This window comes from Labrus mixtus, chromosome 15 (genome assembly GCF_963584025.1).
Source record: "Labrus mixtus chromosome 15, fLabMix1.1, whole genome shotgun sequence".
NCBI lineage: Eukaryota > Metazoa > Chordata > Actinopteri > Labriformes > Labridae > Labrus > Labrus mixtus.
This window is the reverse complement of record NC_083626.1, coordinates 12,634,620-12,706,708: the sequence shown is the minus strand read 5'-3', so window position 1 is coordinate 12,706,708 and position 72,089 is coordinate 12,634,620. Positions and strand designations below refer to the sequence as shown.

At 39.1% G+C, this 72,089-nt stretch overlaps 3 protein-coding genes across 5 annotated transcripts; all 3 read left to right on the top strand.

Annotated features, from left to right (window-relative positions):
* The first annotated feature begins 32,347 nt into the window (after positions 1 to 32,347).
* Positions 32,348 to 34,016, top strand: foxl2l (forkhead box L2-like). Its single transcript, XM_061058416.1, has one exon. The coding sequence runs from the start codon at positions 32,451 to 32,453 to the stop codon at positions 33,234 to 33,236; it is 786 nt and encodes a 261-aa protein (XP_060914399.1). The 5' UTR covers positions 32,348 to 32,450; the 3' UTR covers positions 33,237 to 34,016.
* A 476-nt stretch (positions 34,017 to 34,492) lies between these two features.
* Positions 34,493 to 49,740, top strand: tmem201 (transmembrane protein 201). The gene is made up of 11 exons (XM_061056753.1): positions 34,493 to 34,733; positions 35,282 to 35,402; positions 35,721 to 35,915; positions 36,017 to 36,196; positions 36,387 to 36,751; positions 36,838 to 37,038; positions 42,318 to 42,538; positions 43,681 to 43,743; positions 44,221 to 44,463; positions 44,648 to 44,776; positions 45,838 to 49,740. The coding sequence occupies exons 1-11, from the start codon at positions 34,624 to 34,626 to the stop codon at positions 45,933 to 45,935; spliced, it is 1,926 nt and encodes a 641-aa protein (XP_060912736.1). The 5' UTR covers positions 34,493 to 34,623; the 3' UTR covers positions 45,936 to 49,740.
* A 3,800-nt stretch (positions 49,741 to 53,540) lies between these two features.
* Positions 53,541 to 71,448, top strand: pik3cd (phosphatidylinositol-4,5-bisphosphate 3-kinase, catalytic subunit delta). Of its 3 annotated transcripts, XM_061057109.1 has the most exons (23): positions 53,541 to 53,811; positions 55,085 to 55,256; positions 55,970 to 56,198; positions 56,513 to 56,739; positions 57,074 to 57,250; positions 58,623 to 58,778; positions 60,028 to 60,117; positions 61,128 to 61,349; positions 63,501 to 63,597; positions 63,893 to 64,023; positions 64,120 to 64,170; positions 64,255 to 64,422; positions 65,442 to 65,563; positions 65,648 to 65,791; positions 65,877 to 65,976; positions 66,066 to 66,232; positions 66,744 to 66,853; positions 67,075 to 67,153; positions 67,251 to 67,418; positions 68,913 to 69,036; positions 69,366 to 69,511; positions 69,593 to 69,725; positions 69,818 to 71,448. In XM_061057109.1, the coding sequence occupies exons 2-23, from the start codon at positions 55,116 to 55,118 to the stop codon at positions 69,953 to 69,955; spliced, it is 3,120 nt and encodes a 1,039-aa protein (XP_060913092.1). In that variant the 5' UTR covers positions 53,541 to 53,811; positions 55,085 to 55,115; the 3' UTR covers positions 69,956 to 71,448. The 3 variants fall into 3 exon arrangements, with proteins under 3 accessions (XP_060913092.1, XP_060913094.1, XP_060913091.1); XM_061057111.1 differs by lacking the exon at positions 53,541 to 53,811 and having other exon boundaries at positions 55,039 to 55,256; positions 60,031 to 60,117; XM_061057108.1 differs by lacking the exon at positions 53,541 to 53,811 and having other exon boundaries at positions 55,039 to 55,256.
* The last annotated feature ends 641 nt before the right edge of the window (positions 71,449 to 72,089 follow it).

The window sequence follows — 72,089 nt, the reverse complement described above, 5'->3', positions numbered from 1 at the left end:
GCTGCCATTGAAATGTTATTCTAGATTTAAATCTGTTTCAGATTCACACTGATGCATGCAAACATGTCATAAACATCCATGCTATATTTCTTTTTGTATGGTTTAGTTTAATATAGCTGAAATAATCTTCCTGCTTCTTTTTGTACATGTGAAAACTCTAGGAAGAAATCCTAAATAAGAGGGGTTCTTGTGGTTTATTCAAGCTGTCCTTAAAAAATGTCAGCGTGGTTACAAATATCCAATATAGGAGCAGAAAAATCAGGCAGAAAATCAGCTTTTGGATGAAACCGAGCTTGTGTCTAATCAATTCAAGCCAAACTAAACAGGTGTAAATGAAGAACAAGATTTTTCACAAGCTGTGGTGAATGTGGTGAATAAGTCAAACAGGCAAACACGCAGCAGAAAAGGACACTTTTGTCACTGCATTAACACACCGACTCATCTATCAGTTCTGATTTATAAAGAGCCTCACCAAACCTCTGTGCCAAATTATTCAAATTGAGACTGATGTTTCTCCATTTGTCACCAAAAGCGTGAATTCCACACAAAAGTCACGGCCAGTCTGCGCATTCCGATGAAGTGGAAAATCCCTCAAACTAATAAAACACAAAGCAACATTTTTTGGGAATAACCATATAGACAGATGCTATTAAGGTTTTTGTTCAGTTTTATTTGCTGATGAAATGCTATTCTTTGAGGTTTGTCTGGACAAAAATGACTCCTTTTGTGGAGGAGCAAAATCAATGCAAATTAATCCTTTATACATTTTCCCTGTGAATAATTCAAGTCTTTGCACTTTTGTGTGGGTCCTGTGAGCTCAACAAAATCATCAGAAAAGTGGAGAATGTGTGCGTTTATTGGTCAGGGGAAGACAGAGATGACCCCACTCATGGCTGACAAAGACTCCTTTATGGCGTTGGTGTGAACTCATGAGGCAGGGCTATTCCTCTCTGACTGACCAGCACCACAGGAGATCCAACATGTTCAAAACATAGTGACCCACTAAAACCAACCCTTTTTACACACATAAAGCGGTTAGAGAACCAAAGAAAACGTAATCTTTGCCCGTTCTTAAGTTCACAATGTGAGGCATGATGTGACAGTCAGACAGATTTATCATCAGCTTTTTATGTTATTTATTACAAGGTTTAAAAAATATTGTTAAATTCTGTCATAAAGTAACATGAAGATTACGAATCATGCATTCATATCTTTGTTCCTAGATTATTTTAAAGCATGCAGCTTGCCTTAGAGGGGAACTCCCCCTATTTTACCAATACACGTGTGTATACAGGTACAAGCACCTTGGGATATATTTGAAGAAGAAAAAAAAAGGTTGTAAATCTGTCTTTGGCTCCAGGAAGCTTATCGGGGCTAAAGACTAAAAGTTTGAAAATGAGAACTACCTGTTGGTGATAAATTGATGCAAAACACATTTAACAGGGAAGACATTGCACAGCCTCTTGTTTGTCATGAGCCAATTTACTGCCCAAAAAAGATAACTTTCCAGCATCACTCATCCTACAACCTGGCTGCCCATTCTTTTGTAGAATAGATTTATTTTAGACTTTGCATTTTCTAGGGCCAACTTAAAGGATTAACTCTTTTGGCTTTATTGCATTTGTAGCATCACTGCAGTTCTTCACTTCTTCTTGATTTATTTTTGGGCTTATGTGCCTTTATTCAGATAAAACCGTGGGTAGAGTCTGAAACAGGGGAGGGAGAGAGAGTGGGGCATGACATGCAGGAAAGGAGCCGCAGGTCAGAATCCAACCCAAGCTGCTGTTTTAATCTGCACTCTCTGTAAATGGGGCACATAAACTAACCGCTAGGCCAATTAGGTCCCAGATTAATCCAGAGTCTGCCATAACTTTGGTGTCTTGGATTATCAAATAGAACAGAAACCTCAGAGGGTTTGGACCTTTACAGAGTCCAGGTTACAAAGGTGAGGTTGATTAAAAATGTGACTGTAGAGGCTCCCGAACTCTGGAACAGCCCTGAGCAACAGGTTCAATTAAACCTTAACTTTTAATCGGATTTGTCTAATTACATTGCAACAGAAAATTGTGAAAAAAGATACAGATACAGTATGTGACTAAATTCTATATGCTTCAGTTTTCTTGCTGAGCTCGGTAAATTCCTGTACAAGGCCAGAGGTAAAACAAAGGGCACATACACGCAGGACAAGTTTTTTTGGTATTCCTTTATGTCCAGAGATAAAAGTAAAAGAGAACCTTTGTTTATGTTGGTCATTGCTTAATGTATCTGAATGGAGCAATGGCCAGGACACATAATAGTCAAAGGCTATGTGGGCTAATGTTGATCCATGTTTGTGGTCACCTTGAACATCATCCCATCATCAAAGTCCCCCTCTTAAACCAAAACACCACCGCCCTTCCTTTTCCCTGTGATGTGGAGATTCACACACAGTGCGTACCCTCCCTTTTACTGTTATTTAGGGACAAACATTGCGGAGGAGACGATTTGTGTCTTTGAAAACACAGCATATCAATTACATCAAAAGCCCAGGAAACAAAAGTGGAGGCTGGCAGCATCAGACAAACACTCCCATTAGTCACTGCACTCTCTTTCACGTGTATCACATTGCGGACGAGGAAAGTGGGGGGGGGGTTGTTTACTCTGAAATATCTCACACTGTAAAGGCAAAGAGAACCTACCGCCTGGCCCATTCAAGAAGCACTGAAACAAGTGGACTTCTGTGTGGTCAATAACAATAAACCCAGATCAAAGAGCACAAAATGGACTTGTGTTTCAGAATGCGCCATGTGGCACAACCTTTCTCCTTACAAGGCCCTCACACTCCATCTTCCCACACTCATACACAAACTCACCATTAATAAGGTCTGAAAAGTGTGATTTTCAGCTCTGCCTCTTGTGTTCCTCTTCCTTGTCCCATCCCCAGCCCCCTTTCTGTTGCTGACCCAGTCAGCAGACCCCCTCTGCCCCCTCCGTGGCCCCCCTCCAACCCTGGGAAGAAGAGGCCCACGCTGGAGCTATGGCTGGGGCTCATTAGCAGCGCCCACCTGGAGGCTGGCTGGGGGCTAACAGGGGACCACAGGGGCCAGGGCCTTGATCTGTTGGCTGTGAGCACACTCAGTGGGGACAGGCCTGTTGCAGCATAGTATACAGAAAAAAGCACCATCATATATACAGTATGAGCTTCAACAGTTCTGATTTGATCAAGCTTAATCTGTTTAATTGTTATGTTAGCAAAGCATGGTGTCAGCATGGCCCCTTTTACAAGTGAGACCAAGTTTATGACTGTTTGTGTTGATGGAATAACAGTAAAAACAGTCTGTAAAACAATTATGGAAATGAGAATCTTTTGTCGACTCATACTTTGAAGCCACTTTATGCAAATTCAGTACCTGCCGTCTGACTAACAAATCACACCCTTGTTTGGGGAGAGGTATTTTCTGTGAATAAGTATTTTCTCTGTCAGTTTTTAGTATGGGGTGAGGCTGAGGTATGCTTAACGTGTCTGTTGTTTAATTCTCCGATGGTCTGGAGCCCCTGCGGTCAGATGGCCTGGGTATGGGGAGACACAAAGGGATTCCACTGGAGGACCAGCAAGTCTCCTGAGTCTTGTGGCTCCAGTCACACAGACTACATCCAGAGATTCTTGTCGCTGCTTGAAATTAGGGTCTCTAAACGACAACCTTTCCAATGGAATTCAGTTTGGAGTAACAACCATATGTTAAGTACATTTTTCAAATAGTTTCAAATAGTGCCTGTTGGAGAAGTAAATTCAGCTTTCCTGCTGAGGATCATTTAACCTTATTAGAAGAAAATATTTGTTCATTTGAAGCTATGTGATTGACAGCATCAATTAGGCTAAGTGAAATGAAAATGGCAAAACTGTGACAAGTTACCGTTTAAATTCACCCAACATTAGCATGATCAATTATAATGATAATGTTTTATGGATGATTTTAATCACATAAAGAACTTCATTATGTTCCCGTTTAAAGTTTTATTTTACTCCTGCTACACCTTACATGCAGCATCAATCAATAAAGGTAATGTTCTGTATTCAGATGGTTTTTTTGGTCTATTGTGATCTGTTATGAGAATTTAACGCAACCATCATTCATTTTTGTTAGTCCAAAATAATAAATCAATGAAAAAATAACAACAAGGTCATAATTCATGATATACAGTTTCACTAAAAAAACATAGAGGAATCAGTCATGTGATCAAGGTCAAAGGTCAAAGATACAGAGTCCGACAATATGGTCACAGATTTTTGCTTTCATATCAATGTTACATTTGATTGGCTGTATTAACAACAATGAACATACTGTCAAAGCAGAAGAGAGGATGAAACAGCTTTATTGCTGGAAGATCCCACTTGTTGCAGAACTTTGACTGTTACCAATGTCCCAGTCACAGACAATTTGACTATTTTAGGTGTATTTGAATGAAACAGTCTGTTGGGCATCATGGTTTTATGCAGCTGTAGCCCTCCTTCATCCTTGATCCAGGACAGGTAGGTGAAGGGAAGCCTATAGAGGAGTATCTATATCTACACATTACATTCAATATAATACAGAATGAAACACTTGATTTATATATGCAAAGTATATTCATATCCATTTTTTTTCTTTTATTGTGATAAGGTGAACAAGTACAAAACAAAAATGTGCACATAGACATGACAATTAAAGCAACGGCAAATAAACAAAAACAGGCAAAACAGAAATAAACAAAACAAAATCAAAATATGAAAAACATTAGCAAAGACAAATACAATTAATGTAGATATAATAAAAGTCAAGTAGTAAGTTGAGGTAGTGTATAAGAAACGTGTGAATGTGAGTGGGAAGTAGCAAGAAAAATAATCAGAAACAAAATTGAAGATAATTGAGAGAACAAAAGAAAAAAATATATATATATGTCAACATTAATGGAAAGAAGAACATTTTACAAATATTTATATATATAAAAGTAATAAAATAAAAATGTTTGGTGTTAATGTGGCCATCATAAAAAGAGGGAGGAAAAGAAGAAGAGAACAGGGAGAAAAAAACAAAAATAGATAATAATAATAATAATAATAATAATAATAATAAGAAGAAGAAGAAGAAGAAGAAGAAGAAGAAGAATGTGTATATATATATATAGACATACATACAAACATGCACATAAATCTGGTTCATATCCATTTTCTAATTATTACAAAATATTTTGAGAAGTCCTTTGTTTAAGTCAATATTTGGTTGATCAGATAAAAGAAGAGTATGGGTTGCCATTTGTGAAAATGGACAATGGATTTGTCATGACGACTGGTAAATCTCAGTCACACAACACCACATCAAGGACAATTAGCATTTAGCTTGACTCTTCAAGCTTACCCCTTAAGTAGGAAGAAAAAAGTGACCTGCTGACTAAGCACATTCCACCTGCAGCCTGCAGTTCAAAGGGCTCCCTTTATGGTCACCCTTTGCACCTCAGTGCTCCACTGCTATCCAGCCACCACATACCCCGAGGCAAAGCTCACCCTCCACCACACAGCGGGATACCGGGTGCTCCATCAATAACGTCACATTGAACTGCTCCGACTGCTAGCTGAGGCGCTACCTGCCAGCTAAGTGCCTCAGGTGATGTTTGAATGGATGTCCCTTGAGAATTAGGCACACCTCTCCCCCCTCACAGAGGAGGCATGAGGCAGGCAACATATGGCCGACTCTGATGAATTCCCCTACTGTTTCAAGAGACTCCCAGAACCCTTCAGGGTGATCGGACCTTCACGCTCCTCTTTACCAGATTAAGTCTAATAATCTCCTAGTAACGAGACTTCAAATCCAGAGCGGTAAAATACTGGGCCCCGAGGTTGACTTACACAAAGCGAGCACTGTTTTCCCTTTAACACTTTATTTTATGACTGCAAGTAAAAGTTAATGCTCCTCATCAACTTTCCCCTTATCTAAGAGCAAAGATGAAGATCCCCCAGGTAAGGGGGCTATGTCAGCACCATGGTTGGACAAGCCTCATTTTAGGTTGTGAATTAAATTTTGTGTCAACTTTTGTAAAGATTGTCTTTTTTTCTTTAAAGGTTCTATGTGTAACTTTTTACATGTATAAATCGTTTTTTATCGCCCATTAATAAGTGAACGGTTAACTGATGTGAAAAAGTAGATGTTCACTGTCTATCTGTGTTCGCTTACAGAGATCAGCAGTACAAACTCATCACACACTCCCGGTCTTCACCTCCACAGCCAGAGGCCGCCTTCCACACACTTCTATCTGCTCTAGGAGCTCTCAAAGGTGGACAAACTCATGACACACTCCTGCTCTCAGCCAGTGCCTGCAGAGACTGTCGTTTGTAGGATAGAGAATGAATACAGACACACAGACTCCTTTCACATGTGTATGACCACTTACCTCCTCTGTAAACATTATGCTGGTAAATATCCAGTGTTTGGCAGCCGATGATGATGCTCGTTTGTGTACGTACGAGCACGTATGACGAACAGGCGAGGGAGAGCGAGCAACAGGTTACTGGTGCTGTTCGCCTAACGGCCATGCAGTATTGCTACAAACGCAGTATTTTTTAAAGTTACATATAGCCCCTTTAAGACAGACATGCAAGCTTGAAATCCAGATAATTTGTCCAACAGTTTGGTTAATGATCAATACTCAAATAAAGACATTCCTAATGGATTCAGTTTTATTTTGAGTTTTCTGCTAACTGTATCCGTGGTTAGATAAAATGTAGCATGTAAAACTTTACATGGCGAATATTATCAGCTATAGTTTTAACATCAGCATTGTCACGCTAAGCACGTTAGCATGTTGACATTAGCATTTAGTTCAAAGCAGTGATGTTTTTTTTTATAATTATAAGGATGGCCAGAAATACTTGAAATCAAAAACGTAATTATCAAGCAAAGTTTTTTGCTCTCCAATAAGCACCAATGCCAAAAAATACTTTGAAGGTTTCACTATTTTTCACCGTACCAAGATGTTAATATTGCATGCATTCATACTTCATAGATAACAGACTATAAACAATCGCAGAAAACTTAGCAGAGAAGGTTAGCATTTTCAGCTCTTCTTCTGAAATAAAATATCTGCTTGGTTTAAAGGCATTAACTGCTACAACAATACAAATATTGTATAATTTTAATTTTGATCAATTATTTGCTAAATGTCAGCTGTTCTATACATTACGTTTTATATGTAACAAACTGTTCTTTAAAAGACAGAAGAAATGTATTGTTCTTGTCAGCATTTTCATTTAAATCTGTGATGTTATGACTTGGTTGTAAAAGTGATCAGTTCTTAGCTCATGCTGACATAAGGACAGGAAGCCTCTGGTTACCTCTCTTGAGTTCATAATGAATCGTGGACTCCTACTGCAGTGTTGATTAGACAGAATGCCTTCGCTGGGCAACAGGGCTGAGCGTCAGGCCCGTCTCTGCTCTCCAGGGAATCAGTTTAATTCATTCACTGTAATTCATGGGGCACCTCAGCACAGTCTGGGACCCTGCACCCTTTCTCCTCTTTAATCATTACATTTGAAAATGAAGTGGTGGTGGTGGTGGAAGGATGCCATAGATGGAAGACATTAGACTGTTAGCGGCAGCTTTGAATAGTAAATCCACTCACCCAAAGGTAGAAATCAGTCAAGACACTACTTGTGATTATCAAGGTCTTTTTGAAGCAAAAAGTGTCCATGTATTATTCCAATGACTGACAGAGGGATTTTACTGGTAGATTTCTGTTGCATACATTTAAACCTTGGAGTAAGCCAGGCAAGCTGTTTCAACGTGACCACAAAATGTATGCATAGTTTAGCTAGCCATCTCCTAGATTTATCTTAATAATTACCATACAATCCTGAAAACTGTACCAATCTCGTCTCAAAATGTCATGCTATCACATTACTAATTCTGCCTATGTAAAGATGCTCTTTAATATTTGCAATTTGAAGGTCTTTCAACTTTAGTGGAATTTGAAAAAAAAACAGTAAATTCTTGTTTTTTTTAAGCTTTTTATGTGATGATTGTTTACCCTTATAATTTGGGTAACATTTTGGTCAATTTAAGATATATGTAGCCTACTTAAATTTAAGTCTGAAATCGGCAATAAAATGCATCATAGATTTAAGCACCAGGTATTGTCTCAGAACATTATATATTTGTTATACCAAAGATCTTCAGATGCTGTTTGCATCAGCTTGTCAAGGATGGTACGTTTTGGTTCTACACTGAACATCCAGAGGACAATGACATTCCAGTCTGGAGACAACAAAGTCTTCCACACCGGGAAAAGGGACCAAAACAAGGTTTCTCTGTTTGACGGTGTCTCTTCCGACCTTATGCCAGACAGTCGACTGAAAATGCCAAGAATGCTAGACTGCTGCTCGATAGGAGACCATGTTCCACTTATTGGCTACTGGTGTGCAGAGCCACGGGGACAATGTCTAAGATGAGTTCCCACACAATAGAAACAAGACTTTTATGACTCTTCGGCCTCGGAAAAATGAAAGGTTCACACTTAGGACAGTGGCCTCTCGTCCTCCCACTGACTTTCTGGAAGAAATGCTGCTCTGGGCAGACGCTGCTCACATTTTGAGGCCGTGTCTAAAAGGCTGAAGAAAAGGTCTCCCCTGAATCCAACCAGGCTGTCTCATTCAGGGTGATTTAAATGGCATTTTACTACCTTTCTCAGCCATTGTCTCTCTATTGGTATCCCAGCCATATGATACTTTTAATTATTAGTTTCACCAGTACTCATTATGCAGGAGCTGGCAGAGTCTTGGCTTACTGGCATGTAAACATTATTAGTGATAACCAAGGCAACCAAAGGGACAAACTTAGATCCATGTGTTCTCAGTATGAAATTTTACTGCTGATGCTGTTTTAACAATAAGGTAAAATACAGTTAACAATGCACTAAGCTAAAATAAATGGATAGGGAGTAACAAGAGGGCTTCTTAGTCCCGAAGAAATCATTCATACTTTCACTTTGAAAGAAAGTGATGTGAAATCTGAGTCTCAGCAAACAATCTGGGAAAGAATGTATTTTGTAACCACTCAACATTCAATGGACATTAGGAATGAACAGTATTCAAATTAGTATTCATATTCAGAAAATAATAATAATACATTTAATTAAAAGGCGCCTTTCAAAGCAGCGATAAAAACAACAAAGTAACAAAGTATAATTTTGTACTTAAATTGTCCATGTCAAAATATACGATAAAAAATAAAAGGTTAGGGGGTGCTGGTGGCACAGTAGTTAGAGCACGCGCCCCATGTATGGAGGCTGTAGCCCTCCAAGCGGGCGGCCTGAGTTCGAATTCGACCTGTGGCTCCTTTCCCGCATGTCATTCCCTACTCTCTTTCTCCCTGATTTTCGACTCTATCCACTGTCCTATCTCTCAAATAAAGGCACAAAATGCCCATAAATAAATCTTTAAAAACAAAAATAAAAAAATAAAAAATGAAAGGTTACATCTAGTGAAGACAGAATATTGTCCATGCTTTTATAGGAAAATGAATTAATAGGACATAAATAGTCTATTGCACAGCCAGTCTATTATGTAAGTGATAAATATAATTGGCTTAAGTAAACTACAACAATAGATCAAACTTATTTTACTTACTTTATATTTAATGCAAAAGTCAGCAACTTAAGCTGGCAAGTAGATTTCAGGGAGAGTGATGTACAATATTGTCATCTGGAACTAGCTATGGTAAATAAAGCAGAAGGCAAGCTGATGTGGATGTTTATCACCTCACAGCTCATGGGGTTACTGCACGTATAATCCCGCATGTAGTTGAACTGACACCACTTATGTAGGAAAAGTTAGTGTAAAGTACGACAGAGTCAGTGTGCAAAAATAAAAAATGGAAATATGAAAAAAAAAAAACGGTGCAAGATTATAATATCAAGTAGTCAATGTCTGTACATGAAATACTCAATTTAAGTTTCTAGGTCTTATTTTCAACCAAAGAGTAAAAAACAATAAGATACATTGAGAATAATACACCATGTACAAGAAAAACACGTTATTTAGAGCTTCTCAAGGGGTCGTCTCCAAACAATTTCTTTATTATATTACAATAGGAGAAGTTTTATTATTTGATGGAAGGGATACTTTTTGTCAGCCCACAGCTATGTGTTGAGAAAAACTAACCCATGTCACTTTACAGCCTCCAGACCTTGAGTGCCACCTAGTGGTTTCTTTTCAGAAAAGTAGAGCAGGCTATGAACTCACAAGTTAAATTAAATATTAGACGATCAAAATAAGACTGTAGAAAGCCCTTTGGTTTATTTATCTATTAATCTATGACTACAAGTCTACATTATAAAGTCTTTGTCATTTTGATGAATAATATTGGCTATACACTATAAATTCCAGAAATGTTAGTTTACATATCTACCAGATGCCTGTTTTTGCTAAATAGGAAGGTGTGTAAAGATCTGCAGCTTTTAGTTTAAGCCCATTTCATGCTAACTTTAACTTAATAATGCCAATTAGGAACATGGAAGTACCAAAACCTTTTATGGTGTCTCCCATCTCCTCACTGATATCTATTGTATCCTTCAGCTGGTCTACTGTTATTTGAACCCCATATCCAGACCCTTCCCAATTAGACCCACCTAACACTCAAGGTTTACTTTCTCCAACACAAGGGACAAAACAGAGTCCTTTGACAAGTGGGCCTCACTCTCTTGTTCGCATGGGGAAGTTTACCCACATCTGTCTCATCGCCTCACCCCTGGAAGAGAGAGGGCCATTGACGGGGCCAGAGGTCAGCACTTGTTTTATTGTGAGCTAGAACCAACATGAACCCCGACCCAACACTGCAGTCAGTGGGAAACAGTACTCGGTTGGTTTTTAGGGCCACGGATGTGTGAACTGAACAGGAGTTGTGCTTTGAGGCCGCTTGCCGCACGGAAGCGTTTGAAAGGGACTCTTTGGGTTTCTTAATTAAGTAAAGAACAAATAGTTGTCCTGCTTTGTGGTGTCTTTTCTGCATCATCAATGGCGTGAACACAAATGGAAAACAAAGCAGTGGTTTGAGAATTCGCAGGTGTGCAAGAATGTGTGGGAAGCTATCGGAGGGAGCACACCCATGCATGAAAAAAAAGTTTATGTGGCAGTCAAGGGGGAGGTTTGTGTGAGAACGGATCTAGTTAGGAAAATCACAGATCTGAAAAAAAACTGGCAGGCAGGTCAGGCCCGGCTCTGCTGCTGTGACCAAGCAGTATTCAAACGAGTTGTAAGAAAATCAGCAGCCTTGCTCCCTCGCTCTGTCTCTCCTGCTTTCTCTTGCTCGCTTTCTTTCCATCTTATCAGCAAGCCACCGTCCATAATTGACCTGATTCCCAGATTTCTGTCCCTGTGACCACCCTTGCAGAAGCATAAAAGTGGGCAGCATAGGTGGCAGAGGGCTGCCTGGCTGAAGGAAAAAAAAAGAATGTAAAAGGAAGTATTCTTCTAATGTCCTGAAAGAAAAAGGAAAAATCAGCATAATGACCACTCATTCACTCCCTCACTCACTCACGCACACACTCCTTCTCCCTCCTCCTGCTCCCATCCCTATCCAAATCTTGATTAACCTCCTCTCCCACTCCCCCTTTCCCACCCACCCACCCACACCCACCCACACACACACACACACACACACACACACACACACACACAAAGTGCCTCGGAGGCCCCCTGACAGATGGGGAGAGGGGTTTTTTAGGGGGTTCCTTCCAAACAAATGGCACCCTGGTTCAGTGTGGTGTTGTCAGGGTTTGAATTGATCCCCGGGACTACAGAGGCTTCTCTCTGCCAGTGTGTCACAATGGCAACAAGTGTGTGGAACTGGGAGCAAGCTTGTACAGGCATGGGACCCATAGCTCATGAATGATAGCTTAGCAAATGGCCCTCCTTTCACCAGCTTTCATTGTAGGGCCATCTCTCTTTTTCTTTCACACCCTACTCAAAAAACTTGCCCAGCTTTGTTAGTTTTTATTGGGTTTGATTGGTTTGAGATGCTGAAACGTGTTGGTTTTTGTCTGATTTTGTACGTGTGAACTTTGGAGCAGGGCCGGGGGAGTGTGTGTGTGTGTGTGTGTGTGTGTGTGTGTGTGTGTGTGTGTGTGTGTGTGTGTGTGTGTGTGTGCGCGCGTTTGTGTGTGTGTGTGTGTGTGTGTTTGGAGAGAGGATGGGGGGTTATTTTTGTACATTTTTGCCTGTTAAATTGACGGGCACTGTGCTCTCACGGTATGTTCTGTGGAATGATGTAAAGCTATCTGTCACTGGCCAAAGCCGCTGAATGTGTTTCAGTTTTATAAGAACAGCACTTCCTGGGAGGTCGTGATGTTTTTCATTCGGTGAGATAAACACCATGTGTGCAATTTTCTCTGCTTTCTATCAATTCAACCTGATAAACATTAATGTCCCACTTTATACCAGCTGTATAACCTGAATTGTAAATTCAGATGCTTCACAAACTTACATAAATTCCATCAAGTACAAAATAAAATCATTTTTTTTCTTTCAGAAAGACATGGAATGAAAGCATTTACTTTGTCTTTTATTGTCTTTTTTATTCCTGTTCATGCATGATGAGCCTGTCTCATTTGGAAGGGGGGGAAAAGTCCACTGTGACCCCTCAGGTGACCCCTGGCTGCAGTTTACAGGCTCAGGAACAATCGTCCTAGTGGTAGATAACATTGGCATCATCCCTGCAGGCTCATTTCATCACTGTCACTTCTTCTCCGTCTGGTTAATGTTTCGCTAGTCCTCTGTTTTTTGGGCACAGGAGGGGGAGCAGGAAAAAGGGGGAAGATGAGGCTTGGTTAATCACAAAAGGAAAGCAGAGGGTGATCGATTGATTGGTAAACAAACAGACCGGACAGGGAGCAGTAGAGCAGAAGGGACCCTGTGAGCCCTGCCTCCTTATCTCCCACGGGTGACATCTCCATCCATTACACCTCATTATCATAGCTGTATCAGGAGGTGCTGATGGGGCTGATGACCTGCCTGCTATCCAATCTCAACATGTCACAAAACAAGAATGAATTTTTTAGCCTGTTGAATAAATTGGAATGGTAGAATGGAGGATACTCTTAGATGGATCCAGTTTTCTGTGTAGCTTGTCTTTCTGTAGCTTTACTGTCCTAAGTCATACAACTTGACCTCCCCACTGTACTTGATATTAACTCAAGTTTCATTATTTACTTTTTAAAAATAATTTTAATGCAACCTTGTCACTTGACAACTTGCGCCTTGTCAAATTTTTCAGAAAATGTGTTGTTGACTTTAACGTAACATTACAAAAATGATTCAATGGTTATTAATGGGTTGGGAAAAACTCAGAACTTTTTTGCATACTTGCTTGACAAAGATAAGTTAGGCTAAAAATTATAATAAACTTGTTGAATATGAAGCTTGCCATGGATCTATCAGTAAAACCTAACTCACACATACATGCAGGTGCTATATTCATTTTAAAAACATCATATTAAATAATGAAACAGTCAAATGGGCTGTTTTTTGCCGGTTTAATTGATTTATTTTATTGTCCATGGCCTTAATTAAATACTGAATACACTTTTAAATTGCCCTTAAAATACACTTTGTAAAGCAGTACATTCATTTGAGACCAATACTTTTTGCAGTGCAGTTTTGGTTATTTGACTATAAAATAGTAAAAAATCAGAACACTTCTCCACCGCTGCACATAGCTCCTTTGCTTTTGAATTGCAGGAACTGCCTTTAGCCAAATTATGTTGGACTTTGTTGCTTATGATGGATTAGGTTCCAAAAAATTTTGGATCCTATAAATGCACATAATGCAGCTGAATGCATATTCAAACAGCACAGGATTTGTCATTTATTTTTCAAACATAACACCTCTAGTTTGAAATGCTTTCCATCAAAATATACCCCAGTGCCCAAGCTGAGATAACCCTAAAGATCTCCTCACTTTTTTAAATTTCAGATCCCACTGAAGACATTAACCACTTATTTCACATTCTGAATAGTAATCATGTTGATCAGAAAGCTGACTTCATGTGTTAAATGGTTGCTCAGTTGACTTATATTGTTGCTAAGGGCAACGCAGGTTATGACTGTTCTACCTCAGTTACGGTATGGCAGTTATGGCAGATGTTTGAATTTCTATATAAGCCTGTGATCACAGCGGGTACTGATTATTTGCAGTCCTATGTAACATGTTCAAAAGTGTAAGAACTGAATATGTCTTCTTTACTGCTTAACTCTGCCGATTGTCGGTCCTATAATTTATGATAACCTTGATGAAAGAGTCTTAAAATAACTTTTTATCAAATGCAATTTCATTTTATTGAGTGGATATTGCATCAAAGGTCACTTCTTATATTCTCTTTCGGAGGAAAAGGAAGTCTTTGGCTTAAATAGACACTTTAAAATATCATAATGGTCTTGTGAAGGTGCAAAAGACAAATTTGGAATAATCTATCTAAGTTTGGTATCTGATTGATGGAATGATCTGACATTGACAGATTTCCACAAAATTCTTTCTCTCAGGCTTGAAAAAAAAATGAATGTGTGTCCCTTCCCTGTCCTCCCGCAGGTTAACAAAGAATTAGGTCCTCCGTTTTAAGTGTTTAACAAGTCAGCCAGAGACCAGGATGGGGTCTCTTTCAAAGAGCAGAGGTACACATCTTATACATACTGAGGTGTCAGGACGATGTGCTCCCTGCTCACTTTTGTGTGGACCACTCTGCATAGCAATGGTGAGCACATTTCAGTATGTTTGAATCGTTGAGGTGGAGGGGCAGTCTGCATTTTAAGAAAACTCTGAGGGAGAACAAGCCCTATGAATGAGAATCAATTAATTTTCATTTACCTCCATTAGCACTGGGCAGAGATTTGCATCTGTGAACCCGTTTTCAAACTGGCAGCGGGCTTTTTAGTGTAGGGAGAGGGCCACATTAAGCTAATGATGGGGGGCAGAGGCGGAGACAAAAGCCTGTATGTGTGGTAGGGGAGGCCAGGCCGTCCTCTGCTCTCATTAGCACCACAGTGGCCTGCTCTGCTGTCACACAGCCAGTCTTATTGAGGTTGCTCATTAACCACATGTTGGGATGTGAAAAATATTCACACACACAATACAAAAATGGGAATTCTCAGCTTGTCAAGCACTTGATATTTTTGTGAGAACAAACTGCGGATCTGTTCCTTTAAAGTTATGAAAACTTTCTTCCCAAGACAGGAATGGAGAAAAACAGGAACCTTTCTGTGCACATGTGTAAAACCACCTTCTACAACCCTCTAGCATATCTATAATACAACTAAAAGCTTGTTCTTTCATGCATATTTTCCAGGTAAGTAAATAGATTTACTACCGCAAAAGAATATTGGCATGACGTTCACTTGTGTTAAAGAAATAATTTAATCAAATTCAACATAATACTTAAACAAATGTCTAATTAATTCATTAAAAGCAGAGATAATTATGAAGTTGTTTCACAGTACTTTAACTTGTACAGTAGGCCTAACTCAGGAAAAGAGTCCCTTCATGTTTTACGTGAGGCTGTTATTGATACATTGAAAAATATATTTCAGAAAGGAATAACCTTTCTCTGCCATTGGCTGATGATCAAACACATTGACACTTTTAGGAGTAAGCAGGCACAGACTGACAGACATTTAAAACATGAATAAGACATGTGGGGTGAGATAATATGTTATACACTGTTAAGGATAGCTGTGGTTACCCTTTGGTTGAATAAATTGACTAATCTAAAAATCTGTACTGATCTGCATTTATGGACGCAATTCAGATGGAAAAGTGGCCAACTTATAATGAGGTTTAAAGAAGAGCCAAATCTTACTCAAAGAATGACACTGCATTATCACTTTAATGCAAAAGGGTCCAGTCTCATCACTGTATCTACCAACCCTTTCCATTTTATTTTTTTGTGTGACATTGGCAGAAAGAGTCTTATTCTTCTTCTTACTTTATTAAAGGAAAACTTCTTTATTGTAATAAAACTGCCCAAAAGCATGTGGATATTCATTTTAAGGATCACACAACATGTGTATGGATACAAGTCTCTGAAGCTCTCTGTGTGAGCGTTTTACTTATTTTTTTAAAGATGTTTCCTCATTTGGTGTTTTGATGATGGCGGTTGAGTGCATCTCTTCCATAGGGGGAATTAAGTTAAGATTTTGTGCCAATGAAGGCCAAAACATGCACTTGATTCACATGATGGTTCACATTACCCAACAGACCTTCAATTGCACACCGATTTCATTAATATATTTTTTAATATGTCAGGAAGACATTCTTCGATGTGGGAAATAGCTGCCTGTTTTTTAGAAGGAAGGGTCAAATTAAAACAGGATTAGACATGAGGGTCTGGTTGTCTTATTGCAGCACTTTGGATCAGAGTCTCGCCTCCTCATGGAGGGAGGATCTGAGACAGTATGAAATGGAGCGGAAGCTACGAGCAGAGAAGAGGATGAAAGACCGAACAGGGGAAGGGAGCAGACAGGGTCACAGATGTGACATTGCTCTGACAATAGGAGTGGCAGGGGTAAAAGTGTGCAGACATCCCATGTTGGGCAAAGCTGTCTCCCAGCTGTTTAGTTCACCTGTCTATTAAAAGGGAACATATTTCTTGGTGTCTATATGGAGAGACAGATTTATTGGGTTTACAAGGGGGAGGCTTTAGAACTGACTGATTATTAGTCAAGGGACTATAAATCACTCTCACTCTTTTTTGGGGGGATCTGATTTCCAATGCGTAATGGTAGTTCAGATAAGATATAAATATACAAGATGAAAGATCAACATTTCAGGAGCTTATTCATAAGCAACCTTTTCAAACTAAGTGTAATTAAGAAGTTGTAACTCACGTTTTTCTTACATTTTTGTATCTTTAAAGTTCTGTGTAATTGAGGACCACATGCTGGGGGCTTTACATTAAGGCACAGACAGATATTGAGGTGACCTCCAGCCCTTTCCTGTACCCAGGCGGCCTCATTCTAAAACAAAGTGGACATGACAAGAGGAGAGTGGAGAAATCAGATGGCTTAATTGTTCTATGACAATTAGACCATCAGTCAAGCGAACATTGAGCATCCCAGCAAAAGTAGCAAAAGGGAGGAGGCGGCTGAAGAAAGGGATGAAAGAAGAGGGCACTAAAACACCCACTGAGTGAGAGGGAAAGAGGGAGAGGGCCCTGCTATTGTGGACCTGACGGGGCAAAAGGAGCAGAGAGCAGTTTACAATCCTGTACAGTGCTGTTCTGCACCATTAAGTGGTATGGAGGGCAGGCCAGGGACAATGGGCTTCTGTCCCCAGAGAGAAGGCAAGCAGCTCCAGAGGAGTCCTCCTTTTCAGCCCATATGTTTGTGGCCACCTCACAGGATGCTGCTCTCGCCGCGGCCGCATGCTCAGCATCTGGACACAAGAGGTCTGCCGTCTCTCCTCAGTGACCACTCCAGCGGCAGTGTCTCCGTGGTTACTCTGCAGGGACACACAAGGATTCAGAGCAGCACTCAAGAGATTAAGGAGAGGAAGTACTCCCGGTTGTAGTGAAATCCCAATTTAGTTGGATTTAGAGTCACAAAAAATTCTGAGAACAAATCCCCCAGATAAGATTGAAAACTTATCTCGAGAAGAATAAAGCAAAAAAAGGAACAAGACTTATGAACAAGCTTGTTTATAAGTTCACTTATATGTCCTAAAAAACCCTTGCAGATGTTGTTTTGAACATTACAGACACATTTTCTACAACTCACATTCAAATTCTTTGTGAAATTACAGAAGTTGGGGATGCCAATTATTAGCTCAGTGGTTAGACCGTGCGCCTCATGTGCAAAGGCTATAATCCTCGTCACAGAGACCATTGGACCTCGGCCCTTTGCTACACGTCACGCCCCTCCTCTCTCCTTCCAACACTTCTGTCTCTCTTCAGCTGTCCTATCAAAAAAGCAAAAAATGGCCCCCAAAAGATAACTTAAATAAATAAATTGCAGTTGTTATCACAGTAATATATAAAAATTAAAGGCAACAATTCAGATTTAAATTACGTATGCATGTCATTTAATAAACTTTTGTATCATGGATTTGCACATTTTTATACAGGTGTGAAAAATTGAATGCTCTACTGCAAACATGCTTACAAAAGCTTTTGACCAAAAAACGTACTTTGCAAGAAAGTCCAAATGTTTCTAAATACAAGCAGATGCATGTCCAAACCATTTACATCACTTTAGCTAGTGTATTTTTCTCCATGCTCAAAGAAACTGTGACTCCTGTTCCCTTTGGACCGTTGACAAAGAGCTGTCAGGATGATGGATTATAAAGCTGCAGCCAGAATTTCAAACAAGGAACCTGCCTTTACTCCTGTTCAGCCTTCAACAGACCCACAAACCCCCTAAAAGAGAAAAAAAATATCAGCTCAAGCAACCAAGAGAGAAAAGAAGTTGGGGGCAAGCCCAGAGGAGAAGAATCTTAACAAGTGTTTACCCTCTTTCTGTTGCCAAGCTGTGGAGCAATAACCCACCGTAGCGAAAGGCAGAGCCTGATCCAGGAAGAAAAGCCTCAGCCTGCGAGGTCAGGGGTCACTAACTCCGCCATTGTCTCTGACAGGGCGAGCACACTCCAGCTTTTCACCAGCTTTCAAAGGCCTGTGATGGGGGAGGAAAGATGGGCCTGAAAACACTGGGTCAGGACCGGGGGGCTCTATGGTGGTCGAGGAAGAAAGATTTGGACCCCAAAGGTTAAATGAAGAGCGAAAGGGCCCTTCTGTCCAATTACCGAGGGACAAATGCTCTCTGTGACCTGCCGGGGCTAAAGTTCAGCGGAGCCATTGGTAGCGGCACACTCTGGCTTTTTGTGGCTCAGTTGAGATGAACCTCCGCTGTGTTTATCTAAGTGACACCCTGACCAATAGTAAAAGTATAAATAATTCGGGGGATTGTGTGCTGCCACTTAGCAGAATTAATTTATAGACCAGGGCTGTGGCAGGTCAAACTTTTTAACACAACACTCAAAGGCTGAAGCAATAAATGAAAGGCTGTATAAGCATTCAAAGCTCAAGGAATAAAATCATTATGTGGAGAGAGTAAGAGGTAAATAGTGTGGCTTTGATCCATTTGAGTAATTTCAGGATGCAGTCATGGAAAACCAAAGTTGCACAGAGTTATGCGTTGATGAAAGAATTCCACAATCAACTCCACTTTTCCAAAGCTTTCAGCTGAGCGGCTCTGTATTTCTCCTAATCATGAGCCCGTCTTAGACTCCGGCGGCACTTGTGGTGTTAATACCTGCTGATACAAAGCCCAGCAGAGCGGCTAAGTGAGAGTGTCCCATATCCGGAGATGGCTGGATTAGACTGTTCCTGAACCGCTTCCTCCTGGGCCCATGGGCTGCTGGGGATTATGTCGGCGAATTTAATCATCAGCACTTGTTAGGTTCACAAGTAAAGTACAGTCATATTACAAGATTCAGCCAAAGTCCTTTCTGTTGTCAGGCTGTTGAAAGGAACAGGTTCCAGTTTTGCCTCTGAATTAATGAATGAAACTCTTATATGAACTGTGTAAGAAGTTGCACCACAATGTAGTATATAGTATTCTGCTTTGGCACACCAGTTGAGAACGTTGGTAGGTTTAACAGAGAATTTAGAGGCTATTTCAAGTACATAAAATCTGTTTAATACTGATAGATCTTACTTATATCAAACTAGTCTTTAACAATTAATAATAAATAAAAAATCATTTAACCTACTCTTACTGTGGTTCAAAGCAACTAAAATTGAGCCAGACCAATTTGTAGTTCAGGTGTGTCAATGTATCCTGGTAGGTGCAGGCTAAATCCTGGCTTCCTAAGTTGGGCAAGAAGGAGACTTTTCAGCAATGGTTGTATCACTCCCTTCTTTTAAAGAGAGTCCAAACTAGCAAGACTCCACAAATATAGTGGACCCTTTAAAAATCATAAACAGGAAAGTCGCTTTAAACATCCAATTGAATTCTATGTTTTTACAAATCTTTCTATAACCCAGCTGCACCGAGACTTAGCCACTTCAGCCCTGCAAAATCTTTCAGAAAATCCTGAAATGAACCTTAGAACAAACCATCAAAGCCCTGAGATGCAGCCGCCTGGAACACAGCGAGCGCCATGAAAGCTTTAAATCTCTTCCTCTGTAGAATCCATTTAGCATGGCTCTGCCACACTCCACCAGGGGGGTGCTGGAGCTGGAGACCAGGCGTGGTACCACAAGGATAAATTATGCATCCATTGCTTGTGTGTGTAGATCATTGCTTGTGTTTTCTTTCTTTCTTGTGTATGTGGAGGATTTTCCTCTTTCTGGGACTCTTCTCTGCAGGTCCCCTCTGTCCCTCATGAGCTAGTATAAGCCTGTTGGACACACATCGGAGGGGTGAAGGGGAGTCACCGGGAGTGAGCAGGGCTCCCAGGGTCTTACAGGCCCTTAGAAGGAGCAGGATGACCTTTAATCAGGGATCAGGATCCCGGGCTGCAGCTGGAGGCCCACAGGAGCCATGAATATGCCCGAGCCCCCAGGTCATACTGCCTGCTGGTCATCCACCTTCAGCAGGGATGCTGAGGTGGCGTTAGGCTGGATGAAGTGCTCAGTGCAGGCATGAGGTGTACATTTATGATGAGTGCTTAACATTCAGCTGCAAGATCTTCATCCACACAACTGAAGAACTGTTTGCATGTGTTATCTACCAGTGATTTGATCCTCTGTGTTACTGCCAAACTGCCATTGGAAGGGTTCTCAAGGGTTTTATTGGATTCACTTCTGAAATCAAACACTTGCATCAAATATTCTTTTGGGTGAACTGTCATCTGTTGTTATCTTCACTAGATGTTAAATGCTAAGATAGTTGGATGTTCTGGAGTGATGACATTTCAAAGTGATGGAAATGAGATGCTGAAGGTACACCAGGTTGAGGTCAAGATATTTTCTGGATAAATCAGCACTGAATTCAAAGTTAGAATGAAAGCTGAAGCCTTTTTATCCTGTGTTTCAGTACACAGTGCACGATGTTCTCCACAGAATATGATAAGTAGCCTATAACACTTAAGGACCCTGGGAACTTAAACAGGAATAGTAAAATCATGGGACTGGTGTAGATGACACGTGTTTATGCTGCCATATAGGTGCTCTGGCTGTTTTGTTTAATTTGTTTGAATGAAAGGAAATTGTAAAAACTGCAGTGGTTACTTTTCGTTGCCATATTTAAAATGCTGTCTCAAACCTACTTTTGATCTATTTAGCTACAGGAGACGAGGAGGAGATGAGGCTTCCTGTCATAGCATTGTATTGTGAAACCTAATCGGTATTCAATGGTTTTCGAGGAGGCCCCAAGTTGACATTGTATAAACTGCAGGTTTTGGCACTTTTGCACTGACTTCATTTTTCAACCCAGGAGGTTGCTGCCTCATGTTGAAAACGCCCCAAAAAAACATGTTTAAAGCCTCTCATGAAAAACAATTTTCTGTCTCTATCGCTAACCATCCATCCATAACAACTGTGCAGGGGTTGAAATGTTATGTATCTCATGACATTTAGTTAAGCCTTCATATGCACAACTAGGATTGTGGCTCCCTGGAGGATGCATCTTGGCCCAAGGTTTTGGCTCCAAAAAACATGGTGATGTTAATATGCCAAACATTGGGCTTCAAAAAGGACGTCCATAAACCAATAGGTGACATTAAGGTAGCATGAAGGTGGCTTCATCCACCATTTATGCAGCCTATGATCTAACCCCGATTATTGGTAAATTCTATGGATCTCGTTTCCTCTTTGGAAACTTTGTTCCCCTGGGTTAAACTGTCCCTGCACATTCTACTTTTATGCTGCAGTTTCAACCTTGGGATACTATTCCTTTCTCTTTTGGTGATAATCTTTCCCAATCTTTTTTTTTTTAGAGGCAAAATATATAAGCAAATTTACACCCACTGGATTTTTCTATGCCAAGAAACAATAACCAGGTGCTGCCCAGCTCATATACACATATACATACTTTACCTGTCCCCTTATCCACACACATAGAAACCTTACCACTAGCACTCCTGCCATCTAAGGGAATGTAACCCTGTCCTCTCACCCTCTCTCCATCACCCACCCCGAGGATTAGCCCCTACCCCCTCTCCTCTGCACACTACTCTCCCCTCTTGCTCTATTATCATATTTGATCCTACCCCCCTTCCATCCCTTACTTATTCACCCTCCCACATGCACCACCAGCAAGGCATGCCCTCTTTTCTTTGGCCACTCTCAGGGAGAAGAAGAGGAGGATGAAGAGGCAGGGGCTTTCATGAGGAACAATCTGCCAGGGAGATGAAGAATGAGCGGGCACTCAATTAAGGGCTGCCCATTGAGCCTACAGAGAGAGCCTGAATGCGGGCCCCTCCAAAGGAATGGAGTCCCATGAATAGATTGTGGGCCTTCATGAAATATTAAAGAGCGGACGGATTTCCCACAATATTTGTACACCTCCCTTTGTGGGGATTTCTCCCTCCATTGAGCCTGAAACTGTTAACACATCCGCTCTGAAGCGCGGCCTACAGACTGTGCTAAAGAGCCCCACGGTCCAAGCATCACACTCTCCCCATCCTCACCTCTCTCTCTCTCCCCCTGTTGCCCCGTCTGTCTCTTTCTCTTTGTCTTTTCCTCTATCCTTTCGCTCCCTCTCTCTGTGTTCTTGCACATGAGCTATTCATGGAGGGGATTACAGCAGTTTTAATGACCACCTGTCCTAGCTCCAATGCCGTATTGTGCCATGCCAGGCCAAGCAGCAAGCATCCCAATAGTATTAAAGGGTCATATTGCTTACTGGTGACCCTTGTCTCCACCAACACAAGCCTGACAGCCACAGCCACCCAGACAAGAATAACCAGTGTGATTGTTAAACACCTCAAACCTCACCTTAATCTTTTATGTGAAACATCAAGGACTCAAGATGTTTTACAATGAATAAAGTTGCCCTTTTCCTCTCTCAACATGCATGTTTCTTGTAATAAAAAGAATGAAAAGAAAAGGGGGGTTTCTTTTCTTTATTTCATTATTTTGACCCAAAATAAGTCAACAAGTGCTTCTTTCAAGAATTCTTATCTCGCTTCTTTTCCCTTTTGTGTCTCTGCTCTTTACCCTCCTCTTCTCTGACACACAAACACACATATACACGCACACACTGGGATGAGGTTGAGTGGAGCTGTACAGAGAGTGAGGGCTATGTGGTTAAGAAGCTGGAGCAGCCATTAGCATCAGAATTGCCATATATTCCCGCCATGCCAGAAGAAGTGTACCTCGTTCATAGTTTGATTTGATGATGATGTTATAAAGTCAGTTTTTAAAGAGAAAATAAGAGCTGAGTGATCTGAATTAACAGGTTGGTCCTTTGGCTTTTCAACGGGTGTATCAGGGATGTTCTGACATTTTTATTGAAGGTAAAATCAATAATGTTCTTACACATCATATACTGTTACTTTTTTTTCTCGATTGTCTGACTATATATTTACAGAAACTGATCATATAAGCCAATTTTCAGCTTGTCTACACCGATCATGAGGGGCAACAGTGTGGGTGAAAAGGAGTCAACAGAGAGCATGTGGCTGCATGGAGGGTTCTGCTGCCCGCTCCTGCAGAGCCCCAGCTGTGGAGCACATTGAGGAGCAGGCCTCGTGGTCTGGCCTCCATATGCTGGGGTCTGGGGTCCAGGCTGTCAACGTAGCCCCAGCACATGGAGGGCAGTTGGGGGGCACACAAGTGGGGGGTCTCGGGCAACTGGGGGGGACAGCAGCTCCAGCAGCATTGTACTGGGAGGACAAGAGCCGAGCAGGACCCAGCAGGAGAGAGGGGGGCTTTTTCTAAAGAGCGATCAACTGGAGCTCCCTTTCTCACACCCCGCTCACTTTACCCCACTCTGTATCTCCTCCTTACCCCACCCTTTCCTCCCCTTTGCCCCCCCCCCCCCCCCCCCTTTCCTTGGCAGATTGATACACTCTCTGAAATGTGATTTTCATGTGTCTTTCTTATAAAATTGTATTCTCCCTCTTGCTCCCCCTCCCCAACCACTCATCCCTCTGACCCATTCTCCGCTGGGATTGAATCAGGCCACGCAGCTTTGTTTTTCAATCATCTTGTCCACATCAAAGTCACTCATGAGAGGACACTAAAAAGGAGGAAGGGGCCATGGACGAGACAAATCTCTTTGGCTTCTTCCTCACACAATGCTTCTCATTTGAATTTCCCCATATATTGCTGATTACCATTCTGAATGGTGCCCTTGATGAAGTGTTGTTTTTGTGCTTCCTCACATAAATTCCAAAGACCCCGGGGATACATTTTTCTCTTTTTGTCTTTGACTTCAAAGTTATCTGGAACGGGACGTGTCGGAATGACGAAACACGAGGGGGGTCACCAGGTCCATCACTGGATGTTGTTTACCAACCTTCTCACCAAGTTAAGAAACCTTTAAACTGTGGCTTCACCGCAGGGCATCATGCAAAACATTTTTCAAGCATTGAGGTTTTTTTAGGGATGAATCCAAGTAACGGGCAAAACATTCTTACAACTTTTGTTAGGGTCAGAGAAGATGCCTCTGTTTTGATGAGCTTCGAATTCGTGGATGACTCCCCACAGTGTGTGAACATATTCAGGATCATGCTGCCTTCATCTTTCCTCCTTTTTTTCATGTAATGGTGGTTTCATGAAGGTTTATTGAAAATTATGAAAATGATCCTGTTTTGTTTGTTGTGCTACAATCACTGGTATGCTATTCAAAAGATAAAGCAAATTTGAAATAACAAAATTAAAGATAAGTAGCATGCTCAAGACAAGACAGTTTAAGTTTGTTGTTCATCAAAACTTTTCTTGTATCTTTTTTAATGTAAAACAAAACAACAATTTAAAAACAATCTTAATACCTTCCTCTATAGTGAACACCTGACACTAAATATCAAATAGATTAAAGACATGTATGTATCAACACATCCTCACATTATGTATTAGTATGTTTTACACAAACTACAAAAGAATTCAAGATCTTGTTGCAATCTGTCAATCTGTCTTTGCCATGTGCAATCTGTCTGCAGGTCAGCAAGTTTGTTCATATTGAGCCATATACATACACCGTGCAATATCTACACTGTCTAACACAACACAATGTGTATCATTCAATTTGTAAGTATTGTTTATATCTTTAAGTCCATGTGCTTTGTTCATGGCTTATTATTCTAGTCTCACTTTGTACTTATTGGTTATTTTATTGATTATTTTATTATCTCTATTCTATTTTATTTTTACATTCTTAAATGTTTTTCTATATTTCCTACTTCTATGTTGTGTTAAAGAGCAACTATAACAACCGACTTTCCCCCTGGGATTAATAAAGTATTTTTGATTCTGATTCTGTGCTGCCCTCTGCTGGCAGAAAGTAGAAGTACACCTAAAGTACACTCGGGAATTACTCTCTTCATGCTTAGTTTGTTTCTCCAATTATAATAACCAGAAACTCTTTTTATATTATTGAATACAAAAACTGAAAATTATAAACATTTCTGACTTCAAAATGTACAACTGATAAAATATTTCATGTGTGTCCTGTGCGTTATCATACTGCACTGTAATAGTGCTATGATTTATAATATGGCCTACTAAACTTTGCTGCTACCAATTAGCTGACACTAAGTGTACTTTAATGAAAGATAGTCATTTACTATTAGTTTTAAATGCATTACCCATCGAAGGCATTGAACTTCTGTGATACTGCGTAATGTATTACTGCTTACCTTGTTACTTTGACTTAACAAGCCTATTTTTTTAAATAAATTGTTTTATGTTTGGCTCCTTGTCACCTTGTCCGTCTTACCTTTGTTGGCTTTTATTAGCACCTCAATCCTAAACTCAGAATGTCTTTGATAATACGCACACTATTAAAATAATGTGTTTTTATTTCATGTATCACTCCTTAATTTGGTAATAAGCCTGCATGTGTCAGTACACTGTGAGGCACTGCGACTGGTTGTTTTACGAACCCCCCCCCCCCCCTCAGCATCTCAGCCGTCTACTTCCATTTAATCATAGTTTACTGTTTTGCTCATTACCTCCACAAGATGGCGTAATAGTATCAAATGGACAAAAACCCAATGCTAAAAGAAATGACATAAACAGTGTTCGAGATGGCATCCAAATGTTCATTTTGTAAAAAAAAAATATATATATCTATATATATATAGATATAGATATGAATAAAAAGGTATTACATTCCCTATATTTGCTCCATCCCTTCAGGACATTATGTGTCTCATTAACTGATAATCGTCTATCTTGGACTCTGCAGATAGGTTGAGCTGAGTTTCTGTGTCTACTTACATAAAGCTTGTTTTGTTCACACATTTTGGTTTACCACTTTGTTGGTCTACAGATGCATCAATAAAAAATATTCAACTTCTTCAAATATCTGTATGCACACAACCCTTCCTTAACAAAAGCAACCATACATCTGCTGTTAAAGCTCTAATAGTGGAGAGTTCTCAGTAGAGCTGAAAAGATAACAAAACATAGTTTCTTGTGGGAACATGCATAGTAAATATTCAGCTTGCTATTTGGCAGTGTCCTTATCGTCTGAATGTGATCTGACCTCAGTCACGTATCTCATGTCAGCAGGGAGGGACTCAGATGAGTTAGATAGAAATCATTTGTCAGTGAGATGTCACAAACCTGAGATCTGAGATCAGCTTCTGTATTTCCACCTGTTCTGTGGAAAGGAGCAAGAGCAAACTAGCAAACATTGCGCAACACCTACAAACGCTGGGCACATATGTGGCAACAAGTGAGCACAGGTTAAACAGGAAGCTTGTAGTTTTTTATTCTGTCCATTAAAAACGAATTAAGATGCTTAAACTCTGTGTGAGTTGTGGCAAAATTGAACTAATCTACTGATATGAATGGGAACACACACCCAGTAGAGTTCAGTTTAGACAAAAAAAACTGAAAAAGGTGGAAAAACATTAATGCTTTGGCATGAAAACTGCAAGACAGAAGTAGCTTGCTGATGAGAATATATTTTCGTCTATCCTGGTGTACATTTCCCTCAAAGACTTTTTGAGTCTACGAGGGCAAAAGGGGCAAACCCTATAACCTAATTAAGGGTCTATCTGGGAAAGTGTGAGTGTGTGAAGATCATCATCATCATCTTAGAAGCAAAAAAGCTGTCAGCATGCAATCTGTCACTGATGAATGCTTCTTTGACTTTGTCTTGGCAGGAAGCTTATTTTTGTAATTGACAGGAGATTGCAACAATATTATTTTGACCTTAAACCTGGGACTGAAACATTTTGTCTCCACGGTGAAGGCAAGTTTCAGTCTGTGATTTAAAAACAGCTGTTATAACAGAACTCTTCTGTCTTACAAACCATCAAATATAAGATGTGTTTCAAAATACAAGATGTGTTGTGTGTCAGTCCGCACACTCTTAAAGAAATGTGAGGATGTACAGTATGTCAAAAAGCATAGGAGAAGGTATCTGACTGAGGGGCCATCGCACGAGAAACATTCTTCATCTTCTCTAAGCAGACACGGATGAGGGACTTTGTGAGCTGAACAGAGAACTAAACCGTCGCATCACCTGAGAGAGAGCCACACCTCGCCTGGGAATTCAGCCAACCAACCGTGTCAGAGGACTTAAAGAAATGATCACATTTATTGCAGGTGAACTGATACATGAGGGAGCACAAACAACTGTAGCTGTCTTCTGTTGACTTTTGGTCTGTCTGGTCATATCACAACATGAGTAGTAAAGTCAGGTTTCCTGTAATCCAGGGATTTAGGAGGTCTAGGAGTGGTGCCTAAAATATCTACTGTAAATAAAGGAGTTGGCTGTGGTCTGCCACCTGAAATCTGTTGAGACAGAAGCCACAACATGACATGTGCTGCTGTTTCCTTGCAGCTTTGCAGGTGTCAGGTGAGTCAAGTTTCAGACCTGCTCGTCCTGCTCTAGTCAAATACTTAGTCAGATGTTTATTTTCCGTGCACAGATTTCATTAAGTAATTGGGTCCAATGACAACCTATAAAAGCTCCTGGATGAACCAGACACAAAACAAATAAAACATAATTACTTAGTTAATTAATTTTTAGTTATTCGGGTAATTGTGTTTAATTTGGAGTGGATTTCTTTGAAGATATTAATGTTTGGATGATGTCATATATCATATCTGTACACATTGATGTTTGCTTTGCAGTGTGTATGACTTTATTGATTTGATTTCTGTATCTTATTCATGACTGTGGAATTTTTTTTTGCTAGTTGTATGCTGTGTTTTGAACCTCAGCGTAAAGCACATTGAGCGTACCTGTAATGAAATGTGCTTTATAAATAAAATTGCTATTGCTATGTTCACATTAAAATCCAAAATAAATTGCACTCTTTTCAGAGTTTGATTTAATTTATTGATGCCTTTTTGAGACAATAATAGGTAACACATCAGCACTATTACAGATGTGAAGTTTACATTTTAAATACAAAATGTTTAAGGTAAATGGTAAATAGACTTCTACTTGTATAGCGCTTTTCTAGTCTTCTGGCTACTCAAAGTGCTTTTACACCGCAGGTCACACCTACCCATTCACACACTGATGGCAGAGACTGCTGCAGAAAGGATACCATCAGACGTAACTGACGGTGGGAACATCTTGGGGTGAAGAGTCTTGCCCAAGGACTCATCGGACATGTATCTGCAGGAGCTGGGGATTGAACCCTGAACTTACAGTTGAGAGCCGACCAACTCTACCACTGAGCCACAGCCGCCCAATTACTGTCTGAATTCATGTAGCTGTGTCAGATTTAATATTCTGGTATTGTTCATGCTCTACTCATTTTCACTGTAATGACTTATTGCTTATGCTATTAGCAACAACTGTTATGTAATGTGTTTGTTTGTAATGTGATCTGTATGGTAACAATTTTAAAGAAATCATTTTAAAACCAGAAGCTGATGAATTTCTGTCAGTCATCACTCATCTCACCTACAAACCTGTTGTCTAAGCTTCAATACGATGAGATTTTGTTTAGCCTCGTAACACACAAAAAAAAGGCCAACCTTTCCGCCCATGTCAGAATGCAGACGGAGGTGTTGAGCCACCTGATCTGTTAAGACAAGTTGTTGTTCTGGACCAGTGCAGCTGTGTAGTCACCATATGTGCATAAAAGGTATTTGTGGTATGACTATGGGGAAGTTTCTGACTGTATTAGGTGGAAAGTCTTGATTCAAAGATACCTTGCCAAATATACACATTGTAGCTTGTTTTAAAGAGGCAGTAAAAATTATGAATTAAATAATTATCATGATTATGGATGGTACTTCATTTTTGTATGAAGCAAATAAAATAAACAATACATTTTTTTAAATAGTTGCTCATACTGTTTGTGTTCGAGGTAGAGTGGACTAATTCTTCAAAAAATGGACTTCATTTAATCAAAAGGTCACATGACATGACAAAGGTCACATGAGGACACCTAAAGATACACCATACTTTGTTTTAAATCATTTTCTTTAAGTTTAGTTTGTTGAATTTAACTGAAGCACACATGTTGTGTTCAAAGTAGGGATGTAAAGATTAAGGCAGTTAGAAATCAATTCAAAGGGTGTCAAGGTTCACATCGGTACTCTGAAAAATTCATCGCAGTAATATCGTGAGCGTCAGCTGCTGTAGAACAGAGGTGGTTGGTTGTAACAAGCAAGCGTTATCATGGCAGCAAAGCCATACATACGAGTGCAAGAGCCAAAGAGATTACAAGGTGCATTGGTGTTTTCATGAAAAAATTAAAGGAATCTTTTTCAGTCATCTCAAAAAGTTTCTACAAATAAGAACTGCAATTCATTTTGTAAAATAAATCGTGAGAGAATCGTATCGTGAGTTGAGAGAATCACACACACACGCACGCACGCACACACACACACACACACACACACACACACACACACACACTCTTCGTTTTCTTTTTGGCTTCGTTTCTTGTCTTGTACAACATTCTGTTTTTTTTAATACTTTACTTTACTTACTTACTTTTACCAAAGTAAGTAAAAAAAAAAAGTAAAAAAAACGATCATATCTGTATTAGCAGTCCATGAAGAAAAATAACAAAACAACTCCAGAAAGACCTGTGTACCAGTGACTAATGTGGAAAATGTATTACATATTAACATATTAGAAGTAATACCTGGAAAGCGACATGTTTCTTCTTTTAGGAGGGGAGTTCACCTGGAAACTTCAAATAAGATTATTCACAACACCGATCATCCAATAAAAAACAAACAACCACAATATTCCATCAAGCTGTTGACATAACTGTGAAGAAAACAAAGCCGACCACACCCTTATATTAAACTCATGTCCAGTTTTGGAACAATACTGGTCCTCAGTAAAAATGAAAAGAAATAGAAAAACAATTGGAGAAAAAAATTACGAAAATGTTTAAACATAGAAAGATGAACACAAAGGATAAAAGATTTATGCAACGTCTCTGAGTCATGATGGAAAAAGATAACACTGATGTAATACCAATGTCTGTGTAGGACACTGTTTAGTATACTTATACATGTCAAATGCTCATTTATTGATGAATATGGATACATCTAAAGCCCAAATATCAAAACATATATATTTTTTAGATAAATATAAGCTTCAAGGACTTATAATTTGTTTGAATAGAGAGAGAGGAACTATTCCATATGATTTAAAATAAAGAATTATGAACACCTTCAGCTAAAATAAAGCATTCGTGTTACGGTTAAGTAACACTTGATAACATGACTATATACTCCTCTAATACAAATTGAAACTCTTTTTTGTGGTTTGGTTAGATGTATGAACCATTTGAGAAAGTTTGTCTGTAATGTCTTCATTTCTTGTCCTGCCTTTACTCAGCATTCCTGATTTTTGGGGCCGTTTTTGCTGAGTCTGAGGCCCAACTTAGCCCGTTAAGAGGTAAATGTTCTCTCTTTCAGAGAAAATAGATTGCTGTTCAGTTTCTTTTTGTCATTTTGAAAGTTGTTAAAAACTGAGAAATGTTCAATTTCATTCAATTTTGGCCAGTGAGTGAGGATTCATTTCATGATTAGAGTCATGAAATTAACCAGCAGTCTCCTTGTCGCGTTGAACCCAATGTTGCCTTTAAAATCCAGATTATTAAAACAACCATCCTGGGATTATTGTGAACTCTTCATAATTCCATTTTTTATGCACCAGATATGCATGTCAAATAGCTAACAGTGCACGGTGACCATCATAGCAAACAGAAAACTCCAGATGTAGGCTATTGTGTATTATTATTTATTTATTCATAGCTTTTTTCAGGTCAGCAACTCAGCGTAGGTCTCATGACCAAGATATCATTAAAGACATATATAAAATTGACATTGAGTCATAACAAGAGCCAACCAATGCCCTGTCATCTTTACCAAGGAGTATGCTATTGTTGCTATTTGAGATCTGTGTTTTACTCTCAGTTCAGGAGAGACACACTGTCTGGTAAGAGCAGGTGATCATTATCTGTCACCCTCAGGAGACAAACAGACTTGCTTTTCATGCCTCACTGTATGTGGGTGGTTGGACCCTGATACAGGCCTCCATGCGTGATTTCCCTGTGGCAGACCGGGTGCATGTAATCTGCCTCTGAGTTGCACATGGGTACAAATTAAGAATGAAATGTACAAGTTATAAGGATAAATAACTCATAAAAAAGGGGGTAAAAATAGGCTAATGCATATATATCTGAATGCACACAGAAATAAAAAACAATATAGGACGACATTATAAATAAATCATCATCATAAAATCAAATCTGAAATTATAGTTTCATACTTTATAAAAGTTAAACAGCCCTTTGGAGAGCATATCTGGAAATGTGATAAATAACTGGTGACAAAATATAGTCCTACATACATTTCATTTATTATTACCAACAAAATCATTTTGGGAATTTACGTTTGGAGTGATTTTCCTTAAAGTGGAAGCCTTGTAGAACATCACATTATCGTTTGAATGCATTATCACTTTTCATAGCCTACTGAACAGAACTACTTTAAAAGACTGCTAGTGGGCACCTGGTGCACTTATTAACCTCTACAAAAATGTGCGTGACATTAAACTTCAATCACAATTCACTAAGTCTTTGATCCTCTTGCTCCAGCGTGGGATTCCTGAAAACACGACCCTATGACCCCCGTCGTAATCTAAACAGACTGTGCAGTAGTCCGATACAGTATATAAAAACTATGTATAAACAATGCGAGATGAAAGAAGCCGACGTCTGCTGCAGCTCCTACCTGTGGGAGGAGCGTGTGCACCTGCAGACACAGTCACAGCCGATGCCTTGCTTAGCGGCAGATCCGCAACCATTTATTGCATAAGACAGACGCACAAGCAGAAACCGGACTGAGCCAGCGCAATGGATGCAAAAATGGATTCATCCGACGACCGGGGAGTGCAGCTCCTGGACATCAGCTCCAACTCGCCCTCTCCTGAGCCCCAAGGTGCGGAGGAGGTGTCAAGTCAGAGGGAGAAACCACCCTATTCATACGTGGCTCTCATCACTATGGCAATAGAAGACTCTACGGGCAAGAGGCAAACGCTGGGCGGAATATACGACTTCATCATCTCCAACTTTCCCTATTATGAGAAGAACAAAAAAGGTTGGCAAAATAGCATACGACACAATCTGTCTCTCAATGAGTGCTTTATCAAAGTCCCCCGGGAGATTGGGGCTGACAGGAAGGGCAACTTTTGGATGCTGGACCCCGCATTTGAGGACATGTTTGAGAAGGGCAACTACCGGCGGCGGAGGAGGGTGAGGAGACCCTACAGACCATCCACCGTTCCTTACATGACCGGGAACCCCGTGGACTTGTCCAAACCTCTCTACCTAGAACCTTTGGTGAGCGGCACCTGGGGTCTGTGCATTCCCGGCTCCGAGCCCCCTCGATACCCACCTGTGCATCCCCGCAGCGTGTCTCCCAGCGGGACATATTGCGCGTCCCCATACTTTTACCACCCTCCATACGGTGGCACTGGTTACCATCACCACCCGTCCGTACTGGTCCCTCACAACGTGTGCACGTACGGCGGAGTGACCCAGCCGATGAGTCCCGAGGGAAGCACCGTGTCTGTGGCGTGCAGCCAGCAGTTGACATGCGCAAGACCGGAGGCTTCGTTTGCTCAGTCATTTGACCAGTAAGGTTTGGAGTTATTCAAACATTTGACAGCCAAGTACACAGACTAAAAGTTCTTGTATTTCACAGTTTCAGTTCGGCTGTCATCAGTTTGTTAAGGAAATATAAATGTGTGAGTTGAATTCCTATTGTCTCTAACTCTGTTAATTAATAGTCTAGCAGTTGCTATATTTTTTGACTGGTTCCACCACTTTGTGATTGTAGGCTTACATGCAACCTGGCATTGTGCTTTAAAGGTGACAACGAACAAGTCGGAACTGCAGATTTACATTTGGGGCTCAGTTTATGCCTCTATTGTTGGAGGATATATGTTTCCAAACCCCCATTTGCTTTTTGTATTTTTTTTTTTTTTTGTTCTGATAAATGCCTGACCATTTGTTACTGTGTTATTTATTAATTGTCTCTGGCTTTATCCAATTCTACCAAACTGCTATGCAATACTGAAGCACTGATTAGTTTCCTTATTCGATTCTGAATGTTTGTATGTAAAATACATCATGTTTGTGGAATAGGCGAAAATAAAAATAAATTTGTGTTATTTTTGCATCAATAATGACTTGATCCTCTATTTGTTATGGGTGTCAACGTTGAAAAAAACCTATAGGTCTACAGCATATTTCTTATAAGCTACCTACTTTGATTGCAATGTAAACTTTTATTAGTTTAGACTACCTATTTAAGCCCAGCTGTCCTGGTTAAAGTGTAAGAGGTAGGTTAATGCTAAGGTTTTTCTCTATTTATTAATAGACTACATAAAACGATCTCATATAGTCTAGTTTATCCTTTAAGTAGCCTGATATTTGATTTAATAGTAATTAAAATAAATATCCTCGAAAATGAAGTGTCATGTGTAAATCTTTTGTTTTACATTACATGTTATATTCATTTTAATAAATAAAAAAGTAGCATAAACTCATTGGAGATGATTATCATCAAAGCATACATCTACTGGGATAGGTGCACAGTAATAAACATAGCCGTAAACTACCACTTGTTTGCGAGGGAAACCGATACAGCGGCTGTCCCCTCCTGCGTTCCAACACTGAAATACTCCATCTCCACAACACTACGCGGTGCTCTTAGTCAAATTATAAGTTGTGTCTGGTTTCCCTTCGAATTTAAATCTATTCCTTATTCTACAGTTATGGTAAAACATTCAAAGTGTCCAATATAAATTGAGTAAAAAATGTTTTCTTAAAGTGCATACGACGTTTAATAGAGATGAAAACATATCGGAACGCGTCCAGATCGTGACGCACTTCCGTTTCCGTTGCATGGGCGTTAACAAAGGGCAATCGCTTGCCGCGTGCGCTCTTCGCCGTTTTTCGCGGCAGCGCTCGTGTTATACTTTTCCTATGTTTTGCTATCTTACCTGCTTCTAATTTTACAACAATGGAGGCGATTAACCAGCTTTTACTGGAGTATCCTGAATTAATGTACACTGGGATCGGAGTTACGGCGATCGCCACCGGAGGAACGCTGATCTACAGGATCGCCACCAGGTAACTTCACGGTTTGTTTACAGCTACCTCCACGCAAGAGCAAGTTAGCAGACAATGTTTGAGTCTTTACAACGGTGGGTAAAATTATGTCATTCGAGAAATAATGCCGACTACAAAAATGTAGAAATACATTTAATTTTTTCCTACAAATGGTTTTGTTACGCTACCAGCAGCGTTAGCGTTTCTTTAGGTAGCAGTGGTGCTAACTTACTTCATGTTGTTGCATCAATAAGACGATAACTAGTGTGTTTATCCTTCTGAATTCTTAAAAAAAGATTTATTATTCAGCTATTGCATACACATTATTATTATAACTGTAACGAGTCATCGTGTTTGCCTTCATAAATTGGAATAACTTTTGCACCTGCAGTCTATTAACTCAATACAACATAGAAGTAAATCGTCATTAATAATATATCAAAACGTGTGTAGCTTTTTGAACCACCCCAAGGACACATGCGATTCTTCTGTGGGAAACGCTGTTATCCTCAGGAATGATAAACACGTTTTAAATTGTGTGATGTCAATTCACGATTTCTTACTTACAGAAAGAAGCCAATACATGCAAACGTGAACTGCTGGTTCTGCAATGAGAACACAGTGGTTCCTTATGGTAACAGGAACTGCTGGGACTGTACCAACTGTGACCAGTACAATGGCTTCCAGAGTGTGAGTACACTACGCCTGTGGTTTAAACTTTTAACATGTCAATTTATTTATTTTTTAACTCGTTTATTCTTCTTTATTCTATATTTTATATTTTGTACATTCAAATAATTATTTTTTATTTTTTACATTATATTTCTATTTTACTGTATATATGTGTATTAGTAATTTGAGTGTTTATTGCATGGCCTTGCAGAACAGTCCTTACATTTCACTGCACATCTGTGTGAGCATGTGACAAATAAAAAATCTTGAATCTTCTGTTTATGTGCTGTAAACTGTAAGTGTCCATTTAATCATCGTCTCATCTTTTTTTTTTAGAATGGGGATTACAACAAACCTATTCCAGCTCAGCACAATGAACATCTGAACCATGGAGTATGTGGCAGCCTTCCCTCATCTGTGACACCCCAGACACAGCAATGGGTCAACTGTCAGATGCTGCTCTGCAAGAAATGCAATAACAACCAGTCAGTAAAGATCAGGCAATTGGCGTCATTTATCCCGAGGGACGAGGTTTGTACAGTGTTTTTTTTCCTACTCACTATGACACCATCTTTATACTAACCTGTTTGGAAACTGTAGACACTGAGAGGACTGTATTTGATCTTTTGTAGGAGAACTATGATGAAGAAATTGAGGCCTACAAGCACCACCTTGAGCAGACCTATAAGTTATGCAGGCCTTGTCAGACAGCTGTGGAGTACTACATCAAATATCAGAACCGACAACTTCGCACTGTGCTCCTAAATCATCAGCTGAGACGCACTCGAGATGCAGACAACGGGTTCGTAAAGGTTAGTGCAGACACCTGACCAACAACCGGTGTGTGTGTGTGAATAAGAATCATGTTTAAATGAAACACAGTAAAGCATTGTGGTAGAGGCTTTGATCAAAGATGATGCGTTAAAGATGATGTGTTATGTAGTCCAGGGGTTTCAGTATTGACTGAATTAACAGTTTACAATAAAAATGTGTCTCCAACAGAGCTCCTGTTCTGTGTCCTCTCCCCTCGGGGTCGTGATGCTACGTGCCCTCACCTTCCTTATTTGTGGGTTCCTGCTTGCTGCATCTTTCTACGCATCCCCGGACCAGCTTACTTCACCTGCTGGCCCACAGACACTAAGTGGTGGGATCATTCCTCCTAAGCCAAAAGCCTCCAACAAGTCCTCCTCCATTAATGAAACCAGCGGAGGTGTTCCCGTGTGGCAGAGTGTGAAGGAGCTTCTCCCGGACAAAGCCATTGAAAGTGCCATGCTCGTGTGGCAGCACGGACGAGACAACCAGCTAGCTGTGGTCTCTGTCGGCCTAGTGACTTGTCTTACTGCTATCTTCTTAGCTGGACCCGTGAGGTACGCGGTAATTACCTCTGCGTAGTTTGAGATTTGGTTTCGTGAAAACAAACAAACTCAAAGTGAATGTGTCGCTGTGTTTTCAGGTTGAGGAGAATTGATGCCGCGGCCTCAGTCCTTTGGTTCCTCACTCTGCTCCTCTACTTGGCTGAAAGCTACGTGACTGGTACCTTAAGCTGGATGGACACTGCAAAGCTCAGTATCCTCTCCCTCTGTTGCCTTGTCAGCTTTGCTGCCGCTGTGGCAATTCGAAAGCCCCTTGGTCCAAGAAGAGCCAGATATCGAAGGTCAGAATACGAGCAATGATGTTCCAATGTGTATTTAGACGTGGGCTTTTGTAGAGGGTTCTCTTTCTTTTAGAGAATTTTATTCATCAGAACTAGATCAAAACATAAGAATCTATACGTGTCAATTTGAGCATTTTTATGCCTCATCTCCCTGGTACTAATGTGTGAGTGACTGTGAGGTTTGGACATATAAATGATAAACCTAAAGCACGTGAAAGTATCTGTGAGCCGTGATCATAAGAAAACACGAATCCTACTTTTAAAAATACTGTACATCAAAATCTCACCTTCAAGCACACATGCACATCTTCTACAGTTACCCAGTGTGTTTTGGGGTTTGAGCATTTTAAACCTGTTTAATCTTTGAAGAATATTGTGATCAAATAGGAACAACCTAAAGAAAAGAAAGTAATTTATTTCACAAACTGTGATATGTTTCTCCAAAATGTTCCTGTCATTTAATCTATGACTAATTGAATTGCGTATTTCATACTAACCCTAACACATGTGTGACTGACTGAGTGGTAGCTAATGATGAAGTGGTAGTTCAACATTAAAGTCCCACACTATTACTTAACCCTCTTCTAGGCCATGTAAATCTTAATTATTTTGAGTGTACTTATTTATTGATTTTATCTACTTGTTGCATGAAATACTAATCTGTGAAGACCCTTCAAGCAGTTTTCAAGATGTGGCTCTGCAACACTCCCGTCCTTTTCTAGTACTACTTGAGATATTTTCTGAAAGGCGGTCGTGACTCCTCTGAAGACATGTTGCGTTTTAACTCATGTCTGTGCGATTTGTGAATTTATTTCGTTTAAACGTTTTTGCAATTGCATTATTTAACAGGACAGCCACTGCGTAGGAATGTCAAACAATCAATCATTATTTGCAAATTCATAACAACTGTTATCTCGAGTCGCTTTACAAAAGAGCGTATGGGATAATATGAAGGAAGGATTTCTACACTGTATTCCTGTTGTCCACACTTCCTTGTGAGGCGGAGGTCGGAGCAGGCTGTGCATGAATGATAACAAAAGTAGCAGTACTAGCTTCCCATTTTAAGGGATCATTCCTCCTTTTTGAGTCTTCACTTCTTGGATTCTGTTTTGAAATGATGTGACCTGAACGGTTAGCCAGAATGTACATACATATGTTACTGTCTGCTTGGTCAAAGCTGGTGTCTCTTGATGACTACCAGGCCGGTGTAATGTAGAACTGTAAGATTCAAACATGTAGTAGGTTTTTATCTAAACGAGCCACTACGCCACTCATCAGTATTAGAAAAGTAGGATGTTCACAGTCTACAAATAAGTCCTAATTAAAAGGTTATCTTTCGTCCGAACAATTTAAAACACAGAACCAAAATATGAACACAAATCTTTTTGTTTTTGCTTCAATATCTTACAAGTTGAAATCAAAGAGCTAAGCATTTTTCCATGTACACAAAAGGCCAGTCCCTCTCAAATGTTCAGTATCCGGTGTGGCCTACCATTTGCCAAAGATGTACAGATGACAGCAAGCATGCAGATGAGCTTCCCTGAGACGGTTTCTGACAGTTTGTGCAGAGATTCTTTGCTTGTGCAAACCAGTTCTTTCATTAGCTCTCCCGGTGGCTGGTCTGAGACGGTCTTGCAGGTGAAGATGCCAGATATGGCGTGGTTAAACGTGGTCTGCGGTTGTGAGGCCGGTTGGCTGTACTTCCAAATTCTGAGAAACCACATTTGAGATGGCTTATGGGGGAGATATAAACATTTCAATTAACTGACAACAGCTCTGGTGGACATTCCTGAGTCAGAATGCAGATTACACACTCCCTCAAAACTCGTCGGTCGCAGTTTGCTGTGTGATAAAAGTGCACATTTTGAGTGACATTTTATGGTGACCAACTTAAGGCACACCTTTGCAATAATCATGCTGTCTGGTCAGCATCTTAAAATGCCACAGAACTGTCAGGTGGATGGATTATCTCAGCAAAGGAGAAGAGCTCACTAACACACATCTGAACTGAGAGATCAAAATTGAGAGGAATAGTCCTCTTATGTACATAGAAATAGTCTTGGATCTTTGGTTTCAGCTCGTGAAAAATAGCAGCATAAACAAAAGTGTTGCATTTATAGTTTTGTTCATTTTAGTTTGAACTATGTTTCTTTTATAATCGTTTTAGATATGCAAACGCAGATGTGTCTAACACTCACATAATGCTCCTCTTGATCTAGTAACACTAAACTTTCCTAAACCAGCTGTCTAATGTGTTGATTTATGAAACACACTGTTGGACCAGTTGCATGCGCTAACATCACATCTCTAGACGAGTTCTTTCTGTTCACATGATTTGTTTTACTGTGTTGGAATGGACAAAGGTGATTTCTAATGATGGTAGTGTTTAGAGTTATTAGAAACTAATAGATGTACAGTAGAGTGTTTTTGGATGTTGTATGCTGGGTAGAGTGCAGTGACTGTTGGGTCTATCTTGCATGTTAAGCTGTGCTGTAGATGAAGTCATGTTCTCAAACCAGTAGTCTCTTAGCGTTAGATCTGACATTTTGCAACTAAAATGTCAAAAACATGACATTAAAGGTCAGGAGAAAACATTGTACATGTATAATGGTTACATAAAGAGTACTTTGAAGTTGCAATCCTCCCATGTTTAAAAAAATGTGATAACATTGTAAAATGATATTCGTCATGCTAATTTTATATTCATCATGCTTTAGCTGTATTTACCTGGGTCTGTTTACACTACAAGTTAACATCTGTCCTGGGTGATTGGATCGCAGATGGACAGATCTAAGTAAGTCAGAAAACACCTGAGAATAGGATGTGTCTGGGGCATCAGACAGTCTAGACGTTATGTCGTGCGTCCTCATTAACAGAGGCTTCAGTCCTCGTCGCAGCGGCCATGGGTTTGAATCCAACATCGGCCCTTTGCAGCACGTCATCCCCCAATCTCCTGTCCTAACAATTCCTGACTCTCTTCAGCTTTCCTATCCAATACAGAGATAATTCACTCATAGGAAAGAGAGAATTTTCAGGTAGGAATGACAGGAAAGTGGTCTGTCCATAAAAACTTCACTGTGGGACTAGGCACTATTTTCATCATTGCCTAAGACATATCTGCATATTCACGACTAAATAATTGTGGCCAAATGTGTTTAAGTCCAGCTGAACGACATCCTAGCAGTCAGATCTAAAGATCTCTTGAGTGCATTCACAGATACACTTCATCTGATCACCCAGAGCACTTGCTAATAACTGATATGAAGGGGGCCCCAGAATCACTTCCCTTTTACCGTTGATTCAAATCAGTATTTCAAACGTTTGACAAATACTTCTCAAATGAATAGAAGGTAGTGTTTCAGCGATGATGTATTTGAAGGTTTTTGTTTTTGTTGTTTCTTTTAAAGCCTTCTTTGCTAACGTTTGATAAACTGTGTTAAGAGTTTGTTTGCATTAAATCTCCAGTTTGCATGTTTGTTATCCTCTGATATATGTAGAATAATAATATGTAGAAGTGTGTGTTTTAGGAATATACTGCATCAGGGCTGCACAATACGTTTCAGTGTCAGCTTTATAGCAATATCAGCATTTTCCATAGGAAAAGAAAAATATAAATCTAATATTTAAAGAAGAAATGATTCCTCACTCAGTAAATATACATTTGACCTGTTGGATGGAAGCCCTGGTATGATGGCCGTGCTTCAACACTATGTTGATGCAGTCAGATGAAGCCAAAGCTAACTGAGCGACCTTCAGATTAGTTTTGCCCGTTAAGTGGTTTTTAAACTTCAGGAGTGACACGAAGAACAGCAGATAGACATAAAAACCGAGTTATGTTATATTTACCGCACTTCATTTTGTGATAGAAATATTGAACACAGTGACGTCACCCACATCGTACAATTTTTCTAACGTCCAATATGTACATAGAAAAAACACACTGCATTTGTCTGGTTTGATGTCCTGTATTTTTCTTATCACAATATTTATCACAGAAAGAAAAGATATTGCCGCTTTTCCCGATACTGTGCACCCCTTTACTGTATTTACCCGATCAGCTATGCTACAGTTAGCCTTTAGTTGTGTGAAGCTGTCACAGCACTGCTTTATAACTTGTTCTTGTGAATCATACATTTTGGCTGCTAAATGAAAGTACAGCATTAAACCATTTCTCCAAACGTATTTAGGGGTTACACGATGAACGCTGTAGAACTACCTTTTCTAACGATGCAGCCATGAATGTATTGGTCTTTACTACTCTTTTTCTACTATGTATGGATTTCCAATATGTAGCTAACGTTTGTGATTGTTTCATACATACATGTTGATGTGATGTGTGTGTGTGTGTGTGTTGCAGAAACACTAATTCAAAGTTTTAAAACATATGTTAAGGTTACAGCGCCAAATCATGTGTGTTTTTTTTAAGATTATGCACTGACTTTGTATTCTAAGCTACCTAAGTATTTATAAGCTCATGAAGTATATTTGATCCGTAACTATTAAAGCCTTCGGTAGCGGCTGACAAACGAGTTCCGTCCATGCTCAAAGGTTTCCTGCAACACACGCCAACCAAAAAAAAAAAACAGTGTGATTGATGCTGAAATTGGTGCCTTTCTTATGATGTCAGGTGCCAATTTTGAGACTTTGTAGCAATTGTTGCTGTACATTGAATGAAATAAACAACTTGTGAAAGGATGAGCCTTCTCTGTATGATTTAAAATAATAATTTTGACTTGTTTTACATCCTGAAATGGTATTACACACCTTCATAAGTTTAGTAAAATGTCATCTCTTTGGATTGTTTGAAGACGGGGCTTAGTTGCTACTGATGATAAACTACATGAACACTTAGCATGTCTGTGTCACTGTGTGTTGTGGAAAGTGAGTGAGTTGAACTATAATGCACTGTAGCACTTCTCTTTGGTTCGTCAGTAACTTTCAGCTGCTGCACTTTGCACAACAGCTGCAGCAGCATTTCAGTGACAGCCTCGTAGTAACTGCTGTCACTTGCCAGAGCTCACATAAAACGGGCATTACACACTACTTGGACAAAAAGGGGTTTCAATTCTAATGTTGAGAATGCTCTGTTGACTTCATTATGAAACAGATAGAAATTCAATTCTGCTATTTTTCACAGAAGGTCATTCACTGTCCTTGTAGCACTCTTTTGACTTATTCTTGAAAGCTAAAATGTTTTTGTTTCGTCTTCATAAAGCTTTGTAGTTATTTTGTCATTTCAATTTCCAGTTGTAGACAGTCTCATTTCTTTTGTGTTGCAGATACCTTTCAGGCAGCTCCTCGGCCCCCCTCACCAGCCAGCCTGCTTTGTTCTGTAATGGTCAGGCAGACTCCTTCGTCCCCAGCCCACCCCCAAACATCTCCATGCTCATCAACCGACAGCAACAGACTCCCCGTGAGCGCAAGGCCTCCCCCTCCTCTCTGCCAGGCCGCCTCAGCAGAGCCCTCTGCCTCGGCACAATCCGCTCCCTCACCAGGACAGGTAACATTCAAATGAACTTGGATTAGGTCGGCAGAAAGAAGAAAAAAAAAAAAAAGCATTTGTCTGATGAGGACCACGTTGATAAGATAATAGTGCTGTGTCCAAACTTAACTTCAGAGACATGCACATGTTCACAGTTATTTCTCCTCGTAGCTGGTCACTACCCTCCCAGGGTAAGATGGGGATATTCAGCCCACCTCTGCCAACACTTCATCTCTTCCCACAGCTGCTCAGACAAGTTTAATCTTGAGTTTCAGCGTCTTGCCAGGTTCTGCCTTGCAAACAGACGAGATTTATAGTTGATAAAATTCTTCCAGTTTCTGCTGATTGGAAGAAATTTGGGTCAAGACTCTTGTTTTTATTTTTGAAGAAAGGACATTTTAGGTATATTAGTCTTTCCTAATTATAGTTAAATACACTGTTCAGCATTTGCTTAAATGTTTTCCTGTATTTCTTTAACACAAAGCCACTTCTTATAGTCAGAGTATAATGAACACACTGTTACAGTTAATCTCAAACATATCATTAAAACTACAATTTCTTTATACTGTTATATAAATGCAGGTTCTCATCCGGATCAGGATTGAATTTTCTGAGATAAATCCATTGCCTCAGTAGAAGGTCCAGTCACCTTATTACATAAATTAAAGCTTAAAGTTTGAAATGTTATGTTAAAGGAGTTAATAATCCACAAAAAATGTATTAACAATTTTAATGATGGATACTTTTGAACCCAGTTTCACCTCCCAGGTCTGAGGCTTCGATGCTTCTCTGTCATGTGTGATAGAAGCCTGACTTTTATGTTGGCTGAACCTTGGCCATTCTGACCTTTTTTATAATTACAGTGACTCATGAAAATAAAGAGCAGATTATTTAATATAACAAATCTTTATTGCCCCATTGCTGCACTGTATTGTTTTTGCCACAAGGTGGCAGAATTTTGTAAAGTTTATGTGACCACCACCTCTTATCACTAACACATGCTTCTTCTGTTTTTTTAAAGCCAAACATTGTCAACAGGAGCTGGCCTCATGTAATGGATTCATTTGTTTCTGGCAAAGTGACTAATGCAGGTTTAAAGTAAAGCCCAGTTAGTATTGTTTAATGATGTCACTATATTATTTATTCATGTTTCCTCTCAGATTCTGGTTACCTGTTTAGTGGAAGCAGACCAACATCAGCGTACCAAGATTCCCCGTCTTCAGGTATTATAACTTGATTTTGTGATGTCCACTGAACCTTATATTATCATTAACCTGTTTCACCTGCACTCTTCAAAATTTCCTAAAAAACAAAACGCATATATCAAGCAGAAAAGAGTATTGAGCAGATTCATAACCTTCATTATCTTACACTGCTCGTAAGATGTTAACACTATTAAGTTAATAGTGTTAACATCTAATAGTTAATAAGTAAAGTTAATAGTATTAACCGCTCCATTGCTCCTGAATATTTTTTGTTGCGTTCACACATCGGCTCAGTCTGACTTCACCTCGGAATTTTGCTAGGGTGCTGGCGGAAATCTTGTTAAAGTGAGGGCGACAAAATGTGGCTGTTCAGCTCACCTTAAAAATACAGTGAAATCTTCAGGAGTTAAGTTTTGCAGATGTGTGAGATGAATGATGCATTAAAAAGTCTTCTAGAGCTCCTGATTAACATATTATGTTGCTCCGTTGATGCAGATTACTTTTCACTGAAGTCAGGTAGCCGCCCATCATCACCGGGTCCCTCTCCTACTCCTTCTGTAGCTGGATCAGTCACATCCACTTCAAGTTCTGCCAGACAGAGACGCCCTCTCATCTGCCCTGCTCGCCTCAACATCAGTGGGCAGAGTCTCCGGCTTTTCTCCACAGAGCCAGAACCCTCGCTGATGTCTCCCCCTGTGTCTCCACCACCTGCTTCTCCATCCTTCCAGAGACAAAATGGTAACCACAGCGGAGATTAAGCTTTTAAGATTTTGCACAAACATACCTTGCTATGGACCTGAGTGCCATTCATGATTCTACCACAAGATGGCCAAACTTAAACCCTAGACACAAAGAGAAAAGATTTATGTTCAAAATTAAATTCATGATCAGCTGATTTTAACTGTTACCTTTTTTTTTTCAGATATGACTTCAATGTTATGGGTTAGAACTGTGGTAGAAGAGCAGGTGAAGCAAGACAGCTCCCCGGAGTCGTCAGTATGTGGGGTTGACACTACAACAGAGATGCCAGAGAGCACCACTAATGAGAGAGGTAAGTAAAGTGATGGCGGAGTGAGGGAGTTTGCTGGTTTATCTGTTTAGATGGATCATTTTTCTTCTGCTCGTTTTTTTTTGTAAACAAATAACAAGTCTAAAGATTGAGGGTTTCATTTGCTCTACATATTTTTAAAGCCTCTTGAATCAAGTTTGAAATGTGCATATAGAAATACGTGCGTTTTTTTGTTGCAGATCAAGGTGCTCAAGTTTGGGGGGGGTGAATCTTGACTTGACATGAAATGTGGTTCAAATCCTGGCCCTAGCTTGGCCACTAAAGGTCTTTAACAAAATTGACCCTATGACACTTCTGCATTTTGAATCTAGCTGAGGATCTTTTTCCTGATGAAGGTGAACCTTTGGCTCAGTTTAGGGTCCTGAGCACTCTGGACCAAGTTTTCACTGAGGGTATGAATGATTTTCAAAAGACATTATTTAAAAAAAAAGAAAAGAGAAGTTTTTTGACCCTGGTTTCATCAGACCAGAGAATCTTGCCTCTCACAATCTGATGGTAATTTGTTTTCGAACTCTCAGCGGTCCTACATCTGGCCACTGTGCCATAAAGTCCTGATTTATGGAGTGCTGAAGTAATGGTTGTCCTTGTCTGACCATTTTTTACTCGTCTATGAAGCTCAGTCAAAGTGAAAATAGGATCCTGTGTTGGCGCTCTCATCATTTCAAGAGAAATGGGCAAAGCCTGAGACAACTTTCTGGTATCATTACAAAAACTCTGGATAGTTATGACAATGTAATCCATTTTTTTTTCTTTCGGGAATATGTCAAGTCTAGATTTTGTCCAGGACAGTGATGTAAAATGTATAAGCATTTCCCTTTATGAATATAATTCAGTCATCATTTTTGTAATTAAAAATGTACTTATGTACATTCCGCTTAGTGTAGACTGAGGTATAGACAATCTATGCAGTGAGAACACACTGGGCTTGAATAAGGTTGTCTTATCTATATATACCTGTACTATAACATTGGAGACCTTAACGTAGCCTTGTTGATGCATGAAGATTATTTTCATGAAGTAACTTCTGCTTCTTAAATGTACAGGTTTCTTTAAACGTCTTATCTGGCCGGGGCTTCTGTTGACGAGCCTGACTGCCAACCTGCTCTTTTTGGGCCATTACACCTACAACAACTGGAGATGAACTCTCGGTGGGTCTGCTGCGCTGCTCCTGTGACTCATAAAGGGTGAGTCGGCCTCTGGATCTAGACAACCCTGTCAATTCTGTGGACCCGGAGGTCATTCAGCAATTGTACTTGAAACAAACGATCTGGTAGTTGCTTTTTGTTTGCTTGGGCTTTGTGGAAATACCGATGTCAGCGGAAAGTTATCATGGATTCAATGAATTTAATAATCAACAGCAAAGCTCAATTTCAGCGAAGAAATACTGCAGCATTTTTTTATCATAATTTATTATAGAGGTTCAAGAATGTTTTGACTTTTGTGTTGTGGCCTTTTTTTGTTTTTTTTCATTGACATTGACTGCTCTTGCTTCAACACAAAGGCAAGTGTAATGGATTTCAAAGGCTCAAGTTTTGCGCTGATGCTTGAAAGCTTTTAAAAAATCAGTTTTGTGAAATTTGCAATCCAAGCCAACGCTGCTCCTCCTACACACAGGGTCACGTCATATTATACTGATTGTGATGTGTGTGTGACACTACTTCACACTAAATCATACTATTGTTCAATTTATAAGCCAAAAAACTGTAAAAAAAAAAAAAAAAAACAACAACAAAGCAGCATGTTCTGTCTGTGCTGTTTTATGATACTTTGGATTTTCTTTTTATTTGTAGATATTTTTTTCTGTACTGTTATTATTTTCATAACACTGGCTTTAGTGTGTCCCCGAGGTTTGTTTGTTTGTAAGGGGTGATAGCATGGTCTCATCGGCTCCCTTGGGGTGGGGGGGGGGGGGGGATTTTTTTTTTTTTTTTTACAGTACATTGAACAGGCAAAATAAATTCAGGACTGAAACATAAAGATGTGGAACAACATTTATTTTTGTTAGTATTTAAAATAGTGACTTCAGACATATCGTATGTCTTTTTTGGGGTCCTTCAACAATTAAGCGTAGAGGATTTTAATGTGTTACTTTATACAGCAAAAAAATGATACCATAACATATTAGATCCTTCAGTTTACACAATATTTCGGCATGTGGGGTCTTGCTTACATTGACTGATTGATTACATACATGTAACCAAGACATGAGGGGACTGAATATTAAGTCAATTAGAGGTGATCTCTGCTTTCAGAGAAAATCCCCGTTTCATTCAGCATGCTTGTGACTGAGGTTTTTAAACACAAACTTGACCGAACTTAAAATGATCTGAACATTTCATGGCCAGCAGCTCAAAGTGAAATGAGGAAACAAGGACTGCATACATGCCGTCATTGTATTAACATTCAAATATAAATTATTAAGTTTTCAAACATGAGATATAAAAGTCAGTTGTGAAAGCATGAGTGTTCTTCTGATGGCTCTGATGTGTGTAAAAAGGAAATGTGAAAAAGAGAAGTGGTTAATGGGAAGCTGTGTCTCCTTCTCTTTTCTGTCAACAATGAGGGAGTGGGTCGTGCTCTTACGAACCACTTTGGATTGGGGGCACCGGTCCAAGGTGTTCAAATCCATTGCGACCCAGCAACACCTACTGGCCCCTGAAACACAAAGAACAAAACCAGCAAAACAAGCAACCAGCAGGGTTGTCACAATAATTTTGTGTTGCGTTAGATTTTTTTCTGGCTGTCTGGCTGAGTTCACACTGCACACCGTAATGCTCAATAGATCGTCAGTCAGCACTGTACATTGACTTGAAAGTGGCCCGCTGTGCTGTCTGTTAATGAGTTGTCTCAACAGAAACAATCTGTTTGTGGTTTGATTAAGTGACCAGACCACATAGAAAAGCAGAAGATAGTGCTGCAAGTTCCGGTGTTTGTTTCGAGGATTTGTCAGTCTAATTAGGAAATGCTTTTACAGCTGTGAAACCGGACAGTGACTCAGCAGAAGCAGTGGCAGTCAGTGGATGAGATCAATGAAGTAAACATTTGAATGCTTGAGAAGCTACAAAGTTGTCTGTCTGACTGACTGATAGTTGAGTCCCTGTCTTACTGTCCCATCAACAGATCCCTCTATACACCCCCCCATCCCCACATTCCCCCCCCTCCCAAAGAAGAGGCAGCAGGAAGTTTATATTATTATTACACACAAAGCAACATAATATATTTGACCTTACTGTACTCATATCTATTTCACATTAGAGTATTTAAATATGTTGTGGTATAATTTTCAACATTATGAAGCGAATGCACTGTAAAAAAACAAACACACTCGCATGTCAGAGACTGAAATGACGGACAGCAACAGCCATCACAACAATGGAAATAATCATGAAACAATCATGAAAATCTATGAATTGTCAACTTCTTCTTTTTTTCAGACTGGAAGTGGATGCTACACTGTAGCAGCGTTTACCGTCAACTGGGCTGTTGTTTACTGGCAGTCATACTACATACTACTGCTGAACATAGTATGCAGTACAGCATACTACATTTGATAGTATTATGTAGTATGCACTTTTGAAAACAGCCACAGTGTTACTTTCATTTCATACAGAGATTAAATGAAACGAAAACAAAAACCTCAGTTTGGCTCCAACATACAGTTAATATTTTTTATATTATGGACATTTTTTACACCTAAGTGATACATGTCAGTCATACACTTAAATAGTTGTATTTCACTAAGCTTTTAAATGTTCTGTTAAAGATAAATATTGTTCACCGTAGAAATTGTCAGGAAAGAGATCCTATGGTCGTGTGCAATATTTAAACAAATGAAGAAACATGAAACTTGTGTAAGCATTAGGTTTCTGAGAAAACTTAAATGTGCTACAGAAACTGTCTGAATTAGAGAACAGTCTGTTGGTAGTTTAATAGCTGTCATTAGACATTGAAAATGATTATAATTATTCATTTTCAGTTTGCCTGGTGTTTGACTGACAAAGGCACAGAGAGTCAGAGGGAAGATTTTCTCTCTACTGAGCTGTGACTAATCTTTTACTGGATTTTAAGGCTCAGATCCTTAGACTTGTGCACTTTTTTCTGAATTTTGGCGGGTGGGAGGGGTTTGTGCTTGCATGTTCTGATTGAATGTTTGGTTTTGTAATGGTTCTATTAAAGATGGAGAGCACAGTTGTTTTGTATATATGTTGAAGATTTCAGTTTAAAAAGGCTGAATGTGCATTTTGACGTGTTAACGCTGTGCAAGCAGTTCACAGTTGGTTTGTTTTTATTAAGTCATGTTTTAAGACTTCTGGATGTTATGTTGTCTTTGTTGAATGACCATGCACTTGAATTTCTGAGCAGAGTTATTTTGTTGTCTTATCAGTTATTACTGGATTAGCTCTTATTCTCACACACTTAATGCTAACTTTAAATTGTGGTGATATGAGAGAAATGATCTGATTGACGTTTTTATTTTGAGCCAAAATAAATGAACGAATGAAAGTGATTTTAAAAAAAAGAGTTCCTGAGAAAAGTCAAACATGCTACTGAAATAAGCACATAAAAGATTTTCTGATGTATTTAAAACTCTATTGAAGATACATACAGTATGTTGAATAGTGGGTTAACAGACTTTTTCTGCATTTGTTCTTGATGTGTTGAATGTTGATTTTGCTCAAGAAGTTACATCATTGTTAGAATTTACATTCAGCCATGATATGAGATGAACCTCATTATATTTTCGTTTAAGATAATATGATGTATTTGATTTTATTTTCAGAATATTTTAATTGTTCTTGGGTCCTCACATCCACATTGTTTCAAATCAAGAATGACATGTTGTTACCCACTGTGTTCTGCAATGATTCTGTTTGTATTGTAAGGAACATTATTTGCTTGTTTCATCAGGTTGTACACCTTTTTCAATAAAATATTTCCTTTCCTGATTAATGTATCGAATCATTTAAGCCCTGACCATGTACAAAGAAATCACTATTCAGTGCCCCCTTTTGGCATTAAGAGCAAACTGCAGTTCATCTCCTGCATCTTCCCCTCTGTACATTTTTAGTCTGAGTGTCTTGTTGGAACATTTCTGTCTGCTGGCCGACTCGACTAACTGAACGTTGTCATCACTTTGCTTACATTGAAGGCTTGAGCGAAGCCGGACATCTTAATGTTGCCGTAGTAACAAGAGACTGAATTTGACTGAGTGGATGAATAAGAAATGCATTATTGACTGAGCATGTGAAGGACAAATAAAATAGATATATGGACAAAAGTAAAACATGATAGTTTTAGAGACAAGACTTCAGAGGTGCACTGAAATATTAAAATCTACAACGTCCCTCCCTCACATCACTGAGTTTTGCAAACCTAAATGTAGATTTTGTAGTAACAGTTTCGACATTTTCTTTTCTGTCAAAGTAATCATTTACAGACAAAGAAGTTGTTTTTAATCAGATTTTTATTTAAACGTGTAAAATCAAATTAGAAATTTGATGATGGTGCTGAATTTAAAGTAAAATAAAAGTGATTCTAATTCATCCTGAAGGAAACAAATACGCACACCAACATCAGATCATGTATTCTAAAGTTGTCCAGACATTCAACCATCAACACTGTCTGTCATGCTGCTCATGAAAACAATGATAAAGTAAGAAAATCAGCAAAGTCATTCAGAACATTTGATTTCTTCTCTGGGGGAATATGTCTTGTACAAAATTCAGGAACAATTCCTATAAAGCGTTGAACAAATGGAATCTGGATCAACATGATAGACTGGCTGACATCAGTCTGTAAAACAACTCTTGTGTCTTGGCTAAAAAAAGCCAAATTGAAGTTGTAATTATTTTCAGCACAAATTACAATCCTCTAATGTTTAAGACAATGTCCTTTGTTATATATTAATCATGGTTCTGACCAGCAGCAATATAAAGTCTACAACTGAGATACTTGCCCTAAGTGTTAATTCATCTTTTGTATTGTTTTAATTTGTTCATGATATTTTCCACGCAAATGATTTGACTTCATTTCTTTTCTCGAGAAATTTCACCAAAACTGCATCACAGTTATTAACAGAGGAGTTCTAAGACGAATGTGAACTAGAAAAGAAGACGTAACAAACACTACTGCACAAATCTTTTTTTAAAACCTTAAGATGTTTTCTTTTGCTCTCTGGGCTTCAACAGTGCTTCTTCAGGAAGTCAAGACCCCCTTCTCTGTCCCCCCCACAGAGCTGCGGGTAAGCCTGAACACAGTAAACAGGTCTCACATCTAAAAAGTCACACGACCGACCTATTAATACCTGAAAAGAAAGTGAATAAATTCAAATTCAATATTTGCATTTTTATTTACAGCCCTTTGTTATTGATCCACACTCTGTAGGCTACATTCACAATGTTGGGGAATATTTGAGTTGCTGTTGAAAGCTAGTAGACTTATACTTTTTTTGTTTTAAATTCTTTATTAGGAATAACCCCCTTGAGATGTGTCATCTCGTTTTCGAGGGGGTCCTAGAGTACAGAAATGTACAGTGCACAGACTAAAGTAGACAGGACGTTTGAAAGAACAAGACAAGAAAGAAAAAAACAACAACCAAAAGCGATTAATGTCAAATAATGATAAGGCATACCGGGAAACCTGCTCAAGGCAGAACATAAGATGGAGTGGATTGACCACTCACAGGTCATAAGCAAAGACAGTGAGATATTAACACAAACTTAATAATAATATTTTGGTGATGAAGCGGTGTTATCATGGACAGTTGCAAATTGTTCTGAAATAAGAAGACAAGGCATTTTTGAACAGTTGGAGAGATGAAATGGACCGAATATTAACTGGTAAACTATTCCAATCTGAAGGAGCTTTAAATATGAAGGCTTTCTTGGCTGTTGCTTTTGAGACTGCTGGAAGTGAATAAAAGGAGCTGGGAGGAGTGGCTTAGTGGATGAAATTAGTAGAAAAGAACCATGAACTGTTTTAGATATGGAGGGAAATCAAAATGAATGCATTTGAATATGAACTGTAGCCAATGCCGTTGTCTTCTCATTGAGGGAGCAGGTAAGTTTAGTTCTGAATACATGATGCAGTGATTTAAAAGATAAAACTGACTTATTTTAAACTGGGATGTGTTTACTGACTGGGTTTTGTTGTGGATAATTGTTTGTTCAGTTGTGAACGGTGCGAAACAGGTTCAAACTTTTTTTTGTCTGCAGCTCTGGCCGAAAGTTTCTCTTCTCCACAATCACTTCCTGTTTTTACCAGCTGGCCTTCGCTGCAGTCACAAACACATATTGTGTTTTTTCAAACTACATGAACTGAGTTTGCCAGATCTCAGGGTGGTAGTACTGTTTAAGTGTTTAGAGATTAAGACCACCAAGACTCCAGAGCAACCAACTCAAACACACACACAAAAAGTATATATGTATAACTTATTTGTTTTATTGTTTGAATTTTGAATAATTTAATCAAATGTATATAGCTCATCTTTATTCATAGCCGACTGTCTGTTGACGGTTTGCATAACTTTAAACACATCAACATGATTTGTGTATGCTAAACTGACCCGTCTCCTTTATAAATATAGACCAAGAAACTCTAACCTTTCAAAAGGCTGGACTTTCCTGAGTGAAAAGGGCATCACCCAGAAACAACAGTTCTCAGACATATACTTAAATAAATGCATTCACGGTTCTAAACAATGTTTTCTATAGTTGAATTATAGTATTAATGGCATCAAATGGATTATTAAATAGTATGTTGAGTTGTCACTAAGTAGCCTACATAGGGGTTGAGGTAAATTATCTTTGCAACATTCCTCCTTAATTTGTAATGTTGGTCAGAATAGAAGAAAAAAGTTGAATGGACTATTTATTCATTGTTTTACCGACAATATTTTATATGCAGTGACAGAAATACAGTAGATACTTCTTCTTCTGTTTCCTATAACCATTTGCAAGTTTCACAACTTTCACCCAAAATAGAGCAGTGAGGTCTCCTGGTTTTCAAAATTCCTGTAAGTTAGATAGGGGTTAAGAAAGTTCAATATATATGCTAAGTGTGCTCAGGGATCATTGTCTTTTAGTAGGTTAGTTGTTTTTTTTTTAACGTTTAATACTTAAAGCACGCAGAACTTCAAGATTTTTCTAAAGATTTTTACATTTAGAAAACTTTTATTTTTATTTCACAAGAGTTTTCTCTTACATTGTGATAAACTAGGCTACTTTTATTCACAAGATTTAAGTACTTCCAATTGAACACAACCGAAAACAAAAATAAAAAGTTTAAAAGCCAAAAGTTATGACTTGTTTATTTTCGTTGTCTTTTGCAAGAAAAATGAATACATTACAAACAGTCTTCATTAATAAAAAAACAACAACCGTGAGCTCATTTAATAGGCTATACTCACAGTGGAGTAGGCTATGGAAATGGCTAGCTTTCACATTTTTGATTAGAACAAAATAAATTGACCAAACAAATATTTAAATAAACTACCAATTAATTTATTGTCAACCAGCTAATTGATTAATTAAAATGATTTCAGCGTACACGTTAACCCACAAAATGTAGCCTAAATAAATTATTAAATACAAAAAACTTCCAATAAACAAGTAGGCCTATGTTATTGTTTTATGGTACAGGAGGCGGAAGTAAGAACAAAACACTTTCACTTCACGCGAGCAGAATTTTTTTTCGGACGGTCCCTTGGCGCGCGCGAGAAGCTGTAGAGTCAGCGCGCAGCCTTCAGTCAGTTCGGAATCGGCACAGCACGGTGCAGTGCTCCTACATCTCTGTATGAATGACAGCGCAGTTAACCAACACAGAGGAAACTCTTCACTGATTCTCATGAGCCGTGCAAGCAACTGAGCTGGATTTACAACCCCCCCCCCCCAGCTCACGGACTGACCTGCAGCTTGCCTGACTGAGACATGTCATTTGGGATATTACAGCCTCCATCTTCGCTGTAAGACAAACACCATGAAGAGATGACCGAGGACTTGTAGAGCTCACAGGCAAGTGTAAAGCTAACATGTTGCGTTCGTTTTGAATTACAATATCTGTCAAGTTCTACACGGAGAGCAGAATATTACTCCTCTAAATGTAGCTGGAGATTCACCTTCTGTTTCCTTCACTATGCCTGGCTTTTCATTCATAATTCCTTGTAGTGCCAGTTCATGCACATTGTAAAAACAAATCACTGACATAAATGTATGTTTTTTTAGGCACACAATTGAGCTAACACAGTACAAGTTTCCTCTTTCAAAATCATTGGCAGGGCGTAGAATTACTTCAATAGCAGGTCATTTACAATAGCATTTCAAATACAACGTTTTCATTTTGCACAGTCATTTGACTAGAATAGCAGAAGAGGGCAAAACATTTTGTAGTGCGTATCAGTCAGTTTAAGTTTATCAGGTTTCTTCACCTTATTTGACCTCTGTGTGCTGCTTTCTCAGAATATCTGTTAAGGGGGTTATGCACTTTGTGTACACTAAACTACAAATCTTAGACTCTAAAAAGAAATCTGTAAAGCTAGTTCCATGTTTACTATTTTATAGCCTACTTCAAAATTATTGAATTGTTTTTTTATTTAACGTTTTTATGTATTAAGCTACACTGGTGCCTTAAACTACAGGGAGGGTAAGGTCAAAATGTCTGATACTTTTAGAACCCCCGGGGTTTAAAAATGAAACCATTTCTGTTGTTTTAATGATGAATAGTATTAAAATAACTGCAGATCTTTAGTCATACAAAAGTAACCACAAAAGTAAGAGCAAACACGGTCTTCCTTGCAAAAATAAACATGTTGCCATTACATCCTGCCTATGCAATTGCGCAATATAGACACTGTTTAAGAGTTTGCTACATTAAATTAAGAAATTACTAAGTATTTTGTGCCAACTGCTATTTTTGTGCCAGTTGTATCCAAAAAAAAGTCTTGATTTTAACTAGTATCTTATCAAAGTTTACATTTCTGGCATAGTGACAACCCTACTACAGGCTGCTGTTTTTCAGTCACTGTGTCATTCATTTATTTGTGTTACAAACTTGGCATATGTGTTCTGATTTTAAATGAAAACCCTTCTAAAGATAAGTCATCCAGGGTTTTTAGGAAACAGTCATCAGTGTGTTTCAACACTAAACACAGGGCCCACGTTCATGTTAATATTGGACAAATTGACCTGTGTTTCCTGTTTGTGTGTATATTTGTGTGTGTTTGTGTGTGTGTGTGTGTGTGTGTGTGTGTGTGTGTGTGTGTGGATGGCCGGCTTGTGTTCCGGTGAGCAGCAGAGGAGCTGACGGTAAATGAGAGGCTGTCACCATGCCCCCGGGGAAGTATGGGATGCAGGAGGAGTGGGAGAAGGAGGGGGACCAGGAGATCATGATGGACTTCCTGTTGCCTACGGGGATCTTCCTCAAATTCCCTGTATCACGAAACAACACAATCTCAATCATCAAAAAAGTACGTTCGCCTATCAGAAAAGCTTTGATGTAACATGTAAATATCTGATGTTTTATGCTGTCATACAATGCATTTTATATTTATTAGAATAAAACTGTATTCCTAAAAGATTGCAATTGATTGACTGCAACCCGGCACTGGGCTTCTGGGGAGCTCTGTTTTGATGCACTGTTGTTATTTATAATATTTACTCAATATGCTTTTAAGCAAATTGGATGACTTAATATTTCCTTCAGACATTAAAGTAATTAAAACATTACACAATCCAAACAATGATTTCTTGTGCTTCTGATGCACCTCAGAGTTTTGATGCAACTGTTACAGAAAGAGCTGCAGCTTTCCTCCTTGGTACATGAAGCCAGCTCTCCACCGGATCAGATCTGCTGTTTAATATGAATGTGCTGTTTCTATGCCAACAGTTCTGCCACTCCAGGGTGTTTGATTTAGCTGTTAAATAAGGATACTCTTGGAAGCCGTTACAATGATTAAGAGATGAAATGTCTTTGCAACAGAGTTAATTCACAAAGAATATTAGAGAATATTCAAAAACTGCCAGGGTCATAATATGTTATCATTCAGTGTATTGAAAATGTAAAATAATAATGACATCATCATCATACATTTTCTCTGCAGACAGAACACACTGTCGACTTCAGGTTACGCTCTGCTCATACAAACTGAGATCTAAATCTCATGTGTCTCTGTTGTCTCAGATGGTTTGGAAAAATGCCAGAAGTGAGGCCTTGTTCGGGGCCCTGGGGGACCCTGATGCGTACGTCTTCACCTGCATCAACCAGACGGCAGAGAGGGAGGAACTGGAGGAGGAATCGAGGCGTATAAGTGATGTGCGGCCCTTCATGTGTGTTCTAAGGCTGGTGGCGAGGGAAGGCGATAGAGTGGAGAAACTCACCAACACACAAATCAGCTTGTTAATTGGCAAAGGTCAGCAAAATTCTTCTGAAAGACCTCGTATGATACTGGTGGCCCAACCAGGCTATGGAGAACCAAGCTTTTGTTAGTTGGTATTGTTGTTAAGTAGGGTTAGGGTTAAGTAAAAGACTGAGCTAGTTTTTCGTCAAATTAGCTAAATGACGTGGCGCAAACATCCCCGTCTGCATCGCCATGTAGCTTAGCTTTTGTGCTGTCTCTCCTGCTGGTCTGTTATTAAAGTTGTTGAGTTGTACGTCATACAACCCCACTTCAAAAATACACAGTAACCACTTTAATGTATGATTTCATTCGCTGTAATTTTTTAGGTCTGCACGAGTTTGAGGCCCAGAAGAACCAAGAAGTGGACGAGTTTCGGACTAAGATGCGTACGTTTTGTGAAGAGAAGGCTCAGGAGCGGCAGTTGTTGCCATGGCAGCAGTGGATGGAGTACAGCTTCCCGTGTGACCTGGAGCCATGCTGCTCTCCACCGACAAGCGTCAAGTCAAAAAGTTCCAAGAAGATTTTCATCAATGTCAAATTTGAGGCTTGTGATGTGAGTCAATCTGTTGTCATTTTTACAAGTCACGTATTTAGAGGTTGATGAGAAAAGTTGATTAGACAATAATAATCCAATGTTATAGTTTGACTTAGCAGCATTTTGGAATTTGGGAAAAACTGGTTCCACCTTGAGTTTACAGATTTTGGAGGATGGCATCAAGTAAACATGAGCACATTAACACCATGAAATCCCCCTCTGTCATCTCAATCACCTTTTTTGAAACTGTTCCTTGGGAACAAGATCTTTAGACATGAAAACAGTATTTTGTAAACGTTTTCTGTAAATTTGGCGCCTTTAATTTGGTGAAGATGTCGCTGACTCTCCTTAGGAAAGCTTCATGCTGCAGCAGGACCCTCAGGACCCCCCTGCAGCACTGATGAGGAGCGCCTTGAAGAAGAAGGCCACAGTGTTTCGTTCATTGCGACAGGAGCCCGAGGACTACACCCTACAGGTCAACGGGAGGTGGGATTTCATCTATGGGAAACACCCTCTGTCCCAGTTTAAAGTGAGTCATCTCAACATCACCACCTCTGAGGAAAAATGTTTTGGGTTGGAAGACAGCATGTTTGATTGTTTCATTAATCCATCCACTTTGATTTAACGTGAAAATGGGGCTGCAGTTAGTGACTTAACTCAGTATGTATAAAATGTATTATATTAGACTTTTGGACACTTTCATTTGACCCTGTTTATCTTACATACAACACTTAAACACAGGTAGTTTCTATGAAATAGTGAAACCTAGAGCCAATCTTAGGTCATTCAACAATTTCTGGATTTGGACATTAGCATTTTTTGAAGCTATCACAGTTTAGCTTCTGTCTTTATATTCGGAGTGCTGTTGGAGTGCTGTCCTTTTTCAAGGATCAGTTGAAGCCGTTTAGTCTCTAGTTGTTTTTTTGTATTTTACTGCATTCATTTAGCCGTTACCCCAACCAGCCGCCAAGACCTGCATCCAAACAACATGATGCTTCATAGCTGTGATGGTGTGTTTTGGCAGATGTTTGCTGTTTCGGTTCTACCCAACAGTGATTAGTATGATGTTCATTAGTATGGTCTCATCAGACCATAAAATCTTCCTCCACTGGGTTTCAGAGGCTCCCACACGCCAAATGTGACTTTTTCCAACAGTTTCTCTGTTTTGCTGTTTAGCTGTGACTCACAAAGCAGTTGGACAATTTGACTAGCTGCTCTTGTCTTCTTCTTAGCGGCCAGAGCTTCTTAAAAGCTCATTATGTTTACACTTAATATTTGGGGATACAGATTTCAGTGTGTCTAAAAATTGTCTTTTATATTAACTGCCCTGAATATAATTTCCAAATCTGTCCCATTTACAACATATTCTAGCATCATTCCCTCAGTTATGAAAAACAACTGTTAAAACATATGTTTAGATTAATTGTACTTAATCTAAATACATTTCCTTATCACCTTAAACATTTCTTGTCAGTTGATCTGTGACAGTGTGTCAATTCACAAGTGAAAAAGCACAACATGAACTGGTCTGCGGTCAAACATTTCTCGATGTTTGTGGATAACCTATTTCTCTGTTATCTGTCTGCTTTCTTACTGTGAGTTTCATTATAGTGATTGTCATGTCAGGATTGGATGAGTCAAGGCTTTGGTTACAGGAGACCCCACTGTTGATTATGAAACTCCAGCCTACTGCAGGGGTTACTCATATCAGTATAGCTACCTGCAGAAAGGAACTGAACCCATTCACACATTATGAGTGAATACCTACAGCAAATAAACAGCCTGCAAGAGTTAACTAGCCAGCGCTATCAGAACACAGGGAAATATCTGTGGGTGAACCGACTGATGCTTGTACCAGTAAAACCCCTCTTGTGTGTGTCTCCATCTTCCCCCCACACCAGTACATTTTCTGGTGTTTGAGAAATGGCCAAAACCCTCATCTAACCATGGTGCACTACTCCACTATCAGCAAATATCAGGACGAGCAGGGCAGAATGTGCAACCAGGTATTTAAGAGTCGCTCCTCGTCCAGACCTCCTCCACTGCCCCTGAAGAAGGTGAGAGGTTAGCGGACGGCTGCACGTATTTTATTAACAGAGCCATCCATTTTTTCCTTCCTCTTCATTACAGTTGTTCCTCAACCAAACAGCTGTGGACTTTGACACTGTTGAAACATGCTGTGCCAAACGATGTTGATAATTTACACTTGACACCGTTTCAAGTTTAACATCGAACATTGAGTTTGAGATGGTACTTACTTGTACGATTTAAACTTAGATATGATACTAGTAAAAACAAATTATATCTTTACCTGTTTCATTACCTCAGCAGCACAAATACTATATTGTCCTTACTACATACTAGTCCTTGGGACCCAATAGTGGCTAATTTCTTGATTTTTATAACCAAAAATTGGAAGCAAAATGGCACAAATACATCATCAACGTTTCCGTATTGAGATATTTCTGTAATTTAGAACAGTCGTTCCCAACCTTTTTTCCTTTTAACCCCCTCACTTGTGTGTAAGAAAAGCTGAGCCCCCCAGGACCTACAGGAAATGATACATGAAATGATACATTGCTTTCATAAATTAATATACATTTGAATTGTTTTTATTGATAACAACAGAATTTGACTACAATCCTGTTCTTACCAAAATGCCTTTGTAAAAAAAATCCTGGTATTGTTTTAATATGGTTTTATTTAATCTGTTCAAATTTAATTTTGACAACCACAGAGCCCCCCCTCCCCAGATATCGAGTGGGAACTCGGGGTTTAGAGCATGCTCTCTCTTTGGATCGCGGCAACTTTTAGTTCAAATGTGGCCAAAGATCTGTGCATATTTTTTTAAAGCTTCACTACATTTTGATATCTATCATTAAAACAACTGAGATGGTATCATTTTAAAACATGTAGTGTCGACAAAGTATCAAATTAGCCTAAATGTTGACAACCTCAATAAAGCATATATTAACTTTGAGACTGTGCTGGCAAAATTAAAGTTAATGTGTTTTTGAGCTTTTATTTAAGTGATTCGCACAAATAAAAAAATAAAACAGACATGAGAAAAATGTTTTTGCAAATTTGATCGAAGCACCTTTGGGAGCTTTTTTTCCCCCTGTTTTCTTTCAGGTTAAAGTTTGTTCCCCTTTTTTACTATATTTTGAAACTGTGAGTTGTGTGTCTGTATTTTGGCAGGAAATTGTAGCAACAGTTTCATCACCTACTACTTCAGTGAATGCAGTGAGTTCAGTTTCAACAAAAGTGAGAGGCAAAGAAAATAAATGTCATCCCTTCTTTCTGCAGCAGAACACGTCTTCGCTGTGGTCCATCAATGAGCCATTCTGCATTCACCTGCTTCAGGGCAGCCGAGTCAACGCAGATGAAGGAATGAAGGTTGGTGTGGTTTTGCGTGGGTTTTCTCTTACTTTGAAGCTTAATGAATAGTGGCATTCACTTGTTTACCAATAACTCAATTTCAGTTGTAAGTTCAGCAGGGCGGACATATAAATGACAGGAGGGTCACGTGGTCTAAAACCACCGTTTCCCATAATTCAACAAGGCGGTTGGTTAAAACTTCAAAACAGGAAGTGGGGAGGGCCTATCTGATTTGTATGTCTCACTCTGAGGCCTATTTTCTAAGAAAGAAGGCAGACTTCGTGCTCATGTTGCTCCCTTTCTCGCTTTCAGTGCACGTCTTTTTTTGTAGGCAATGCGTGCATTCTGTTACTATAGTAAACACGCTCTCATATATGTTGAAATTTGACATTGGTGGCAGTTCAAATTGAAACATGTCCTTAAATAGGGCAAAAGTGTACAGAAAAAGATCAAATAATACTTTATACAGATATCAGGTTTTTTCAAATGCCTTTTTTTTTTTTTCACTAAGTTGACAAACAAGAAACCAGAGAGCACACGTACACAAATTAACTCTGTGGCCTTTTGAATACACCTGCATAACTAACCATGTTACTATTTAGATGGATGATTAAGTGCACAAATTTGTCCTGTCACATAATTATCATGTCTGCATTTGGCAGGCAAATGTTTGTAACCAAACCCTTGGGGGAAACAGCAAGTCATATGTTCATATACATTCAGACTATCTTTATTTGCAAAAATAATGTTGTTTGCGGCTTATTGCAGTTTCGTTCTTATGATTGGGTAAAATTTTTGACTGACTGTGAATAGCATCAAAAGAGACTGCTACCTTCTCACAGTAGGTAATGAATGTGCAGACTCTTTGACTCATACCTTGATTGACACATGAACCTCTGAATCATTTTGTGATGTCTGTAAATCTTTTATAAACATTCTCCCTCACACAAGTGTTAAACCCTTTCAGCTTTTCTTACCACATGTCATTCCCCCATCTAATCACTCCTGTGTATGTGTTTCCCTTCTAGCTCGTAGTGCAGGCCGGCTTGTTCCATGGCAGCGAACTGCTCTGCAAGGTGGTGACAAGCTCAGAGGTGGCAGTGTCATCTGAGCCTCTGTGGGACCAAAAGTTGGAGTTTGACATTAACGTGGCCGACCTGCCTCGCATGAGCCGTCTGTGCTTTGCGCTCTACGCTGTCATTGAGAAAGCCAAGAAACCCCGCGGCACCAAGAAGAAGAATAAGAAAGCTGTGAGTCCATCTGAAGTGTTGTTTTGGGCCATAGTGTAAAATTTGTTTTTTCGAGCAGGCAAGTGTTTGGGCTGGTGGATGGTAAGATGTTAGCAAGCACAAACATATCTATTTCCTCTCTAGTGTGTAGTGTGTGCTGTGTGGATGTGTTGTGCAAGTGTGTTCAGTGGCAAGACTGCGGTTAACTTGTCATCCACTTCAGCTCTTTTATCTGTACATCACCCCAAAAAAGGAAGGAAGGACATGGCAAACATTTTCAAGGAATTCTAAATTCATCTTCACAGTTTCCTTACATTCTTTCAGAATTCATAACCTCATAGTATTTTACCTTCAAATATAGTCCTTTCATTCACAAGCCTTTACTCTGGAAACTTTACAGTAAAGGCAAATTCCTCTTTCTGTTGTTCTTTTGACTATTGGTGTCTAAATCCATGGTTTAATTGTTGTTATGCTTTCCTTTGAAATTCTTCTTTTAGTGCATTATGTAGACGCAGGTATGTAGAGTGAACTCTTGACTTACAAGACTGTGTTATCTTCATACAGTAAGTACATCTGGGTGGAAAATATATTTTTTAGAAATTGTTATGGATTCCAAAGTTTTGAAAGGAAGGCAGATGATTTTCAGACAAATAAAAAAAAAAACACCTGAACAAAATGCTCTGGATCAGAAAAGATGATCTATGCGGGAATAAGGCGGTACAGGCTAAGATAATGTTTTTTTGGTTTTTTTTGAGTGTAAAATTCACCGGACAATGACATAGACTTAGAGAGCCAGCAGAAGACACTTAATTTTAACAAACTCCAACTGACAGTTACACAATTATTACTTTTACAAAATTGAGAATATTAGATGAGATAAGATTAGATTAGTTCAACGTTATTGTCTGTCCCAACACTGACAAAAATCCCCTTTTTAACAAGGCTCAAACAATAAACACAACTTACATTAAAAACTCATTTAAAACACAACACAAAGTACATAACTGATTTGATATGCAGATCTACAGAATATTGATGCACAAGCAGTTTATATTGAACCAACCAAAATGTTTTGATGCAAAAATGTAAAATATTCCAGGTTCCAGCTTCTCAAATTTGAGTATTTGGAGCTTTTTAGCTTTTTTATACATTTTTAAATAAACGTTTTATATCATTATAAAAATAATAATTATTTAGACTTGAGACTGTAAGTTTACAAACAAGGCAGTTTGGAGATATTACTTCCAGGAATGACATTTAAACAATTGTTTAGCATTTCATCAACTATGTAAAAAAACCAACAATATAAGAATATTGTTAGATTATTGTTAGTTACTGATTATTTCTCTCCTATTAAAATTAATAACTTAAAGAATGAATATTTGCTTCTACATACCACTATTAGTTACAGACGTGACATAACAAGTTGTACATTGCTCTTACTATTCACATGTGTTTAAAAAAAGAAGCGTGTTAAATGAAGAGCCAGAAGCAGCAACACTGAAAATAACTATGAACAACCATTCTCTGTACAGTATCAAGTACAGTAAACAACATCGTATTTCCCCTTTACTCTGCGGCCTCTTGTTTTGAAGCATTGCAGCGGCTGAGGGCTGACACATTTAAGAAGTCTTAACATATCAACCAGGTGGGTTTTTGGGCATCAAGGCCACTTCTGCTTTCTGAGCAACTTCTCTCTTCTTTTGCCTGGAAGAGAAGCCCTGCAGACAGACGCCAGGAAGACTGAGGACAGTTCAGCTCTACTTTGTGTGCACGCCACTTATTTTTAGCTGGGTTCATTCAGTCTAGTTTTGTTTGTTTCATCAATAACCTCTGCCTAGATGTTATTTCCATTCTTGCTGCTTTACAGTTTAACCTCATAGCTATGTCAGATAAATTACCAGATTATTTTTTTTATGTTACTGATCAAACCTTAGTACACTTAATTTGAAAACAAGAGTACTATCAATGTGCCCCACTTTTGCATTTCTTTTGACATGATTTTGCTGCTTGCAGGTGCTTCAAAAAGCATTTCAACAAACATTATCAATCAATCAATCAATTTTTATTTATATAGCATCAACTCATAACTCATAAGTGTTATCTCAAGACACTTTACAAAAAGCAGGTAAAAGACCTTACTTATTGCTATTATCCTGTCCCTCTCTTCAGGACTGTCCGATAGCCTGGGTGAATACTATGGTGTTCGACTACAAGGACCAGCTGAAGACTGGGGAGGTCCTCCTGTCCACATGGCCATCTGTTCCCGGTACTTTCAGCCTTGCTTCTTCTTACATCTCCCCCTCTTCAAACACCTCCCATGTTAACAGCTTCCTCCACAACGCCTGGCACAATTATGTGTGGGCTGATTCACAAGCTAGTCACTTGACTTGTCAAATGTTTGTGTAAAAATGTGAGTTATGTGTTTAATCTCTGAGGCTGTAGCCACTATCTGTTGACTCACTGTCACATTAACACAGGAGAGATTTGAAGGTGAAAAACGTACTCACTAAGTCGATTGAAACATTTACCAAGTGGCATAATTCATGATTTTTTCCCCCCAGATGACAAAGGTGACTTGTTGAATCCGATGGGAACTGTGGAGAAGAACCCAAATGTGGACAGCGCTGCAGTGCTGCTCATCCGCTTCCACAACATCCGCCCACATCCTCTCTATTACCCTCCACTTGACAAGGTATTTATTTTCAAGAGGCTATAGATGACTACTTGCTACTTGAGATTTAGACTTTTTTTTTTAAAGTCAGTCAAAGTAATCCTCACCTGTTTTCAGATAAGTGACAATGAGAATAATGGGGATGGAACTTTTATCGCCAAAGAAGAGGTAAGACTTTATAATTTCAGAGCCTGTTTCTTGCTGACCACTTTTATGTATCTATATGTAACTATGTGTGTTTGCTTTCTGTAGTACATGAAATTAAAAGAAATCATGGATAACAAAAACTACACCGAGTTTTTCGAGGACGAGAAGGAGCTCTTGTGGAAGCTTCGTGCAGAAGTCCGTGATTGTTTCCCCGACAGTCTCTCCAAGCTACTCCTCATAACCAAGTGGAATAAGCATGAGGACGCAGTCCAGGTATTTATCCTGGATTTCTCTACTATGATCCGTATTTTTTATCAGGTGTGTTTATAGGTCTGGAATGTTTGCCAAGCCCAAAATATGTGTCCAAAATAGATTTAAGTTCTCAAACTATAAAGAAAAACTAATTTTGTCCAGTTTTTCTGAAGTATGTGATTATTCTCGCTTGATTTTTTTTCTTTACTGGCTAACCACCATCAGTGTATGTTATAGTGAATTATCAGACCAGTAGGGCTGTTGCTAAATATATTTTTTACAACACTTAATGTAGCTAAAATCAAGATAAATACATCTATTAATATAGTCTGTAAAAGGTAACAAGACCAACTTTGTACAATCATGCTAGTGTTCTGAGCAAAATGCTAATGTTAGCATGCTACCATTCCCTTGGTGACATTACTAGCATGTTTAATGTTCAGCAGACAATTCTCAAAGTTTATTATGTTTACAATCTGCCTGCTAACATTTGGCTTTTGTTGTTAGCCTGGCAGGTATTTGGCCATAAACTAAAGTGTAACCCAAGGGTAAGGGTAACCCAATAGCTGATGAGACATTTCATACTGAACCCAAAAAATGTCAACCAGAGGAATTAAGCCCAATCATAAAAGCATGTACCGAACAGAGCTAGAATAGTGGTCGAGCTACGACGCTATCACGAGAAAAAACATAAAATGCTTATCACATTTTCTACAGTCAAGTTGAAAGTCTGCAAATTACTTATCATGTCCAATTAACACTCACAAACACAATGACATTTAGTTAGTAAAGTTACAAACAAGAGAAGATCGACATTATATCTCTGTGTGTTTGCCCAATAAATGATCAAAACAAAAAGTGATTATCAAAGTAAATGCTGATTCATCTTTGCAGCTCTACCAACCAGTAAAGGTCTTGAAAATGTGAAAATACATTGAACGGAAACACTCAGATCTTATGTGAAGATTAATTTTTGACCTGTATTTTAGAGTTTGAATTATTGCCACTGTAGTAGAAAATTCTCTTTTGATTCTCCTCAGATGGTGAGTCTACTGAGGAACTGGCCCGACCTCCCTGCCATCCATGCCTTGGAGCTCTTAGACTACAGTTTTCCCGACCCAGTGGTCCGTTCTTTTACCATCAGATGCCTCAGGAAGCTTAGGTACACACACATCCATTTTCATTGCTTTTACAAATTTCTTCTTCAAGTTTAAAAGCCTTTTTGTAACATTTGTTTTCTGCACAGTGATAATGAACTGCTGCAGTACTTAATCCAGCTGGTCCAGGTCCTGAAGTATGAGTCCTATCTTGACTGTGACCTCACCACTTTCCTACTGGAGAGGGCTCTCTCCAACAGGAGGATAGGACACTTTCTGTTTTGGCATCTCAGGTGAGACATAGTCCAGCAGACTAACCAAGACATCACGTTTATCTAGAAATCTATTGTCTGACTGATGAATTTGGGTTTGTTGAAGGTCTGAGATTCATGTGGCGTCTGTGAGTTTACGTTTTGGCCTGATTTTGGAGGCCTACTGCCGTGGGAACATCCACCACATCAAGCTCTTAACCAAACAGGTAATCTCATAGACCTACAGCATATACTCTAAATAAGTGTTTTTTAATTTGTACTAAACGTCTGCCTCTGCCTTACCCGCGCCGCACAGAACGAGGCTCTGGGCAAAATGAAGGCCCTGAGTGACTTTGTAAAGTCGGGTTCCCAGAAGATGACAGTGGATGACCTGAAGCTGTGCATCAGACAGGAATCCTACCTGGAGGCCCTGTCAGACCTGCTGTCACCGCTCAACCCCAGCATCATTCTCGCTGAGATCTGGTCAGTGCCAGACACACACACAAACACAAATTGCATTTTTGACTCCATAATTGGATTTTCAGGTTGAGTTTGGTCCCTTTCTGGGCTTACTGCCTGACAAACTAATGCATTTATGTAGTATATTGACAATTTAACCTTTAGTTGTACAGCCCCAGCAGACCTTTTTTTGTAATAAACGATACTGTATGCCATCTTACTATTGCCTCACATTGATCAATCCCTTTAAGTTTAAAGTTTTTGTTCTTATTCACATCCTTAAAGTGCATTTTTAATTTATTTTGGGTTTTAGTTTGTGTTCCTCCAACAACATTTCCCCATTTCTTACAGTGGCTCACGAGGGACAACATTGACTGATGTACATTATAATATAAAACAGGTTAATACAACAATGGAAAACCTGAAAAACACCAAAGCCTTTCTCAACTTCCAAGTGTTTTGTTCTTTAGTCTATGAACCTTGCACACTTATGAGAATCTTTTGTTGAAGATACGTGTGTTTTTCTCCTTTGCAGTGCAGATAAGTGCCGGTTTATGGACTCCAAGATGAAGCCGCTGTGGTTGATGTATAAGAACCCCTGCATTCAAGGAGACATGGTGGGCATCATCTTCAAGAACGGAGATGGTGAGATACAAGACAATATAAACACATAGCCACATGCGGACACAAAATAAACACGACAAATGGTATGAATAAAGGGTATTGCAACAGAAAGATAAGCATACCATGCAGGTTGTGAAGAATGCTTCCCCGAAATGTAAACGTTAAGATAACATGAAATAGAACCTGTTTCATCACTTCTGCTCTGACAATGAAATGTTTTATACTTCCACCTTGACCTTTAGATCTTCGGCAAGACATGCTGACCCTCCAGATGATCCAGCTAATGGAGAACTTATGGAAGAAAGAAGGCCTGGATCTCAGGTACAGTGGGCGATGTTGTTTGCAGGACCTTTTTTTTTTTTCTTTTACTCAAGCAGTTCCTCAGCCTATAATGATAATTTCCCCCTTCACTCAAAAGGATGATCCCATACGGCTGCTTGTCCACTGGGAACAAGATGGGGCTCATCGAGGCAGTAAAGCACTCAGACACCATCGCAAATATCCAGAGAAACAGCAGCAACAGTGCCGCCACCGCTGCCTTCAACAAGGACGCTCTGCTTAACTGGCTCAAATCAAAGAATCCTGAGTGAGTATGGTGAAACACTTTGACATTAAAGGTTACTATTGGACAATTTAAAAGACATCTTCTACTGTGTAAAGAAAAAGATTTGATCTATTTCTAAATGATGGCCCTGATGACCCAAGTACTGGTAGAGCAAAACCAACCAACTGACCTTTTCACAAGCAACTTTTCCCAACTCCTGGTAGCGGGATCCCAAGTGCAGAGTTGTTGGATTTTTATTTGTCGAGTGTGACATTGCACACTTGAAATATTAGAACTAGCGGCAGTTGATACAACAGCTCCATAGATTTTTCATTAAACACAAGTAAAGTATTAAATCTGCAGTAATAAAACACTTTGCATGTCCTGCCTTTAACCGTATTCAATTAAAAATAAGATTACTCCTAAGTTGTATTTTTAACTGAGGTCTCTCAAGGCAGTGTCTAGTCGTTTTATTTTCTGTTTATTCTAAATAGTGAGCTAACTACATCGTTTGATGTCTCCGAGTGCATCGCAAGACGTGTGAAAAAACTTTACATGCGTGCAACACTTATAGCACTTAAAGTATTTGGGTATATTTTGGAACTGAAACATAGTCATGGTGTGAAATGTGTCACTACCACTGGCTCTGTTTTTTACAAACATATCCATATCTTTAGGAACACAAACTTTGTATGGTAGCGATACACAGATGTAAGAACATTTGACATTTTTTTTCGGTTGTTTAAGAAAAATGGGTTTTATATCAGAAGAATATTAGTAAAATGAGCTAACAGTATAATTCAATGCAATTACAAAACTTACATACATACATTTGTAGTGTTTCCTTTATTTTAATCATGATAATGTAGCTTCAGTTGGAGCAAAGAGCATATGTGTTATTTCTCTACAGTAATAAGAAAATATTTGTTTCCATGCCTGACAGAAGCCTCTCTTTGATTCTTTAAGAATGTCTTTGTTTTTGTCAGTGCATGTTTGAATGTTTACGTCTTCAAAGTATTTATTGTGTGCAGTGTTTTAAAAGCATGATCAAGCATCACAAAGTGCAGAGGCAACTCCAGCATCAGCAACATTAAATGAGAGTAGATTTTTATTTGGTGCCAGACAGTCTGAAGGTCTTGTCTTTTCTGAAAGCTCCTCGAAGTGAGAGAAGCATTCAATGTAATGAATAAGCCTTTGTGCGTCACATTGGCAAGACAGGCCCAGCTGAGTGCACAACAGAGCAGAAAGGTAATTAGCTTGAAATGTTGCAGCAGCCAAAAATGGAGCAGAGAAAATTAGTAAAAGATAGACACTGTGCACGTCTAGACGGGGGAAGGACGTGATGGTCAATCATCAACCAGCACCAGAACTCTTCTGTGAATATTTAATATTGCTGTAAAGAAATTCTGCCTCATGGCCATGTGTGTGTAAATAGTTGTTTTGCATATAATGTGACCATGATAAGAAAATGTAAATAGACTTTGTGAACAAACCCAGTCATGCTTTGCTTCCTTGTTTCTATTCTTCTTCTACCAGGGACAAACTTGATAAAGCAATAGAAGAGTTCACACTGTCCTGTGCTGGCTACTGTGTAGCTACTTATGTCCTGGGCATTGGAGATCGTCACAACGACAATATCATGATCAGGGAAACTGGACAGGTATTCTAATATTTGATATCATTTTATTATTATGACATTGAAATCTGCTTCAAGGGGACGGCTAGACTGCAGAACACTTGTTTCTTGAATTGATATTCTAGAATAAACATGTTTAATTATGTAAAAAGTACTCTCCCAATCTTAATGAAAGTTGTGAATTTGTTGTGAAATGAATTTCATTCAAATTAGTTTTTGTGTCGGATTAGATAATTTGAGTGTGAACCCCTTAATCCGTCACCCACGAGTTAATCAGTTTTTAAGAAATGTGACTGGTAAGTGATGCAGAACCAATTCACAACCCAGAGGTCATTTTCACCTTTGCTCTTCAGCTGTTCCACATTGACTTTGGGCATTTCCTGGGTAACTTCAAGCGGAAAATGGGGATCAACAGGGAGCGTGTGCCTTTCATCTTGACTTACGACTTTGTCCATGTGATCCAACAAGGAAGAACGAATAACAGTGAGAAATTTGAAAGGTATGGTATTTTTTATCGGTCTATCTGCTGACCAGGGATTTTTACTACAAATGGTTTAGTACTGCATCCATGTTGTTGCAGGTTTAGGGAGTGCTGTGAGCAGGCCTACAAGATCCTATGTCGAAACTGGTCCCTGTTTGTTAACCTCTTTGCTATGATGAAGGCAGCAGGACTGCCAGAGCTCTCCTCCTTCAAAGACATCCAGTATCTAAAGGTATGTAAACATGACGGTGTTGATCATGCTGATGACAGAAATGTTAATAAGGATGATAACAAAGGTTGGTTTTGGTGTCTCATTTTTTAAAGGACTCTTTAGCGTTGGGCAAATCAGAGGAGGAGGCGTTGAAGAATTTCAAAGTAAAGTTCAACGAAGCTCTTCGTGAGAGCTGGAAGACCAAGGTGAACTGGATGATGCACTCCTTAGCCAAAGATAACAGACCGTGAAGAACGATGAATAAAGGGAACCTGAGCAGCAACAACAAATTATTGATTTGAACCAAGGAAGTAAACAGGATCAAATATGATCCTTTATTAATGGCATTCAAGGACGCTCGGCAAATGTTTACCTCTGGCTGGCCTGACCATGGAAAATCACCTCTAAATAGGAGCATCCAAAAACAACTTTTAATCCTGAAGAATAATTTCAGTCCATATATTTTCTTCAAGAAGGACATTAAACACACTCATCTTCTCCATTTAAACAATGGAATGCCTTTTCCTTAAGGCTGCAGAGGAAACAATGAAAAACAGCTTTTTTCATCTCCTAAAATCGCTACTTGAAAACGTGTGCAAAGTGTCACGAGTCAATGGAACAAGAACAGAGACTGAAAATTCATCTCAGCAGGGTGCAAACTGCAAACAAACTTTATGATGACTAGAGATGACACTGTTTAGTCACAGAGTACAATAACAAGGCAGCAGCAGTTTCATGTCAAACCCTTTGCTCAGTTTACAACCCTCCATTGCTGTGTTGTTTCCTGTCATTTTAACTGCCTCATAGCAATGGTGTTTTTTCTCATTTTCTTTTTTTTTGTGTGTGTGTATTTTATTTAATCTGGGAACTCAGAAGTACTTGTAAAAAGTCATGAAGAATATTTTTAAAATATGATGTGTTGAACTATGTATAATGTTGCCTTGAAGTGAAGTAATTCATTAGCATAGTATTATTTATAATATATTGAAAGATGTGAAAATGACTTAAACCTTCATTTTGATCGCACCCCTTAGTCAAGGCAGTGTTATCAATCTGACTCTTACCAAACAACGATGCAGAAAAGGGAAACGTTTGGCATTTTTTGGATGCTCTTGTTTGTTTTCTGGCAGGGAATTGAATGAGCCGTTAGATACCACTCTTTTGTCTGTGTTTTTATACATACATACTATTTACTTGATTACAACTAACAAGTAGAAAATAAAATGAAGTGATCTCAGGTGAAATTATCAGATTAAATATTGAATAAAATAGCAGGTAGGACTAAAATAATAATCTGTAGAGCTGTAGACTTGTTGATGCATATCACAAAAAGTTGGTACACATCTCTTTTGAAAGTTTGAATCTGAACTACTATCAAAGACGATGCAGTAAGTTTGTGTGTCTTTCTGAATTATTTTTTGTTATGTTAAATTTCAATTGCATTGTTGAACTGATGTTCTTAGTGCCATGAAAAAGTCATGTCATGCTTGTGTCAAACACCTCTATACTTTGTCATATCCAATGCTGTGCAAAATAGAGATTAAGTGTGTCAGTGTGGGGCCGCTGGTGGCCGAGTGGTTAATTTGTATGTACAGAGTACGAAGCGGGCGGCCAAGGTTAGAATCCCACTTGTGGCTTCTTTCCCGCATGTCATTCCCCATTCTCTCTTTCTCCCCGATTTCCAACTGTATCCACTGTCTTGTCTCTCAAATAAAGGCACAAAAAAATTAAAGAAAAAAAAGTATGTCAGTGTGTTGTAGGGTTTGATTTTATGGTGCTTTCTGATTGCTTATATGCTGGATATCTTGCTGTCTGTCATACAAGGAAGATGATATGCTTTTCAGTTTGCATAGCACTTGAAACAATCTCTGTCTATTGTATTAGTCTCAGTACCTTTACAGAGGAAGAAGATTGAAAAGCTAGTGGAATACTCACTGTGGACTAGACTCAAAATATAAGTTGTCTTGTCTGTGTCCCTCTGCTGAACACTGCTGTTTTAAGTCAAAAGAAGCAGATCAACTCTATGATAGGCAGCCAGGCACATTTGTGCAGCTGACTAAATACATGTGTGTGTGTGTGAACACACACTGATGGAGACCTTTTCCTTTATCTTCATTCTGTTTTCAGAACTGCTTCTCTCTGCTATCCCTCTATTACAACCTCACATTTGCTGGACATCTGTCGCAAACTCCTGTTGCATGGAGGCCACAAGGCATGAAATACCTTGGAGTCAACGTAAGATCTCCAGTTGACGCCATTTTTGAACTGAATGGCCCTATGCTACTGAAAACAGTCCGAGAAGACTTAAAAAGATGGATGAATTTACCATTATCATTGTGGGGGAGGGCTGAAGTACTTCAAATTAATATATTTGCCAGGTTGACC

What these genes read in the sequence shown, in the direction of transcription:
- foxl2l (XM_061058416.1), top strand. Translation starts at nt 32,451, where the DNA reads ATGGATGCAAAAATGGATTCATCCGACGACCGGGGAGTGCAGCTCCTG.
- pik3cd (XM_061057109.1), top strand. Translation starts at nt 55,116, where the DNA reads ATGCCCCCGGGGAAGTATGGGATGCAGGAGGAGTGGGAGAAGGAGGGG. An exon ending in ACCCTCTGTCCCAGTTTAAA is followed by an intron (nt 57,251 to 58,622) that starts GTGAGTCATCTC and finishes CCCCCACACCAG; the next exon opens with TACATTTTCTGGTGTTTGAG. An exon ending in AACAGTGAGAAATTTGAAAG is followed by an intron (nt 69,512 to 69,592) that starts GTATGGTATTTT and finishes ATGTTGTTGCAG; the next exon opens with GTTTAGGGAGTGCTGTGAGC.
- tmem201 (XM_061056753.1), top strand. Translation starts at nt 34,624, where the DNA reads ATGGAGGCGATTAACCAGCTTTTACTGGAGTATCCTGAATTAATGTAC. An exon ending in AGTACAATGGCTTCCAGAGT is followed by an intron (nt 35,403 to 35,720) that starts GTGAGTACACTA and finishes TTTTTTTTTTAG; the next exon opens with AATGGGGATTACAACAAACC. An exon ending in ATCCTTCCAGAGACAAAATG is followed by an intron (nt 44,464 to 44,647) that starts GTAACCACAGCG and finishes TTTTTTTTTCAG; the next exon opens with ATATGACTTCAATGTTATGG.